General features: G+C 36.5%; 3 protein-coding genes and 1 long non-coding RNA gene across 6 annotated transcripts; 1 reads left to right on the top strand and 3 right to left on the bottom strand.

Annotated features, from left to right (window-relative positions):
* The first annotated feature begins 20,306 nt into the window (after nt 1-20,306).
* Nucleotides 20,307-22,298, top strand: LOC126820957 (tripartite motif-containing protein 2). The gene is made up of 2 exons (XM_050549179.2): nt 20,307-20,499; nt 21,305-22,298. Exons 1-2 carry the CDS (start codon nt 20,349-20,351, stop codon nt 22,102-22,104), a joined length of 951 nt encoding a protein of 316 aa, XP_050405136.1. The 5' UTR covers nt 20,307-20,348; the 3' UTR covers nt 22,105-22,298.
* Nucleotides 22,299-28,216: 5,918 nt separating this feature from the next.
* LOC126820923 (alpha-glucosidase) lies at nt 28,217-40,353 on the bottom strand. 2 transcript variants are annotated; one of them, XM_050549105.2, is made up of 12 exons: nt 40,208-40,353; nt 35,944-36,175; nt 34,966-35,153; nt 34,292-34,471; nt 33,513-33,664; nt 32,719-32,844; nt 32,151-32,276; nt 31,678-31,793; nt 31,174-31,369; nt 30,245-30,523; nt 29,627-29,778; nt 28,217-29,512 (listed from the first exon to the last, which is right to left on the bottom strand). In XM_050549105.2, the coding sequence occupies exons 2-12, from the start codon at nt 36,156-36,158 to the stop codon at nt 29,302-29,304; spliced, it is 1,941 nt and encodes a 646-aa protein (XP_050405062.1). In that variant the 5' UTR covers nt 36,159-36,175; nt 40,208-40,353; the 3' UTR covers nt 28,217-29,301. The 2 variants fall into 2 exon arrangements, with proteins under 2 accessions (XP_050405062.1, XP_055957314.1); XM_056101339.1 differs by lacking the exon at nt 40,208-40,353 and adding an exon at nt 39,613-39,638.
* An 11,177-nt stretch (nt 40,354-51,530) lies between these two features.
* Nucleotides 51,531-65,659, bottom strand: LOC126820924 (uncharacterized). 2 transcript variants are annotated; one of them, XM_050549106.2, is made up of 2 exons: nt 65,300-65,659; nt 51,531-53,590 (listed from the first exon to the last, which is right to left on the bottom strand). In XM_050549106.2, the coding sequence occupies exon 2, from the start codon at nt 53,581-53,583 to the stop codon at nt 52,240-52,242; it is 1,344 nt and encodes a 447-aa protein (XP_050405063.1). In that variant the 5' UTR covers nt 53,584-53,590; nt 65,300-65,659; the 3' UTR covers nt 51,531-52,239. The 2 variants fall into 2 exon arrangements, with proteins under 2 accessions (XP_050405063.1, XP_055957449.1); XM_056101474.1 differs by lacking the exon at nt 65,300-65,659 and adding an exon at nt 60,728-60,876.
* A 1,740-nt stretch (nt 65,660-67,399) lies between these two features.
* On the bottom strand, nt 67,400-70,317 carry LOC130013021 (uncharacterized). The gene is made up of 3 exons (XR_008788296.1): nt 70,187-70,317; nt 67,790-68,995; nt 67,400-67,588 (listed from the first exon to the last, which is right to left on the bottom strand). It is a non-coding gene; the product is annotated as an uncharacterized LOC130013021 (long non-coding RNA).
* Nucleotides 70,318-72,089: the final 1,772 nt, after the last annotated feature.

The following is a 72,089-nucleotide window of genomic DNA, read 5'->3' as shown; positions in this document are numbered from 1 at the left end:
GGATGTTCTCTAAATAATGAAATAATGTCCACGTCTTTTGATTTCAGACGAACAATTCTTTAGCAGACGATTTTCATAGAAAGAAGCAAGATGTTGATTTGGCAGAAACAACACCACATATTGATCAGGAAACCGAACTGTTAACCGCCAAATACTGGGTTTGTTTGAAACGGAAGTAGTATAGCAGACGATAAGAATCCCACAGCAAAAGATACGGGTCTAAAGGGATATTGATTAACGCGCGTTTGACGTCATAAGAACTAGCGAGAGGTGAGTCATTCATAGAATTTTCATGTCAGCTATCAAAGTCGAAAGAATTGAATAACAAGTGGCGGCTAAATGATGACCCAATTATCTTTATCCTCAATTTGCGTTGTGTCTACTCGAAGTTAGATATCTTAATTCTTGCGTGAATCCAAGTTCTTTTTTAAATCAACTTGTAAATCATCTGTAAAGGATGCGTGTATGCTATTTACACAATCCACCAATTATATTAGTTGCCAAACTATTTCAACATTGAGAAAAAGCCGTAATGTCTTTTTTATGTAGAGTCTTAGATCAGTTTCCTACATTGGCTTTCTCAGGACAGTCAAACTGGTTTTGGGTGGCATTTGGTGGCGTAAATAGCTTTTGCTTTATCTTCTTTTTTTTTATTTTGTGTATGTTTTTTTTTCGCCGCCCGGGTTCGTTGGTCCGTCCACAGAATATGACTGATTCCAAGTTGTTTTTTGTAACATGAAATAAAAAAGAAAAGCGAAGTTCTGGTGTTTATTCTTGTTTATTCGAGAGAGTTATATGTCCTCAAGGTTGTCCGACGTTTCGGTCATAGAGGTCTAATGGGTGATAACTTGTGCTGCCAGGAGCTACCTCGTAGATAGGGTTTAAAAAAAGGTCTGTGGTGCGTAGTGAGAGAGAGATGGGGGTTTAACGTCCACTCGACACAAACTAGGTCATTTCGGGACTAACACATGGTTCAATTTTATTTCAATAATTCACTTGCGCGTAGGGGTCTTTAGCAGTCGGAGGAAACCGGAGGACTCTGAGAAAACCCACGAGGTTGGACATGCGAACCTACTCCTTGTCACGTACAACCGGGGAATGGAAACCACGCTAGCTGACTCAATGACAGACTTTATGATACAGCACGCACGTGCTAACCATACAACCCCTCCACACGCATAGTAAGAGAATGTAGTCATATAAAATCTTTGACTGTCATTTAATGATTGAGCATATTTAAAAACAACACAATTTATATGGAAATCAATCTCTGCTATGTACACATTTAGCACGACGTTTCAACAAGTGTTTCCTTTTCGTTTTCAAGCGCAAAAGTATGTGTTCAAACCAGTGATTATTTTCCATATAAATTGTGTTATGTTTTTTTTTAGAGTTAGACAATATGTTTTTAAGGTAACAAGTAAACAGGTTAGTTTGGCATTTATAGCTTTAGAAAAACATAAGGTACAGAAAACATCTGAGGGGCATGTGTGATATTAGTAGAATTAAAAGATAGTTTAGTTAGGTTTTCTTTTTGAGGGGTGGAGGGGGGGGGGCTATTTTGTAGCAATATCTTGGTTTTGTATTGATAGATGATAAACTTGTATGAGACGAAACAGCTTGAATTCCATCTAATCACCAATGCATAAATAATCCACGAAGCGATGTTCGATTTCGCTTCATGTGTTATCAGAATGATTTGCGTGGGAGATGTTATGGTGTGACACCGGGTCATATATCGACAACCGTGATACTTATCAACGGTGTGATTAATCTACGTACTTTATACATCGTGGAACTTCATTCATAATTCCAATAAATACCATTATCACGTTCCCATTATGGTAGAACTATTTCTAAAACAAATAACTATTAACGAAATTAATTTATTCCGCATCCAGTAAATCTCAATGATCTTCGGCTTTAATTTTAACAGTTTGGAATCTCCGAGGAAAATATACGATCATTAACCTAAATTCCCTGGGTGTGATTCGAGCGATATAGGAATCCCTTGTAAACTACAATAATGTATAAGTTGAATCTCTAGTAGGAATATCAGCCTTAAATAGGTTCAATTCCTTTCAATATTTACAAAGATTTGATGCTCTCTATGTAAATAGTACACGTTACTTTTTCTGTTTTTCACTCTTTTCGCTTCTCTTTTCTTGACAGAATCTGTCAACAACACCCGTCTACATTTCTCCGAAGTTGAATTTTCCGCCAATTTGAATAATCTATGCTGATCGCTAGTTTTATTGTCGGATGGCGTTATGATTATCCGATGTAAAAAATATCACCGCCATCTTCGTGTGTCGGCAAATCTAATTGATGAGCCTGTTTTAATCCGACTGAAAACCGACAGCTAGATTATCTGGAATGTTAAATGATCGATATAAATACATATTAGCGTGGATTAAGCCACGAGAAATTTGATATTTTTATGCAAATGCAAACCACGTAGTTACTATGATATTACGCATAGCAAAACACATAAGGTGTAACCCGGGTGTCAAATAAATAGGTCTCTTGTGGTTATGTGTGGTGGCCCGTGGTTATCACGGAGAAATGTGTACAAAAAAATCGGGCATACTCCATACAGTGTGCTATGAGGGGAATTGTGCCCGGAGAGCGGCACCACGACCTACTCTTATATCGAATTCCAACTGCCAGGGGATCTTTTACTAGTAGGTTCTAGATACCGAGACTAGATAACGATGGGCCACGTGGAGACATGCGTATTTTAGGGGTTATTTTAAAAAAGGGTTTAATTTTTTTTTTTATTATTTAAGTTTTCAATTTACTATTTATATATATATATATATATATATATATATATATATATAAATAGTAAATAGTATATATATATAAATAAAAAAAAATAAAAAAAAATTAAAACTTAATTTATTAATTTTTTATTTCAGTTTTCGATTTACATTTATTTTATTTTTCTTTACTTTACTTTGTCAAAAACGATTTTAATTTAAGTTAGTTTTTATTTTATTTAATTTGGGTTTTTTAATTTAGTTTTTAATTTATTTTTGTTTTATTTATTTTTTGGCTTATTTATATTTTTATTCATTTTTTTGGGGAGGGGTGGGGGCAGAGGTGGATTTAAGGGAGGCGCGAGGGGCGAGCCCCACCCCCCTAATTTTTGACAGTGCCCTTTTTTACTGCTGAAAGTGCCCTTTTTTACTGCTGAAAGTGCCCTTTCTCAGACCCAAATATGTCCGTTCCCAACCCGTTGCAGGGATCCCAAATGACTCAAACCATCGATTCAAACACACCAGTCTGGTCTAATTAATGCTTCCACTTGCAAACGAATTCTTGTTGTTTAGCTGACGGTGCCCTAATCCTATAGAGTGACTATAGACAGATATCTTGTGGAATGGGCTGCGTATACACTCATGCCCATCACCGACGCGCATGAGTGCAACTTGATGTAGCTTTGTTTCATGTGTGGACAGTACAAAGTACAAGTTACAAGGCTTAAATAGTGAAGTGGCTAGGGAATAGATTCGTCTTTTTTCCCATCATAATGCCTCGCTCGCCTTGACAATTTTCGAGTCGCATGTTCAACTGGCTTTTTTGCTCGATTTTAAGGCTCTTTTTCAACGATTTCCGAACGTTTATTTAGACGAAAATATCAGCCAAATAGCTTGGAATGGCTACAGATGCAAGGAAATGACGGATAATTTTCTTGGGGGGACCCCCCCCCCCCCTCCTAAAAAAAAAATCACCTCTCAGCGGCGTGCCCCGTCTCCGCGGTCAATGCCCTCATTTTGCGGCGCCCCCCCCCCCACTTTTCAAATTTCCTAGATCCGCCCCTGGAAAGGTTATGTTAGAATTACGAAAGCATTTTGTTCACGTAGGTCATCTTTAAGAAACTGTTTGTCCAAGGATTCCTCTTCATTTTTATGTTGTTAAATTGTTATAAATATTTAATTGAAAAGAGTTAAAATGCATGGCTATAGACTATCACGGATGATTTATACAGATGTGGTAAAATTATACATGAGCAGCAAATGGTTTAGAATTGCTATGGGATCTTCAGTGTGGTAACCCTAATGTGAGACGGCTCCAAATCTCCAGGGTAAAGCCGGTGTCTGTTTTTCTAAAACTAGTCTATAAATGTAACTTGAAAGCATTGAACGTTTGAAAACAGGAGTATTTTATTAGCTCTGCACCACTGACAAGGGAGAAACTTAGCCAGAATATTCCTGTGAGGAATCTTCCCAGCTATGAGTGGGATCAAATCCGGGGCTTACTGTTTAATGAGGCCGCTACTTACTCACCCAGAAATGCAAAAGAGTATAATATCGTGGCTTGGTGCTTAAACTGAGGTAAACACAATGATACAAAGTGCGGTTATTGGACATATCGGTGGATTACAGAGGATTATACCTGGTCACCCAATAGTGACTTTAACGTTTATATGACGACTGACCAGAATAAATGCGTTGGGTGTGGGGTGGGCGGATATTACGAATACATAGTTCATCAACTATTCTAAGCACTAACAGAAAAATAATGGCAATATATCCCTTGGCATTTATGAAAGCTTCTGTCCAAATGCATGCTATAAACAGTTGTCAATATTTCCAACTAGAATTAGAATTGTTGAGGTCCAGAATGTAAATGGCGTCGTGCATGATACATTGAATGATGAAAGGATTAAACACGTGACAGAAGATACATAATCAATGAAACGTGGGTGTACGCATCTCAAGATATCGTGTAGGCTACACCTTTAAATGCAAACGCAGTGACATTAACGTATGCTATCCTAAAATTAAATGATACTCCATTCCATCTTAAGATAATGACACTTTAACGTTATGATCTTTCCAATATAAAAAATTATGTTCCTTGACATTTCAAAATGGACGTCATATCAGATTGTCCAGAAAGACAGATATAGCTAAATGTGGTAACTACTGATTGAAGAAGACGGTGCTACTGTTACAAGAAACCTTTCATGTCCTCACTACAGTGCTATCTAAAAGACACCCACAAATATAGAGATATCAAGTTCAAAATTCTAGAGAAAGTACTAGAGAAAATTCTTACCTAATATGGATAGTTTCGTACATAGCATTTGGACGTTTATTTATAGATTAAATGCATAACATTATATGATTCCTCCCCGAAAATATCCCTTTCAGAAAATAATTTTCTCTTTTAATTTTGATTTTTTCTACAAATATAGGGATATCAAGTTCAAAATGCTATCTAGAAGTAGAAAATCAAAAATAATAGAGAAAATCTAAAAGGGATATTTTCAAACAGGATATCTGGACGATCTTTTAGATTAATTAATGCATAACGTTATATGATTTATCACCGAAAATATGATTTTCAGAAAATAATTTTCTCGTTTACTTTTAATTTTCCTCTCTCCGTCGCATTTTGAAATATATACTCCTCCATAATAATCTCTACAGGTCACAATTCTATGGAATACTATTACTGTTTATTACTAAGCGACGTTTCGACTAAGCTTCTCTAGTCATTATCAAGCAATGAATGCTGTGTTGTTTATCGGCAATACTATATACCGGAAAACACCGAAAAACAACCGGAAAACAACATTTTATACTGAATACCGGAAAACACCGGAAAACACACTAAATACCGGAAAAACCCCTAAATAGGTAACCCGGAGACTGGCACCCTAAATAGGTAACCGGGAGCCTGGTCCTCTGTGTGCCTGGGTTAGGGTTAGGGTTAGTTTCCGGTTTATAGTATAGCCCTTCTCCAGGTTACCTATTTAGGGTGGTTTCCGGTATTTAGTGTGTTTTCCGGTATTCAGTGTTTTTCCGGTGTTTTCCGGTATTCGGTATAACATGGTGTTTTCCGATAGTTTTCCGGTTGTTTTTCGGTGTTTTCCGGTGTTTTCCGGTATATAGTATAGCCCGTTGTTTATTACAAATTTAACATCCCATACATTGTGATCTGATATTATGGACAGGTTGATTTAATTAAGTTATTTACATATGAAGGCGTGCTATATATATAAATAAAGAACATGGGTAAAAACATAAAAAAGTTTTTGTATATCAAAAAATCACTTTAAAACACAGTTTTAAAATCGCTGTCGTGAGACGAGGGGGCGGGTCACTTTCTCCCTTTGTCATGACGAAAGCAAGTTAAAACAATTGCACTCTATTTGTTAAACACGTCCCTGTGGCTGTAGTGGTCCGAGTTGGATTTAGTTTATCATTTGCTCATAATATATATTTGGTGTCGTTACTTTTTGTGAAGGTTACATCTAGTTACAGCTATAATAATATGCATGTATCACTATTTTTCATTGATAATATTAATCAAATTTCATCATCTTTCAGGGTGTTGTGATTATTAAAACCTGATCACATCACTGTCAATACTTCACAGCAAGTTATCCATTAATGAATTTGTTTTATTTTCAGGTAAATAGGTCTACGTCATATTGGATGGTGTTATTAGCATTAAACTTGTATAATTACATTACCTTAATTAAGTTTGGTTCTCTTCAAGGTAATTAGAAAGGTGGCTCTGGTTGGTCAGCATTAACCACTGTTGTTTACATGTATATTGTCTTGTATTTCATATTTTATTTTTGCTTGATGGGGGGGGGGGGGGCGAATGGTTAGCACGTGCGCGCTGTATCATTGAGTCAACTGGCGTGGTTTCGAATTCCCGGTTGTACGTGACAAGGAGTGGGGTCGCTTGTCCAACCTCGTGGGTTTTCTCCGGATCCTCCGGTTTCCTCCCACTACTAAAGACCCCTACCCGCGAGCGAATTATTGAAATAAAATTAAACCATATGTTAGTCACGAAATGACCTAGTTTGTGTCGAGTGGACATTAAACCCCATCCCTCTCTCTCTCTCTCTCTCTCTCTCTCTTTCTCTCTCATTGCTTGATAATGACTAGAGATGCCTAGTCGAAACGTCGCTCAGTAATAAACACTAATTGTATTCCATAGATTGTGACCTGTATATTCCAGTCTAATTACTAAATAACACTGAAACAATCCATAATAGTCCAACATAAAAGGCAAATATGGACCTTTCGACCATAAATAGTGGTCTTTTTAAAACCAATGTTTCCAGCATTGTTCTAATCAATTATGGCCATCTAAAATTCTCATTACTTTCTTCAGATTCTCTCTGTAATTATCTGTCTCTATCTGAACGATAACTCATTTTTATCTAACGAGTATCAAAGCCCAGATCATATCTAACTTGCATTTTAAATCATCAAAATGACTATCTAAAGAACAATTTTCAGTCTTTCTTTGTGATTAATTGAAATAAGGGAAATCTGTATTTACTTTTGATCGCAGTGCCACTGTAGTAATGCAAACATATCACAAATACATAGTATGAGGTGGTCTACAAATCGTTAGTACACCCTGCATGGTTAACAATGCCTATCGCTTGGTATACAGTTGGAAGATACATTATGATGTTGATAATTTATTTAAAACTCCGTTGATATTTTAATCCTGTTCCATTGTTTCTATCGATAAAATATTTGATAAACATCAGCATATCCTGCATAGCCAGCGGGTAGAAATAATTAGAAATATACATTATGGTGTATTTATTTAAAACTCTATTGATAACTTAACCCTATTCTGTGGTTTATATCAGTAAAATAGTTGATAAACATCAGTTTGGGATATATTTAGATCGTTGAAATCTTCGTTAAGATCTATGTATAATTAAAAATACCATGAATGGCGGTTAGTGAATCGTACATTTAGAGATAATTTAGATGTTCTATGTCTATACTTGTCGTTTCTAATAATAGATTATCTCACGTGATTAATTATTAAACACAGCAATCAATTACGATAAACTAGGGGAGAAAACTAATCATATGCCGTACGGAATAAGGTCAATATTGTTTAAATCAAATGATATATATAATGTTAAAGGATATGTCCAATTCTCAGTAGCAGATTCCGATAGATGGAATACTTCAACACTAAAAAAAAAGATGGTTTCGTCGTTTCATTTACTCAATAGTGTGAATGTTGTAAATAGGTTTTCCCGCGTGCATGTATTATCGATTATGAGAGAAAACACACTTTTAAACCAAATTTTCATAGTCTATATCCGACATGATTTTATGTGGGACTGATCTAGTTCTAACGATTCTCCACGGCACGATTTTATAAAGGACTGGTGTATTTGAATAGGTCTAACGATTCTCTTTGACATGATTTTATTTGGGACTAGTGTAGGTCAATAGTTCTAACGGTTCTCTATGATTGTATGTGGGACCGGTGTATGACAATAGTTCTAAAGATTATCTAGTATTTTATTTGGGACAGGTGTATGTCAATAGGTCTAATGATTCTCCATGACATGATTTTATGTGGGACTGATGTAGGTCAATAGGTGTAGGTCAATGATTCTCCATGACATGATGTAGGTCAAAATGGTGTAGGCCAATGATTCTTTGTGATTGTATGTGGGACTGGTGTATGTCAATAGTTCTAAAGATTCTCCATGATATGATTTTATTGGGGACTGGTATATGCCAAACGTTCTAACAATTCTTCACATACATGATTTTATGACACTGGTGTATACCAATAGGTCTAACCAGACTAGATGCAATGATTGTATGTGGGACTGGTTTATGCCAATAGTTTCAAAGATTATTTCTGTGGGACTGGTGTATGCCAAAAGTTGTAACCATTATTCACATATATGATTTTATGTTGGATTGGTGTATGACACGATTTTATGTTTCACTGGTATTATGCAAATAGTTATAACGATTATGTATATATATTCGAGACCGGGGTAACTTGTTTAACTACACCAATCTTGTCATATAGCTAAAGCCAGGGCCCTGTTTCACGAAATTTTAACTAAAGATAAAATCCAAATTTTAGTAGATACATCGATTTTGATTGGCTAAGCACTACAATCAATCTAATATTATCCAATCAAATTACTAAAATTTGGATTTTATCTTAGTTAAAATTTTGTGAAACAGGCCCCAGGTCTATAGTTATTGCATTAAAGATACATTCCCGCGTACAAACTGGGTGATTTAATGGTATATATGGACTAAAAACATATTCAAACTAATTAATTTGTCATGATTTTGCTTCAAATCCTTCTCAAACATTGTAATTGCGAAGGAATGCCCTGCTATAAAAATTCGATCAAACCAGGGCATGTTTACGTCACGTGACTTACCTCTCTTGGAAGTCAGAGGAGAAATCATTGCATACATAAGACGATGTTGTCTTTAATCGCTTACTATTTATTACAAATATCGAATCCTAATTAAATTCTCGGATTATCCACTACCCGCGTCCTTTTCGCCATTTTTATATCAGAAAGTGTTGTGCGTCTAACTCTTCATAAAGTTTATCAACTTGTACATCAAGCGCTCAATGTTCGCGTGTGACCTTTGGCATCACGCGTTCAGAAATTCCTAATCGTCGGGCTGTCGATTAGAGGAACCCTTACCTTTTTGCCTGTATACGCTCCATGAGTGTTTTTCGAGGAATCCAGTATTTTTCTAGTAAGATTGGATATCTCTACTTTCCATATATACCAAAATTGTCATACTTCTATTGGAAATAACCACCCGATAAATACTTTTCTGGGAACCCATCTTTAATTTATATACAGATTTTTAAGAGATCATTCCAGGTCTACATTTTATTGCTTTAGAGTAACACTGTATATTTTGAGAGAGGATATCTGATAAAAATCGAAACTTAAAATTAGTTTGATATTGATATTGGTTTCTTGTTACATACCTCGTTTTTATACAGATTATCACAAGAAAGATGAGTAAGTCGTTAGTTGAAGCTGGCGGAATCGCTAACTTGACATTTAACATTAACATTTCTGTGGGACTGGTGTATGCCAAAAGTTGTAACCATTATTCACATATATGATTTTATGTTGGATTGGTGTATGACACGATTTTATGTTTCACTGGTATTATGCAAATAGTTATAACGATTATGTATATATATTCGAGACCGGGGTAACTTGTTTAACTACACCAATCTTGTCATATAGCTAAAGCCAGGGCCCTGTTTCACGAAATTTTAACTAAAGATAAAATCCAAATTTTAGTAGATACATCGATTTTGATTGGCTAAGCACTACAATCAATCTAATATTATCCAATCAAATTACTAAAATTTGGATTTTATCTTAGTTAAAATTTTGTGAAACAGGCCCCAGGTCTATAGTTATTGCATTAAAGATACATTCCCGCGTACAAACTGGGTGATTTAATGGTATATATGGACTAAAAACATATTCAAACTAATTAATTTGTCATGATTTTGCTTCAAATCCTTCTCAAACATTGTAATTGCGAAGGAATACCCTGCTATAAAAATTCGATCAAACTAGGTCATGTTTACGTCACGTGACTTACCTCTCTTGGAAGTCAGAGGAGAAATCATTGCATACATAAGACGATGTTGTCTTTAATCGCTTACTATTTATTACAAATATCGAATCCTAATTAAATTCTCGGATTATCCACTACCCGCGTCCTTTTCGCCATTTTTATATCAGAAAGTGTTGTGCGTCTAACTCTTCATAAAGTTTATCAACTTGTACATCAAGCGCTCAATGTTCGCGTGTGACCTTTGGCATCACGCGTTCAGAAATTCCTAATCGTCGGCCTGTCGATTAGAGGAACCCTTACCTTTTTGCCTGTATACGCTCCATGAGTGTTTTTCGAGGAATCCAGTATTTTTCTAGTAAGATTGGATATCTCTACTTTCCATATATACCAAAATTGTCATACTTCTATTGGAAATAACCACCCGATAAATACTTTTCTGGGAACCCATCTTTAATTTATATACAGATTTTTAAGAGATCATTCCAGGTCTACATTTTATTGCTTTAGAGTAACACTGTATATTTTGAGAGAGGATATCTGATAAAAATCGAAACTTAAAATTAGTTTGATATTGATATTGGTTTCTTGTTACATACCTCGTTTTTATACAGATTATCACAAGAAAGATGAGTAAGTCGTTAGTTGAAGCTGGCGGAATCGCTAACTTGACATTTAACATTAACAAGATTGGCAGTTTTCGTCATCAAAAGCTGGGATATTATTACGTTAGTAATATAATTGTGTGATATTAAAGGAAAAGATTTTAAATATACAGATAAAACTACGCCAATGTTGAAACAGTAAACATGGTATTGAATAGATACCGTAATAAATACTATTAAACAGAGTTTTAAGTTAAATGGCAACATCCTTCAACAACATGGTTTATGTAGAAAAACAAAGAGGACAATCAACGAAAGGTCAAATGATGCGTTTGTTACAGAATTAAGAGAGAAACTTATATAAGTGATCGTATGCAGATCTTTATAGAAAATCTATACATGTAAACTTAAAGAAAAAGAATGGGGTTTAAATCAAGACATATCGGTAAAGGTTTCCATGAGTTTAGTCTCTGTCGTTTCTTTTTGATTTGATTTGACGCAGCATTTATTGGATTTGGGGAATTTGTTTTAAATGCCATTTCTTTTATGCCATTCTTTTCTCGGGCAAGAATCAATTTACCCCTGTCATCATATTATATAAATGACCTACAGTTACCTATCCATGCAATATACGAGGTGTTTATTGGATTTGGGGAATTTGTTTTAAATGCCATTTCTTTTATGCCATTCTTTTCTCGGGCAAGAATCAATTTACCCCTGTCATCATATTATATAAATGACCTACAGTTACCTATCCATGCAATATACGAGGTGTTAAATTTAATTTATATTTCGTTTCGCATTTATCGTTCTGATTTCTACATTTGAGTGCGGTCAAATATAAAATACGACATATAGACACAAATTGCGAAACAACTAGAAATTACATTGTTATGGTTTACCCTCCAGAGAACAAGATATTGACGAGCATAAGAAAAAAAACGAATTAATGAGTTTGACAAGTCTCTATTTTTATATCTTCAATAAAATTGTTAATGGGTGCAAGTAATGGGGGTTAAATCAGATTTTACACCACCTTTAATTGTAAACAAATGGCAATCCACATGTTAATTGCGTGCACCTTGAAATGATGACATACGATAATACTACTTTCGAGTTATATTTTTTTTTTCTGTTCTATTTGAGCGTTTTAAAACTGCAATGTATTTCAATCGATATTTAGTGATGGAGCTTTAACACCATAGATGAAATTGAAGTGTTTGATGACGTCAGACAGTAAAGTTGTTGAATAGTTATATGAAACTGTAATAATCTATAATATGTAAATTATTATAATGGTTGGTTGCATCAAGGCCGCTTTAATTCAGGTTAATATTTACATTCATATTTACTTTCGAGTCGGCGATATCTAGCAAGTAGCATGGCCTGTAAATTAGACTGAAGAATCAGTGGGTTCGTATTTTGTTTATATACTCAAAACTTCCGTTCAAAATCCTTGTTTATATACCAAGTGGATTTGTATTAACTTCGGATTGCAATGTAATCGTTACGTAAGTGCGTCTAAATGGAAATTTAAACTTAAACATACATTATGCAAGAGCTAAATCTGTCTATTTCAGGTCTTTCTCTAGGGCTGAAATGTTATCTAAATTATTAATTAGACATTAATTAACTTATCCAGACCATAATCAACTCTCGATGGCATCGCTAGCCTGCGATCTTAAGTGTATTGTGATCCGATTTACTGCATAACTTTCCTTCTCGATTAAACGATTAATTGGATAATCGAGACTATGCTGTTTAACGTACTGACTTTAGTAATGATGACCGAGGCTAGGCAGAAATTTCATTCGCTTATTGGATCAATTTGAATGAAATTTTCAGCAAATTGCCTTTACGTTAGTGAGAACTGCCAACTCGTTATCGAATCTCCCATAATGTATCTTTAAATTAAACATATTAATTAGGAATAGACCGCTTCATTTTGGTCAAAGATAAATGTGTCGATTTCATTAGATTGCACATGTTTATTTGTTTTGTGAGGTGGCATTGTCTTTGTTAAACATGCATTATGCAAGAGGTAAATCTGCATATTGCCAGCCTTTCTTTAGGTCTGAAATGTTATATAAACTATTAATTAGACATTTATTAACTTACCAAGACCATAGTCAACTTTCGGTGCCATCTTCTATGTTTGATTTTTATTGGATTTGAATCCGATCTGCTGTTCAATGCCCATTGATGATTAACCACAAAAATGGATAATCGTGATATTGTTAATTATCGAGGCTACAGTGATTTTAAAATAAGGTTTTCTCGGCTTAGATTGAAGCAATGTCAGCAAATTGCCTTTACATTATCTAGTTTTTAACTATTATAGTGAGAACTTCCAGCTCGTTATCTAATCTCACATACTGTATCTTTAACAATCTAACTTCTATGGATAAAGCAATGTTAACATGTACCGATTTTGCGTTTCACTAACGCGCTGTCGACATAGTATGCTAAAACAGATTAATCTAAAATTAGTAACCATGCTGATTAAACTTTATTAGTCAAGTTAATTCAGAATTAATGTTGTGATCTTACCGGGAAAGATGGACTTCTGATATCTAATATTTAAGACAAAATATATATTTTACCATTGGTACACGAATCATGTACGAGGGTTTCAGCGCCATTTTAACAAGGGGCTCGAAGCTAGACTTATTCCACAAGTCATATCAAACAGTAACGTCATATTCTTACCTGGAGAGCATGCGCAATAAATACTACCGGTGTAGACAGGAATAACCAGACGATAGAGACTGCCATTCGATTGCAACTTCTTGCGTATTTCGCCGAACAAACTGATTTGAAATTAAGAGTATAAACGGAAACGATTGAATGTAAATCAGTTTATATACATTCATATTACATTAATATGCGTTGCGAGCCATTTGTATCAATTTCTAGGTCGCAAATATTAGGGATTTGGCTCCTTTAAATAGCGCATGCGATCAACCTAATTGGACACTTTATATTTTAACTATATACCAGCTATATACCGGTAAAATGAATGAAATTACGCAGTACATTCCAGCCAATGAATGAAATGAAGGCGTAAACTAATCCATTGAATAGTAAATAGATTTATTTAATTGATTAGATAATTCGTTTGATAATAACACGACTGTGGTTGATTCAACGTGTTTACATAACTTACTAATAACCGACGGCAGAAACCAATAAATATTCATCGGCATAAAACCCATTTTGACGCCATCATGAAATGGCCTTTATAAATCTGCTTTAGTTGGATGCAAATAACGACCTGGGAGCAAGCATATTTTCGACTAGGCATATTAATGTTATCAGTTGCGACGAATCAATAATTGTTGAAGAATTTGATATTTATACTGAAGCTCTGCCACATTTTTTAGCCTTTGTTGTCGCTGATTTTGTGTTGACTTCGATGAATAGATTTAAGGATTTGACTGGGGAAAACAGCCCAATTACAGTAAAATAATAGTTATGGGTCTGAATTTCTTCACGGACTACATGATATTTAAGGAAAGGTTCATAAAATATTTTAGTATTTAAAACCGTTTCAGATATAAGACTGGGTCATCTCGCCCTTAAATTTGTTTGTAGAGGAAACAGAGATTCAGAAATTGGGCCGAATGTTAGGTATCATATAAAAATCATTTAAACAGAATTGGCCTTCTATTAATAATGAATATTTGTCAAGGCCCTCACACACATGTACCATTAAATCGTGATTTTCAGCAATCAACTTTTTGTGTTTGCGAGAACCAATCTGTGGTCCCTTCAAATGATGGTGAAAGTGTCATTCGCACGTGTTATCGTCTTGATCTGATTTTCCGGTTACGTCAGGGCCGTAACCAGCTAAGAGCAACGAGGGTGGCGGAAAGTGTTCTCGGAGGTGCTGTAAAATTGAAGGACAATGTATATCTATGATCGACAATTTTTTCACGGAGGGGTGGGGGCAAATGCGCCCCCTAATTTCAGGCCTGGGTTACATCGAGAATTGCAAGATCAAAGTGTATCTATTAAACGTTATTTGCAATTTGAGATCATCCATTCAGTAATACAATTCTTACAGTTTCCCGTCTCATAAATATAACTCCTTTATGTGGATATAAGGTGTGCAGGAAGGGTTCTGTTCTTTCTTGACTAGACCAACTTCAACCATTTCTCATTCCCAGACTACATTTCAAGCCATCCCAAATTCCAACATTTACTTCAACTCATCCTAATCAGCAATACTCTCCAAACCCCATCCTATTATGTAATACTCACATCAACTCAATCAGGCTGAATGGTTAGCGTGCGCTCGCTGTATCATAAAGTCTGTCATTGAGCCGACTGGCGTGGTTTCGAATCTCCGGTTGTACGTGAGAAGGAGTAGGGTCGCCTGTCCAACCTCGTGGGTTTTCTCCGGGTCCTCCGGTTTCCTCCTACTGCTAAAGATCCATATGCGCAAACGAATTATTGAAATAAAATTAAACCATATGTTAGTCCTGAAATGACCTAGTTGTGTCGAGTGGACGTTAAACCCCATTTCTCTCTCTCTCAACTCAATCAAATATCCAGTACTCATAGTTGGGCGCATTAGCCGATACTCACTTCATTATACTACGCATTAGCCGATACTCATATTAATTCATCCCAATATCCGATACCCACACCTGTATACAACGCATTAACCGATAGTTATATTAATTCATTCCAATATCAGATACTCACCCCTGTATACAACGCATTAACCCAATTCATCCCAATATCTGATACTCACCACTGTCTATAACGCATTGACCGATACCCATATTAATTCATCCCAATATCCCGTCTTCATTAGTCCAGTTGGAGCAGAACAATAGGACGTTAAATCCCATTTCATTTCATTTCGTTTCATCCCAATATCCGATACTAAATCCATCACGATATCCCATATTATTTCAAACTACTCCGATTCAAACAATGCCACACCAGATTGATAACACTTTAAAATGACATAACCAAATTATTATAGCAATAATAAAAACAACACATTATTTTACGTATGACAAAACGATAATAAGCGCCATGAATAAAGGCTAAAACACACCATTTGTCGGCTAATATACATTTAAAATATAAACACCTCTTGTTGAGAATTGTTAATTTGATACAGCTAAAATCGTTAGATAATGCAAATTTAGAGGATCGTTATACTCATTCGACAACGCTTCACACAATTACCTGGTTTGTGTTGATTGGGTGTTAAACAGGAAAACTTTAACTTACCCTTCATCGAATTCCAACTGTCAAGGACTTTTTTTTCATTCACGCCAACGTATACACCGGGCCTCGGTTATTTTTTCCCTAGATGCTATGTCTTGCCATACTAACCGTGTAGTATAAATGACCTACGTTAATTATACCCTTGGAAGAATAGGGTGTTTCTTCCATATTTGGGAAGGAAATTTTAACGCCAAGGTCAGTCTATAACGTGCAGAAATAAGGGGGTAATAAAAGAGGGTGTTGAGCGGAATTGATCAAATATTCCTAGCAGCTATCATCTAAGCTTTATTGACAACATGGAACATAGAAGCCTTGCAAGCAGTTTTATAACAAAGCTGTAGAAACCATTTAAACTGTAGTTTTATATTACGATCTCGAAAGAAAACACAACGAGGAAGTCCGATAGTACTACATCTATGCTTTAATTTGTTTGAACTAAGTTACACTTGGAAGCTTTTTCACACGTCCAGACAGCCATGTGCTATTAAAGGGGACAAGTCTTTAACTCAATATCTTCGACATTGCAAACACGACTTATTGGTCAAAATATCAACATTGATGTTGTTATCTTACTGTGAAAAGATGGGCTTCTGAATAGTCTGATTTGTACCTCGCTTGTCTTTTGAGTTAACGTGTTCATGTTGTACGCGACACACTGTCGCTCTTACGTCAGACTAACCTAAATTACATGTACTTACATTACTCTGTATAACCTGAAAATGATCAATTTTTATTTTCAACGAAAAAAAAAAGAAACCTATAAAAATCATTTCACGGAGATTTTTATGGTTTGGTCTATCTAGATTTTATGTGAATTGTGGTTAGACTTAGACAAGTGTGTATAATATTCAAAGTAAAGGAGTTTTTATTGTATGGTTGGGTTTTAGTTTATGTATATGTAAACGTCACTTCAGACGGAAAGAGATGTCTTAACGTTGTATAACATTAATGTTTGGGGCTGAATTAAAGAGACTAGTTTTTTTGCTTTTTGTACACGACGGATCTACATTAGTTTGCAAACAGTTCCGTTAAAGTTAATCCAAGCGAGTAACGTCATTGTAATCAGTCAGTGTTGACTGCACAGATCTGCTCTAGCTGAACATCCGGTAACTTATATTATGACCGCACTGTAGATGAGGCAAGAGTATTTGTACGAAAAGCCATCTCTCTCTCTCTCTCTCGCTCTCTCTCTCTCCCCCTCTCTCTCTCCCACACACACACACAGCGACAGTACAAGATGGATAACAATATTTTTATTCAAGATAGACCACCAGATGGTATTATTAAAACTGTCTCGAATATGACAAGTAAATATATAGCTCTGATGACATACACACATCTGAAACATTATAATTATATAAAAGTGGCTTATGAGATTGATGGATTTATTCATTTAATATAAAATTAAGCTTTCTGGACAATCAGTTGATGGGTAGGTTGGATTGAATATGGATTAAGGAGCGCTGGGAGAGGGGGTGGTTTAACTATGAAATTAGTATTATAATGGTATTCAATAATTTCTAAATACGTTTCCAGTTATATCTGTTGTTCTTGGACGCGTGGTTCGTGCATTAGGAATGTAACATTAATTTCAACTAAATGACATTGGTTTTGAAAGAAAGAAATACCAGAGAGAATGACAAACCAGCGAGAGTTACCGGTCCTGCTATTGGAATTGAAAGTACAGGAAAAACAATGAACTAGTTTATGTTTACTATCAGTAGAACTCCCAAGTTTCATTTAGCCGCGTGGTAGCGGATTTGATGACGGGGACAAAAACGCTATGTTTTATGTAACCGAGATGTCTGTTATTCTAGAATAATACAGATTACTATGTTTGTTTGTTCGCTACAGGAAACCAAAAGACCAAACTTATACATTTTAAAATAACTTCATAAAAATCAGTATTTTTACTAGAAATTTAACCGTTCTATTTATTTTGTCTTGGTGTAGTATTTAATGATGAAATGTACACTACTAATGGTGATATTTCACCTCTGTAATTTTCCAATACTATAACAATAACTACTATTTTTGTTAAAGATTTGTATTTGAAGAAAGCTTGTCATATTAGACTGTCCAGATTGTGATAGTATAAATGTCGCTTTAATCAAGCAAAGACAAAAATAATTAGTAAGATAAATATAGACTTAGATATAATAGGCGATCAACTAGAACTTGGCACGGAACTGGTATATATAACCAGTCCGTAAAATCAGTTATTGATTAAACAAGTCCAACTAAAATAAAACACAGACGTCTTTACTACACACGTCTATGGCTTATATAATTTACCGTTATGGCGTCAATTAAAATTTAACTTGGTTCATTTAGACAGGAGGTTAATGGTCTTTAGAACGGATTCTGTGATGTGTACGTGATTGTAAAGTAATTCCTCACTTTTCTGTTCTTTGATTTCAAAAGGTCGAGGAATGATTGGCTTTAAGTCGTCTCAGCTAATTAAAATTCGAGACACTTCATTCCCAGTTTTGAGGTTCAAGACTTCAGACTGGGTTCAGGTTCATTCTGTTGATACCCGACTGAGTTTGACTATATTATAGAAGGACGGTGGCGTTCCAGTCGCATTCAACCTACCTCAACAGTTAGTTTGGATTAAGGATACCTTCTTCGTAAGTTGATTGCTAACGCAAAGTGATTTTTTTACTATTCTGTACGCACATCTGCTTGATGTACATGTCCTTTGAGCCCAGTACAGTACAATTTGAGGTATTTTGATGATTAATGTACACGTGAGAGAATGTTTGTCAAAAGAGAATTTAATATGCTGTGTCGATAAGTGCATATTGGCCGTTTTGTGATCGATGAGATTATGAGATAATCAGAGATTAAATAGTCTGAAGTTAGCTATCCGTTAATCGTTTATGGTCCCAGTGGTCCCAACTATTGTTTGTTGGGTTTTTTTTTTAAGATCGACAATTTGGGTTTGCTATTACTGTTAAAGATCATACCGGCTATATGTTTCTATTTCAGTTTGAAAAGGGTAAATTTTGAATATCATGTTGGTGTAGGTGTTGTGTTTGCTTTGCTTTACGACAGTAGTAGGAACGCCACAGTCATCCCACACAGTATTATCTTAAGCTTGAACTTGTAATATATACGATAACGTCTTTTCTAGTTGGAAGTATCGTCGATTGCGGGTATAGCCCATGGTTCTAATTATTTTTTCGACAGATGTTTGCAAATATCATTAGATTACTTTATGTGAGATCAGTGCGTCGTTCGCATAAATAATTTATATATCTGACTTAGCATTGTGCTTTGCGGTTTGGTGAGAAAGGAACCCTCTGCATTTATGCTTGGAAGTACTAATAACGTCTGGCATAAATCATTGCCATAAATCCCAGAGTCTGAAATTACTTAAGTTAGTAAGCTATTTTAATTATCCTTATGAACAATGCAAGATCCGCACGGGACACAACGTTGTGAATCGAGATAGGTTAGTGAGCTATTTGATTTCTCTAAATAAGCCATGCAAGATCCCCACAGTTTGAGATCTTCGTAGTAGAAATTAATATCATTTTGATTAACATGAATTCGTCCATATTTCGTTGTTTTAATGGTCCTTGCAGGAGATAAACACCTTTGATTTAAGCAAGCATGGAGTATTATTTAGGTGTGTTATTTCAGTTAGTGATGGTGTAACGGCAAATACTGGCTTTTTCTAAAAACATATAATATTCCACAAAGGCAAAATTTCATCCCAGAAAACAATCCAGCATATGAAATGAAATCAAATGAAATCGAAAATTAAGAGGCAAAGCCATTTGCAGTACAAAGTGACAACTTAGTGTGGAAGTACACGACTTAGCCAAGGATAGGTGGTAACAAAACCCAATACTAAAGTTTCCGGTGACGTTGCATCATTGTGTAGCATTTCAGATGAGGTAATGGTGTAAAATTCATAATTCTGGAGGGGTTGAAGGCAGGCGAGACGAACGTGAACTAATTTATAACGATACACCTGGCGGCCATACAACAGGGTAAACGAAGATTCCCGACTGATCGTACCGTTAATATAATCTTGTTATTTCATTTTTATTTTCAGAATTACCAATTACACCATAAGGTAAAGAAATGTAACCAATCAGATCCAATGATGTATTTAATACGAAAGATTTTTGCCTCGGACACTTCCGTTGCCAAGGCTGAATTGGAGCAAGGTAAGCTCCTAAAGAAGACCGGAAGGAAAGGCCGGGGCAAAGGTCAATTTAATATGCCTTGTGGGGTAGCTGTTACTAAATCAGGTACGTAATATGCTAAACCCGATAACCCTTCTGCGGTTAGTTTTTGAAATAGTCTATGATTTTATAATGCATGTTCACCAATAATGGCCGTCCTCATCGTTTTTACTAAACAGAAATAATTTTATTTTCTTCTGATAATTGCTTTGTTTATTATTCATTATATTTCGTTTAGTTTATTTTTATACTTTCGATGGCCTCCACTACATGAAGTTCTGGTCGGTTGTAGTGGTAGGCCTCGGCTTTTGACGCTATGACGACAGACATTTGATTAGTCTGTCAGATCCTAGTGTAGAAAAGATAAGTAAAACGAAATTTTGAACTATAAAAAATTAACGAAATAGGATCTGTGTTTTAATCAGATTGTTGATCTATAATCTTTAGAAAAGATCCCCTGGACTTGACTTAAAAAATAGACCTATGAAACTTAAAACGTAAAGGAAATTCAATCTAACATTTACAATTTACTTAGACTTTCAAATTTTAAGACTATTTAAGACTATGTGTGATTTTAGCGCTATAGACTACACAACTGTGAAAGTTGGGTTTCATATTAGTCTAAAAATGGTTCATTTCCGCTCAGTATTTACAAAAATGTGACGAAAATGCTGCTCCATATAACAAGACGATGGCCATCGTTATATTTCTCATGAATATTAGCTGGGAGATTATCTAGCGTTGGTATTTTGATTTTGTTTTCTGAATTAAATGTCAACTAATAGCATTGATTAAGCAGTTAGAAAATTTAAATTTTCCGAAAAATGTCTATAACAAAAGGTTGCTTTAACTTTTTTCTCTTTGTTTTCAGGGGATGTCGTGGTAGCAGACACCGAGAATCATCGAATACAGATATTTAATAGTGACGGATTATTTAAATATAAATTCGGAACTAAAGGGAGCGAACTCAACCAGCTTAGTTATCCAATGTGTGTTGCCATGACAAGCAATGATACAATTGCTGTCACGGACAGTGTCAATGCGTGTGTAAAAATATTTTCGCAAAATGGCGATTTACTGCAGCATTTTAAACCAAAGAGTGTTTTCGAATTTCCTTATGGCATTAGTATCAGCGTAGACAGTTTTTACGTTGTGACCGACATATGCAAACACGAGGTGGTCGTATTGGGACCAAACGGCGAGCTCAGCCATGTTATTGGTTGCTATGGTGACGGTGCTAGGGAGTTTGATCATCCTTATTTTGTGACTGTGAATAAAGACAAGCAGATTATTGTCTCCGATTCGGGAAATAGTTCCATTAAGATCTTCCAATTCCAAGGCAGATTACTGCGCTCATTTACCTTAACTGACTTTAAACTTCCTCAGGAGAGTTTTGTGTCGTTGTATGGGATGTGTACAGATTCTGAAGGAAATACTATCGTTATATGCAACAATACTGTTTATATATTGACTAGAAACGGGCGTTTGTGGGAGATTATAACGCCTAAGGATGGTTTAGCATCACCCAAGTGCATTGCCTTCTCACCTAGTGGGCGATTAGTAGTTACCCAGGCTGATTATGATGAAAAACATGAACTATGTTTGTTTCGTTATAATACTGACGATTATAAATCTCTAAATATGTTACTATTTTACGCCATATCTATATAGCTAGTGTAATCGAACTGTAGGATAGGTTAGTTAAACAAATTTGTGCTTCATTATTCACCACTCAAAGATGCATGTTTTAATTATGATTCTTTTTCAAATCACGTTCATTATTATATCTTAAGCTTTTTCTGATTGCTGGATTCTGCAACAGAATCTGCGTATTTGACGTTTAGAATCAAGACAGAGCAAGTCCACGGCCCGTTTCCTCTGTTTTTTATTATCTGCGTTATATAAAATACATAAACAATTTCTTTTTCTTCTTTTTAGCTATTTTGATCTAGAACCCTTTAGAGGCTTTGAATTAACATTAATGGTTTTTAGAAGGATAGATCGGGGCGTAGACGTCCGTTGGGAAAATTCCAAAGGAAAAATATGAATTTAAACTTGTCTTGGCGTAGTAAACAAACCCTTCAAAATTTAAACCAAATACTTGAAATGTTTAGCACATTTGCTGAAATATGGTTTGAAAAGAATATTGTAGTCAGTGGGAGACATCATTAGTTGCCTAACTCCGGGCTAAAATAAACAGAATAACCTCCCTTTGAATATCTCGTAGATTTTCCGTTCAGAAATGTAACATTAGATTTATTTAATTAAGAATATTCGAGCCTTGTTTTATTCACAGTGTATCGTGGAAACAGTACCTATTTCAGTTATTTAGTCTTAGGATGAATTAATCGAACTGCCACACTAGGTAGACTATCATTAAGAAAATCGTTTTGATCATCGAAACAATTATTTCACGGTGATGGCGATTTCAGGCGTGCAAGTTCAGTCCATCGGCATCGTAGCAATTACTTGATAACGTGAAAATGGGCAAAGGGATGGAATACTTCTTTCAATAGCTTACAAAAGAGACAAAACTGTGGTTAATCATTTTCAGCTTGGCTGTAGTCTCGTTTCCGTATTACGTTAGCTATATTCTTGGAGTTTCGTAGACCTCTGTACAGGAACAAATTTTTATTTTCTGAAGCTAAGCATACGGTCGTCATAGTATCCCTTTGACAGTGATGTCAAACAAAACGTATTGTTGCACAGTCGATCACAAACTCTCCAGTAGATACGTTTAAAAACCGACTGACGCTTTCGCGGTAATACCGTTCGTTCACGAACGTTACATCACTGTTCACAAAGGTCACGTCACTGCTCGAAAATCGTCTCACGTGTGGATTGGAAGCATTACAGGGGCTGGTACCAATCTCTATCCTTTGCAACGTTTTGTAAGATTTAGATAAAGAGCTTGCCATTCTGGTGTTTGAATCTATAGCGTAGATTGTGTATTATCGTAGCAACGGTACTTCACGATCGCAACTAAGTCTAGTTTATCCATTTTTAAATTGAATTATTAAATGACGAACGTGTTTCAATCCATTTAAATCTCGGCCATCCGGTAGTATAACAATTAACGATTTGATTTTAGGCTTGGTGTGTGAATAACAGTCTAAATAATAGTTTATATACAACTGCTTGTAGTTTTTTCGTTGATGTGCATACACGTTATAACTCATATCAAGCTGTCATGACATCATCATAGGTTGATATATTCGGTTCATATCAACCTCTGATGACTTTGATGAAATATTACAAAGAACACAGAAATCCCTTTTTTTATTATCTTTAGAATTTAAATGTTTATGATACAGTTAGTTGCATCAGGTGTACTTATCGCTATATTTAGATCGAACTTTTAATTTCGTATTTTTTGCACCAGTTGCATTGCTGGAACTCGACCCTCTTTTATGTAGCCAATCACTTAGGTTCTGAAAGATATGCACACAGTATTATCAAAAATATCAGAAGAAAAAGTCTATTTACCCTCGATAATTCAATATGTACAAAATAACTATAGACTTGTTAAAACCCTCAACACTTCGATTATCCATGTCTAAAATATCTTTTAGAATTTTCTCTTCGTCCACATGCAGAATTATTTCTCCACACACTCCAAGACTTGAAAGTATTTATAGCCCAACAGTCCCTTCGTTAAATATTTGTGGGGACAGTCCCCTTAACACGGTCCGTTAAATCCTTCTCTGACCATACTGAAAACCTTTCAGGTTCACAGTCAGAAAAAGCGGAACACATTGCCTTCTTATGATCAAATTTTTCTTCAGTTTTTGTACTAGCAAGTTGCAGATCCTCACTGGATTTTGCATTCACATCTATTTCGCCTTCAATCTGTTGGCTAAAAGGGATTAATTCTTCGTCTAATAACGTATTACTATCCATTTCTACTTTGCTTTCAATTCAAAAGAACCTATAGAGACTCCAAAATGGCGAGAAGATATTTTGAAAGAAACCTGCACGTACATTAACGTGATAAAGTTCGGTAATTTTCGTTATTTTGCGGAAATTATCGGGACATTATCCAATCATTGTTGACTTCAAATAGAAAAGTCCATTTAATTTAAGGACGATTAGAACTTTGACTTTGTATATGTCGGATATAAACATTCTCACCCTCGGATTGATATGACAGAGAATACTTTGGCTTCATATCAACCTCGGATAGGTTAATATCCTATACATATAACATTCCAAACCAACATAAAGACCTACAATTGGCAGCATTTGCTCTTACTTACTGCATGTTTCATGCAATACTGTACTAAGGGATGGCCAAGTTGTGGATATCATGCTAAATCATGCTAATAACCTGTTTGAATCATTTTCCTTATACATCTCAGGTTTATAATTTAACGCACAACTAATTGAAATCTTGGTTCATTTACTGACTTACTTCATATTATCATTCACATATGTTGTCAATAAGAATGATAATATCTCATTGTCATCACAGATCTCTTAAATTTATCTTAATGTTTCATGTTTTGATCGTATATATACGTATATACGCCTACACCGAAATGCTGTGTGTATTGTCATGCCTGATCTCCCGCGACCGGGCCATGACCACTTCATCGAAGACAGATCCCGTAATTTTGATGTCATTTTTACAAATTGCAGTTAAAGTGAAACTGACTGACCCCTCTGATTTTGGTCGATTTTAGACTTCGCATTAAATAGTTATTAACCTTGATTCCGAATTCTTGTGAGGGCAATAATATGTGAAAATTCTTGACGAAAATTATTTATTCGATCAAGTGTTGGGATTTTTTTGTTTTGTGGAGTTATGGCCCCTTGTACGAAAACACATTGTGCGGAGAATAGCGCTGCTCGGGTTACTTTGTATCGCAAGCAATTGTTTTAAATTAAAATCTTTATGAGAGTGATGGGTGTTGATTGAGCCATCCTAATTATAAAATAATGTTTGCTCTCTTTTCTATACGAAGATAATCATGAGTTTAACTTCTGTGATCACTGGTGTGAGCAAAGCTTTATAAATCTAACTTGGAAAAAACAGAACGCTTAAAGTCTTATAAAATTGACCTTCTCACTTTCTAAATCTATTTAACTTTCATTAATTAATGGTAATTAGCGCCTTTATCTTAGATTTAATTTTATTTAAGAAAAATGCCATTATTCAAATTGTGGACTACTCGTAAATTTGACATTGTTTTAATAATGTTCCTTTTTTTATATAGTTATGCTTTATATTTCTGCTTGTATATAAAATAAATCGCCCCGCCGTAAATTTAATGTCATTGTCAGTATTGAACATTTTAAAGAAATATTGCCTTTCAATAAATGAGATTTTGTATTAAACACTATAAACAAGTTTCTTAATAGAGTATATGGGTATGTATTTTCAAATTTGTTGAAAAGTGCAGGCCTAGATCGTTGATTGGGATTATTTCGCAAACAGTTTTATTCAGAATATAGTCTTTTTCGTTTTTTTAAACTTCTGTAATCACTGGTGTGAGCAAAACTTTACAAATCTAATTTGGAAAAACAGAACTCTTAAAGTTTCATAAATTTAACCTTTCATAAACTTCCATCATCTATTTAACTTTCATTAATTCATGGTAATTAACGCTTTATCTTAGATTCAGATTAATTTAAGAAATATACCATTATTCAAATTGTGGACGTAGATTTGACATTGTTTTAACAATGTACAATTTTTTTCAAAGTTATGCTTTTATATTTCTGCTTCTGTATGTTTTATATTAAGAAATATTTATTTTCAATAAATAATGAGATTTTCTATTAAAAACTATAAACATGTTTCTTAATAGAGAATATAGGTATTATTTTCAGAATTGTGCAGTCCTGTGGTGTTGATCGGGAATATTTCGCGCACAATTTTATTCTGAATAATTAAAATAGTCTTTTTATTGATAGAGGTTTAAAATTCCATCCCATATTATTTGCTCCTAACGTATGTAAAGACACTATTTCCCGAAGTATAGTTCTACTGACACCACTCTTTCTCACGGACTGCAGGTCCATCGGTATCTAAAGGATCAAAGGTTATTTGACCAACATTATGCCAGAAAAGTATACAACGTTTTGAATACCAGACAATGAAATTATCTATAAGCCCGGTGAAATTTGTTACGAGGACTTCTTTCAAAGGATACATCAGATAAGGGGTCATACGAAAGTTGTTAAAAATTTGATTTCACTACACAATTAACTATTAGTGACAAAACTATTAGTCAATACATGCTACCTTGTACGGGTTTTCAAATAGGTCAGTGTCCGGACTTTCAATTAGCTAAATCTATAACTATTTTGATATTATATTATATATGAGATTAATTACATTTATTGTCTTGTTCAGGGTTCTATTACCTCTTTAAAATTTCATCAATATCATTTACATTTTATACGCCCCTGTCTGCAAACGAATGAGTTCGCAGATAGTGCATTATCTTTTTGGAGATGTTTGAATTTGAATATATTTTGTTTATTACTCATCGAGTTATTACTCTTGATATGGCTAAAATAACAAGATTTTGCATTGTAGATGGCTTGATGTCTATGATATTTCGGATGATTTCCATATCAATTATTTGCGTAATTATCATCCATATCCTTTTGATAAAACTTGATATCTCACCTTTATATACACGTGGGCTTTTGGATGGGTTATATTCAAAGTGAATAGATAACTCTACAAACTGTTATTTCCAAAATCTTCAAGTGGGCATTTGTGGTGGTGACCTGTCGTTATTACCGAGAACTCGCGATTTTATATAATGTACATTTTAGCGGTATTGTTTTTAGTATTTTTTGTACAAATCATTTATATTCATTTGGAATGGATGTATGCTTCACATGTATCTATACAACCATTTAGTAGTTCTTTTTCTATTATATTATGCTGGATTTGAATGAATTATTATGCATGCCATAATAAAAAATAAACATCAACATCTTTATTTCGTTGTAATTTTGTTAGTTAAAGTCTGGTTCACTACTGCGCCCGATTAAAACAATGCTACGCTAGCTGTTCACTGCAATCATATCCAATTACAATTTGCATGCATGTACATTTCAGGGTTCCCGTGTCATCATTCAAAATGGAGATTCTCGTATTCCGCCATATTTTTGCCTCAATTGTCAAATAGGGACTATTCAGCTGATTGGAATATTTTAAAAATGAACAGGCTATAAATGAAATGAAAATACGGGGTTAACGTCCTACTATTCTGCACCCACTGGGCTAATGAAGACAGGCATATATGTGTCAATGGTTCGTTTACGTGCACGCCAATCTGAACTACAGACTCACCCTACCTGCAGAAAAAAAGCCAGCTACCATTTAATTTTCGTACGTTAGTTACGTACGCGTGCACGCTAATGTGTATACGGAACCTCGGTTTTTGTACCATCCGAACGACTATAAGTTTTTTTCCCTTGTCAAGCCCTCCATCATGCACCACTGAGGAACCACGCCGGAAAATCCAAATGATCTTTCTCGGCCAAAACCCGGATCGAACAAGGGACCTCCAGTTTAGCGAGCTAATGTCTCAACAGGCTAGGTGTGAAGATCTTTATGACAGTAGAGCACAAAAAGCATCTCTTCAGTATGCACAGTCCAAAACTGGAACGAAGTCAAAATTCATAGAGGGGACCACAGGCGCAAATTCAAATTCCTACTAGACTGATGGTACGTAACTATTGTTGAAGTTCAAATAATACGTGGCTTTAGCGCATGGCAACCTTTGACGGAGACAGTAGACATCACATTAGAGACACAACGAAATATTTCATTGGTTTTTATTAATAAAAACTTTAGATTTCATTTCCATTTCATTTTGGGCTTTTTATTAGTAGTATATATGGGAGTAGCCATAGACAAGGTAGGTATATTTCAATCTTAAGCATATTTCTACCTCAAATATTGCTTTACGTATTTTAAAAGAATAATAAATCTATTATTTGAGTAAATATTCTTACAAATCGATACCGCCGGACAAGATTTAAACCATTCAGGCCACACCTAATTTTATTCTTTAGTTCTTCGAAAGAAGAAATAATCCACCCAAATCTTGTGTGCAATATTTTGTTAATGTTTGAAAACATGAATATTTGGAACCGAAACGTTTTGAGAAGAGCAACTAAGTACCTTCTGTGTTTAAATTACTTCTTTTCCTGGATAAATTGGGGGCCAAATTTTCAATAGTAGTATTCCTGAATAACAGACATTCAATTTGGTGTGGCCTTACATGATCTTTATAGCTCTTAGTGCCGTCTAACACTTCCAAGGGAGGCTACCTCCATTTTCAATAATCCGAACGTATACAGGGAAATATTTGAGAAAATGTTTGGACATTGTACATCTTAAAATATTATATTTATCAAATAACCAACCTCATACAAAATATCTGATTTAATTTCCAAGATGTATGTTCTATAGGACAAAATACCTTTATATATTTGTGGAACACATAATAATAATTGCATTACTGGGCATTTGAAATATTCAAAAACATATTCTAACCAAAACCCAAAACCTTAATCAAGGAGCTGGAAATTTTGAAATTTAAAAAAACAGTTTTCCACTCATTTTTCTGTGGCTACTCCGACCCCTTTATCATAAAAATATATATTATATTACCTAAATATAAAAGTACAAAAGTATAGACAGGGATTTCGTATAAATCAAGGTAAAAAAATGGTGTAATGTTGAAGAGCTAATTATAAATTAGTCCAGATCAGCCTAAAACCAGATCTCCGTATGGTGTTTAACGTTGTAGACCTTTCATGGTATTTTGTTCAGACCAATACCTTCCAGGCGAAGTGAGGACAATTTGAAATTAAAGATTTCTATAGTGGAATTTAGATCTACAATTCTTTAGCAACGTATTTCCAGCTACCAACAATACCTTCATATGGCAAAAGTGTTATACCGGAAGGAGAAAGCTCGTCGCCAACAGAATACGTCCCCGCGGTGTTTGTTGTCAAGACAACGGACACTAATTCTGGAAGTGATTCATGAGTTCCAGAGAAATCGTAAGATGCTGTTTTATTAGCAACATTTACAGCAACTATATACCTGAAAATAAAAACAAAATGAACTTAGGAAATTGCACAATAAATAAATACATTTTTGTGTTCGAAGGAGGACATTTTAAGGTTATAACGTCAACAAAGTAAACTGAAAACCTACCCCGTTTTGCCGTCAAAATATCGAACAAAGGCTATGATGCCATCGCCTTGAGGGAGAAGTTGGTGATAGCCAAATTGGAATGATGCTTTCTCTCGTAAGGTTGTTAGATTTTTAAACAGGTTAAATATTGATTTACCATCCAGTGCTAGTGCCTAAAAAATAAATAAAAGATAAAAAAAATCAAATGAAATAAACTTGTTGGTTGTAATCCTCAGAATGAGAGGTAAATTAAGCAGGCAATGTGGCCTTCAATGGTTTCGACAAGAGTCGTTTTGGTTGTACGTTGCCAGGAATGATGCCTCACTAAGGGACATCCCTTCATCAGCTAGAGTTTACATTCAGGTTTTGATAGTTGGAAATGGTAAAGTTGTAATAACTAAAAGTTTTAGTAAAGTTATTTCCGATTGTTGACTGATCAAAATCCCGAGCGAGGTACACATTTGTTAAGAGTTAACAGCTAAAAGCTGACTCAAATGAGATACCTCAAATGACATTTACTGAGAAGAGTCCTATGCATGCAGATTGAAGCCATAGGACTCTTCTCAATAAAAGCCATTTGAGGTGAGTGTAAATAAGGTGTAAATTTTACCATTAAAAAGTTCTAAAAACAAAATTTACCTGAACGGTATTGTTCTCATATCCAGAATTAACAGGCAACCAAGGTATGCAACTCTGGTTACAAAATCCAGCATTGCTAGAGTTATCCCACTGCATGGGGGCCCGCATGGGTTGATCCCGCGACCAAGCGTTGCTAGACAGATTCCTTGAATCTACCATGCCGATCTCGTCACCATAATAAACCATTGGCGTCCCTGGTAAGAGCATTGTAAGGAACAATAATGGGCGATTTAATTCTGCTCTGCTTTTAGAAAATCTTGGAACATTCTCATCACCTCCCTATAATAGAATTGACGTAATAAAAGTGTTAGAAAATATTAAATGTATACATAATTTTTTTTTTCAAAACAATGGATTACTTCCAATTCTACACATAGTACCGGAAACTATAATAACAATCTGATTAAATTACAGATCTATATTTCGTTTCGTTTCTTTATACCTCCGATGGCAAGTTGTAGTGGGGGTCGGGTCAGGGGTCACGCGAGCGGCTTTTAACGCTATGACGTCAGACATTTGATTAACCCATCAGCGTTGATGTTTTTAGTAGGATATCGCACGCCAAGAACTCGCTGTAACAAACAGTTTCATTGGCTAATCCCTTACCCCAGCCAGTACACAGGTTATACAACTCTTCCAGATCCAAGGAGTAGTAAAGACAGGTAAAACGAAATTTTGAACTATAAAAATCGAAACGAAATAGGATCTGTGTTTTAATCAGATTGCGGTAACTACCAGCAACTTTTATAGGATAATATTTCAGAAAACATCAACAGCAACCCAACCGATATTCCCTATTTGGTATTATTGGGAGTGTAAGAATTAAATACGTTTCAATATGTGTGGAGGGTATCCTCGTGTGCTTACTTTACATATCTAATCATTATAAGGCAATGTACAAGTGGTAATATTCATCATCTTTTACTTACCAACCAATTACTCCATCGGCCAGCCGGAAGGGAATCTAGCCAATTCCTCAGTAGTGTATAGATAGACTTAGCATCCGATGATTTAGTGACTTGTTGGAAAGGTCTGTTGAGGGGGAAATTAACACCATCTCGATTATTCATCCCATAATAAGCCATATTCATGTTCAAATCTCCCATAACATCAGCAAATAGTAGCCTATTATAAAATTAAATTAAATTCTACTTTAATGCGTGTTTCCAGATTTGGAATCCATTCTTCTTGTTTCCAGTAGATTTGAATATTTTGGATTAAAAATGGCGGTTTACCACAAGTCAACAGCAAGCCAAATCTGACTTTGGTTCCCGGGAATTCAAATCCGCACTATTTCTTTGTGGGAACATTTACAATTAGAGCTCCCGTTAACGAGGACTTGTTTAGAAATTTAACATTTTAATAGTGTTCATCGTTTTGATGAACATATTTTGAAAACGCATAAGATATTAGAAATTAAAAAACACGCTTACATTTCTCTCCCGGTTGCATTACCATGCATATTCAAAACATAACGCCATCTTGATAAATAGTCGAAATTCTCCGGTCTGCCATAAGTGTATTTATGATCGTAGTAGTCATAAGCATCCTGTTGATAAAGAAAACCTATGTTAAATAATACATTCGTTGCGGTTTCATATTTAAAAAAAACATAAGAGCTGTCACTCTTTCACCCCTCATAGATTCCTATAGTTCGACTCATAGATCATTTATATTCAATAACAATATCACAGAATTAAAATTTAAAATAAACTTCGAATTCGAAATTAGCGTTTCCAAACAAAACGTATTCTTGTATTTTTAGGCGAAGAATACACATACAGTACGAAATAAATCCTTAGAGATAAGAAGATACAAACAGAAGCCCAAAATTGAAAATTAAACCTAGACAATAATTAAAATTCCTCATGTACAGGACCGAGATTTTGATTTTTTCTCATCTTACCGGATCTGTGGTAGTAGATGTATTTGAAGGATGTTCATCTCTCAAATCATAGTCTTCAATCAACATAGCACTCTCTCTAACATAAAACCCATCAACTCCTAAATCCAGCCAAAACTTTAATATTCGCTGCAAAATAGAATTTAAATAACTTATTAGTCGATTAGTTTGAATTGGATTGGTTATTCAGTGCTGTTATATTAACAAATTTTAAAAAGTCCTCAAACAGACAATGGAGCCTACTGCCCCCAGCAGAGAACAAAAATGAAATGAAAATGAAATGGGGTTTAACGTCCTATTGTTCTGCTCCAAACTAGGCTAATGAAGACGGATATACACAATACAGTGTGCTATGAGGGAAATTTTGCCTGGATAGCGGCACTACGGTCTACTCTTATATCGAATTTCAACTGTCAAGGGATCTTTTATGTGCACGCCAATATGTACACGGGACCTCGGTTTTCGTCCCACCCGAACGATTAGATAGCCCAGCAGAGAACAATAAATGCCATTACAACAAGAACATAGATGAAAAGATGTTCCATTAACTTAAACAAGTATATATACTAACCTCCATCTCTTCTTTGACTTCATTGGATCTCAGATTTAGATCTGGTTGATCAACTTCTCTCTGGTGAAGATAGTACTTGTTCGTCGTGTTATCAAACGTCCATGCTGAACCGTCGTATATAGATTTCTAAATACAAAACAAATGTTTTTAACCTCACTGCTAATATATACACAACTATTTGCTTGAATATATCCTTTTCTATCTATTAAATTCAATGTTTATCTCTGAATAATGCTCATATATTTGACGTTTCAATTCGATTAAAGTTTCATGAGAGGGTAATGTCACCGCCACCCTGCCCTCCTAAACAATTAAGCGATATTGTCAGAGACCTGCACACAAAACTAGCGTTTTGTACTTTCAATGTTCTAATATTAGGACATAGAAATATTTATAATTTCATTTTTTTTCCGATAGTATCCCATCCACGCGAACATATTCCGCGTGGTTTCATTACCAAGTCAACTGTAGCCTCAGTTATGCAGGCAAATATTCTTAAACCAGAACAGGGGCGATTGTTGTCAAACTGACAATATTTAATTCGTTTGCCGATATTTAATTCTTTTGCCGATATTTTTTGATAGAAATAAACTTTAAAAGCAAATATACACGGTATGAGGAGACTATTCTTATATTCATGGTATTGTAGTTAGAAATCTACATTAACATATTTCACGATCATCAAGTGCCCAATTTTGTTCATAATTTCCCTTGACACTGCCCTGGATTGCTTCTAACACTAAGACAGGGAATGTATATTTCATGTACAAAGGTCGTAAAAAGATAAAATTTACCCAGTTTGAAGGAGGTAAACCTGGTGCAGCTCCATCAGCCCACAAATAGAAATTCCTCTTACTGTTGTTTCTAGACGAGTCCTTACTGGCATCAAACCACGGGTGTTCTATACTCGTAAATCCAGGTATAAAATCCATTATCAAATACATACCTAACATTAAGAAAAGAATTGCTAGTTGAATATAAAGTTCTACTAAATATTATACATTTTTAGCATACATTATAGAATTGAGTTTGTAGAAATGCATAGTTCCCTGAACACGAACATTTAACTACTATAAAAGAAATGCGATTCAAAGTAGTGTGCACCAATTGTATCCATATTCTCCAAAAACACAAAAATATTATTCTCCATAAAAATCAAAGGCAATAGTTATCTAAATACCTATATAGCCCATTTGAGATGGAAGTGATAACTGATCCTATAGAATCGGTAAAGCTAGTACCATCCTATGCCGATACCAATCATTCGTCTGAGCAAAAAACACCATGTGAACTGGTACAGTAAGTTAAGGAACATGGTCTTCATACAACAAGAGGGCACAACATCCCGAATGGAAGATAATGAGGGGCGCTCAAGACATAGGTAACATTGTTCTCGGCAAGGACTGTAATTAATTTATCGTTAGAGATTGGGCTCTTTTAAACTTGGTAACTTTACGAAACGCTTACACTTCTAGCACAAAGATGAAATTTTATAATATTGTTTTATAGTCCAGAATCAGCAAAATTATCCCCTGGATAGACCGAACCTATCCTCTGGGAACCCTTACCTTACCTCGTTCGTGTGTAGCATTAACCAACGCTTTAAAGTCATCCATAGTTCCATATTCAGGATTTATTTCTTTGTGGTTGATAATATGATAATCAGAATTCTTGTTAGCTTGTTGATAGATAGGACTGAGAGATAAAATACCAACTCCCAGGCTCTTCAAATAGTTCAGACTGTTGAATATACCTACAAATGTGTTAAGATAAAATAATAAAAGCCTGAAAAGATACCGAATTAGTTGTTGTTTCGTTCTGACTCTTTTGCAGGATTTGAGAATTAGGTGAGTTAGAAAGTTTGAAATATCCATAACTTTCAAAAAAATATAAGCGACTACAATATTATTATTAAATAATCGTATTCTTAAGAAGAAAAACCTGGTTTTTTTAATATCGCTATTTTTGATAAAAGAATCACATTACATGTATTTACATTAAATCTCCAAAGATATCATCAATATCATAACAATATTGTCGTAGAAATAAGATAAGTTTATGAGTTCTTGAGTTCTTGTAAAAATGAATCCAGTTAATGCTTGACTGAATGGATAACGTGTACACCGCGAATAACAACGGATGACGTGTAGGTTACATGAAGGCCGGTTACTCCCAAAATTGATTAACTGACTCTACCACTGCGAATAATTCATTCAGATTGGCTGCAAAGAAAGAAAATTGTCATACCATTTAAGTCTCCAATTCCATCACTACCGCTGTCCTTGAAGCTTCGAACATAAACTCGATACGCGGTCTTCTTTTGCCACCATACCTGATTTGCCGGTTCGCGACATCGAGGGTAGACCAAAACAAGGGCGATAACTGTTATTATCAAACCAAACCACACCAGAAAGACAATAATCATGCCAATATATCTGTAAAGAGAAGACGAAATATAGAATCATAATTAATAAGAATTCCAAATTAAAATAGCAATTACAGGTATAGGTAATTATAATATTAAATCCAAACTGCAATGTAATACAGAACCAACATTAAGTTTTTAGCGCAAATTTAACGTATAATTTACTGGTTAATATACGTCTGACATCTTAATATAGATTAGAATGGAGCGATGGTTAACGTTTCATCAACACGCTACTTAAATCGTATTGAGACTAATTATGGTACAAATCTATTTCTAATGTAAACTTGTCCAATACCCATCCTACTGTTCTGCTCCAATTGGGCTAATGAAGGCGGGCATACGCCATACAATGTGCTAGGGGGGTAATTTTGCCCGGACAGCGGCGCTACGGCCTACTCTTATATCGAATTCCAACTGCAAAGGGACTTCCGTTTTTGACCCATCCTAACGACTTGACAGCTGTCATTGTAATCACTGACAAGGAGAAACAATGTCGGAAAATCCGATGAACTTTTTCGGCCAAAACCGGGATCGAACCCACGACCTCCAGGCTAGCGAGCCAGTGTCTTACTCGCTTAGCCACTCCCCGTACGGACAGCACCGTTTCCGTCAATTATTCTTGTAATTCCAACAGTCGATTTTAATTTGCGCGTACTACCAAATTTGTAAATGGGGCCTTGGTTTTCCGTCCCATCTGTTCGACTAAACACACCCTGACCAGTAAAAACCAGGACGAACCCCAATCGACCAGAACCCTTTAGCAAGCCCATATCCAATACATTGATAATACTATCTACCTTAACGTTTTCCAGATTCCTTTTGAAGAGTGTGTAAGTAGTTCGTCCTTGCCCATGCCTCGATAGGGTTTATCAGAATGGTAATGGGGGGTCTCTTTATTGAAATGAACCTCTTGGTGTTTATCATCTATGGCGTCGAATGTCGGATTATCCACACCTGATCCAGATTCATCTAGAGGTTTGTGTGAGACTACATATATTCCCGTTTTATCCATTTTCTTTTATTTGCTACCTGAAATATTTGAAGTGTGAGCGTTGATATGTAATTTCCAAGTTTATTTATAATTCGGCATTCCAGTAATTTTTAGAGTATTCAGAATACATCCCCCGGCGGAATGCCAGGAAATAGAACAGTTTATTCCCCGTAAAACTATGATCCCGCTATTACATGGCTTTCAATGATGAGGATAGTCTATTAAAAACAGGTTCATATTGCGTAAGAGGGGAAGGGCGGTGGTGGGTGGTGGTGGGGGTGGGGTATCAAGGGTTTCGACGCCTTTTCACTCCTTGGGGTAATTGTGGTCCAAGCAATTATTGTAGGTGGACAAGTTCTGTTTTCAGTACCTCTGCCCGGGTATTTGCAGGCATTCGCAGGTGCAAGCCGTGACCAGTGGTGATCAAGGCGTGGTTAACAATAAAAATATTATAATTTTGGATCGAGAACACCGCACACTATTAGTTGAGTAGACGTTCATAGTTCTGTGTTTCACTTTAATAGTGATAATATAGAGAATTCAGGTTTTTCACCGCTTGAAGTTGAGATCATACTACTTGGCTTATTATTATCTGGCTTGTGAATCGAAATTTGGTCTGAAAAAACTGAAAGCTTTTAAACTGATCCTGGTCCTAGAAATTTTAAATTTGGCAAAATAAAGAAATTCAGTTGGGTAGGATTCCTGGTCCCTTTCGAAAAAGATCAATCTCCAATTACATCTACACATATCTCCAATTTTTTCATTCGAGTGGCTGGTGAAGGCTTATAACTCACTTATCCTATCCTAAAATGCATGGTGTAAGCAGTTATAGTGACCTAGAATTCTGAATGTTAATTCTGTATATTTACATACTATTCGGGGAGCTTTCGGATATTTCTTATGGCTGTAATCTGAATAATAATGCATGATTAATGATGATGATTCGTCTGAATAGTTTGGTGATGGTAAAGGCGGGGGAAATATTGATGATCGTACATGGAAACGTGATAATGACCCTTGCAATAATGTTGATTGAAATAATGGTAATGTTGAAATAATGTTAATGATGGGCGAAATAATGACAATGTTGGTTGGCATAATGATAATTGTTCATAATAATGATACCTTTTGGTTTGAATTAGTTAATATTTTTCTTGTCTGGACTGTTTAATTAGTAAGCCTATTATTGTGTATGGTTTTTGTTTAATCTTTTACTTATCATTATTATTGTTATTTAATCTCTGTAAACGTCATTGTGCTTGATAACGATAAGAACAAAACCAGTGATTGTTTCCCCCATAAAAATTGTGTTGCATTAATGATTGATGTTAAAACTAATGGTGGTTTAAATAGGGGTGTTCCAACTTAGCCGGCAGGCTTTGATGTCAAATTTTGCCGCGAATCCAGAGTTAATCCTAGAACAATGGTGTTATAAACTATAGTCCATATCTTTTTTAAGACTAAAACTGTATTGATTTTAACAAATTTAACTTTTATTAAATAACATTAAAGAACATCATTCTTGGTGTTTACAGTAGCTGGACAAGTTTTTGTTGAACATTTCCAATGGACGGCATTTGGTCGGCTTGACTTTATACTGAACTTGTAACCATTGTGTATTAAATATCGGCCACCTCGATTATTGGAGATAAGCGAATATTAACCTGAACGTTTGCCATTTTAAAATAAATATAATTTCGACACAGATCGACCATCTATTTATATTAATATAGTGAATTGAATTCATGTTTGAAATCATAACGCCGGCATGAACTGTGTTCAAAATGTCATTAATTAGTTGGTTAATAAATTTTATTAAGAGGGATTAAGAGCTCATTAACGCTGAACACTAGTGAACAGTTCTTGAGTGACTACTTTGAAACAGACTATAGTTTTAAGATCAATCAAAGGATTAACAGTCTGCCGGCTAAGTGGGAACACACCGTTTAAATATGACTACAGTTAATGATAAATTTAATGCTGAGTGCACAATATGAATATGGTTATTCAATTTTTTGCTGATAATTAGATTATTGAAGCTATTATTGAATAATAATTTAAACATTTTATTGATCATAAATCAGCAAAGGAATGAGAGACAAGTGCATTCACTTACAAAGCTGGGTCCATTTTGATATTTCTATTTTTGTCAGATTTTGTTCACATGTTTGTTTGTTTTTTTAGTTGAGATTTTGTAAACCCAACATTATAGTGTTGGTTTATTTCAATTACAGACATTCAAAACATGCATTATGCAAGAGCAAAATCTGCTTATTACAAGTATTTCTTTAGGCCTGAAATGTTATCTAAATTATCAATTAGACATTAATTAACTTATCTAGACCATAATAAACTCTCGATGTCAAGGCTAGCCTTCGATGTTGGCTGGATTAGATTCCTATATGCCGCTTAACGGCCATTGATAATTAATTCAAAACAGTGGATAATCGAGACTATGCTGTTTATATTAATGATTTTAGTAATGATGACCGAGACTATGCGAAAATTTCACCCGCTTCGTTTTCGGCTCATAGTGGATCAATTTGACTGAAATTTTCAGCAAATTACCTTTACACTATCTAGTTTTTAACTATTATAGCGAGAACTGCCATCTCTTTATCTTATCTCCCATAATGTATCTTAAAATATACAATTAGCTATGAGCAGCTATGCCAAAAAGTAGGACTCGGTTATTGGAGAAATATATATATATACCAATTATTTGCAATATTACTTGATTACTAAATAAATGATTGATTCATGATTTGTGTTAATTTTCACTCTTCCGGGAAATAATAAAAGGCTTAAAGTATTACAAACTGTGACGCAACATGCAGTTATTGATTACTGTCTCGTTTATTTTAATCCTTGTTTTGTGTCGTGTGGTATAATATACTAAAGACAGTTTTTAGTGTATGCAAATGTGTTTTACCTTTGATATATGTATACACACAACCCTTAATCCGTCATCAAACATATAACAGTGGAGGTTTAGTTATCTGATAAGAAAAACTATGTAAATACATATATACTAAGCCTAGCCATGTCCTGCATATATTTACACAAACACCTTAACCTAGAATATGTATGTCATTTCATTATCGTATCTCTTCAACTAGTCGAGACGTGATCATTAAAGAATCATTTCAATAAGACTAAAATTGAACGTGTTTGATTCATAAGAATATCAGCAAGTGGAAATAACACCAAACACATGGTAATGAATATGTATGTCATTTCATTATCGCATCTCTTCAACTAGTCGAGACGTGATCATTTAAGAATCATTTCAATAACACTAGAGTTGAACGTGTTTGATTAATAAGAACATCCGCAAGTGGAAATAACACAAAACACATGATAATGAAAAATTGAAAACAACTGCACACCTCAACACAAATATTTTGACGATGTGAAGATTTACTATCCTGGTGAGTTATTAAAGAGGATAAATCTTTATCAAACTCTCAATTACCCTCGTGTGTCCATTTTAAATTTGATATACCCTTCCCTAGATTTAAATAGTATTCTTAACCTATAGTCTACTAAACAATATGTAACTGTGGGACTGGTTGACTGAAGCTATACGCTGGTGTCCAGATTACCATGAGTGTTTTTACAAAATATGCAAATTGTTCGTCTTGCTCAGACAAGGATTAATGCATTCTAAGAAACATTATTTTTAAATGTATACCCCTATAATGTCGGTAGTTCTTCCCACCCTAAAATGCATTCTTTTCTTTGAAATATTCAAAATTAATTGTATAATATATCACCCAGGCGAAACATTGACACGCCCTAATTCAGCCGCCCATACAGGTTTATAAATTTTATTGGTGAGACTGATGATTTAGAATCGGAAACAAACACAGCGGACAAATATAATATTTTGTGGATAGGCAGCATTCCCCTATCTAGGTCTCCCATAGAGAAAATGTTGCATTTGTTAAACTATACTTTCTTAGAAACTTTAACATCAGTTTAATTAACGGTGACTGAATTAATTGGACAGTTCAAAGCAAACTAATTGATAATAAATTATAGTAATCAATCAAAATGTATCAACATACCTAAATCTACCTTTTCTTTCGTCTTTCCTAAAATTAAGGGTGTACTATCTGCTTATCTCACCCAAGGTCAAAGTCGGTCACATTTGCATATAAATGGACTATTCGGGGTGAATGCAAAAATCATTTTCCGGTCATGCAATCCAGCAAATCATAGCGTGATTTTAATAATCGCCTTTCCTTAACCGATTTAAAATCTGCAAGAGAAAAAGATCATTTTTAACATTAATGTTTAAAAAAAACACGTTTTTATTTTCTTGTTCTACCTATTAGACAAAATGAACTATTCCTCTGTACTGTTCATCACAAAGATTATTGTGAATGTTGTCCTATGCATATCTTTTTATAATGAAAGGCAGCCTGTGCAGTCAAGCATAGTGAATTGACAAAAAAATTAAATGTCTTGCTATTGGTACACACACCTTTTCAAAGTGAGTTACAGGTCCATGGCCTGAGGGTATGTTGACTCAATGTCGGGCTTCGCGTATGCTATTACCTAGGGTAATAATGTCGCTGAATGAAAGGGGTATCTGATTCCCTACCTCTTCTATAGTGTATCATCAAACCCTAACATAAGCTTATAACTGAAATCACCCTTATCAGCTGTATACTGAAGGGTTGAACTCTACCAACAGATTCATTTTGTTCACACTCGACATCAGGTGTGGCATATCACTTTTGTACCCTCAGTCTACTTCAATGAAGTCCTTCGGATGAGACGAAAAACCGAGGTCCCGTGTATACATTGGAATGAACGTAAAAGATCCCTTGGCAGTTGGAAATTGATATAAGAGTAGGCGATAGTGCCGCTGCCCGGGCAAAATTTCCCTCATAGCACACTGTATGGCGTAGGCCCGTCTTCATTAGCCCAGTTTAGGAGCAGAACAGTAGGACGTTAAACCCCATTTCATTTCATTTTGTTTCATTTCATTTCAAAGCTAATTCAATGAACAAAAGTCCATATTTCCTAGTTTGATTAATTTACCACATTTTAAACAGATTAATGGAAAAGAAGATAGAAGATACCATTTGCTATATAGGGTGTGCATGACGATGAATAAAATCGCTAAAAATAACAAGTAGTTTCATGCGCCAGGTTTGGTAAATGCGTCAGAGAGAGAGAGAGAGAGAGGGAGAGAGAGAGATAGATAGGGAGGGTTTAACGTCAACTCGATACAAACCAGGAGATTTCGGGACTAACACACGATTCAATTTTATTTCAATAATTCGCTTGCGCGTATAGGTCTTTAGCAGTGGGAGGAAATCGGAGGACCGGGAGAAAACCCACGAGGTTGGATATGCGAACCTACGTCAGAGGTTGGCCATCACTGTTTCAAACCATAAAATCTGTATTTTGGAAATATTTTCTTTAATTTTTATCTTGATACTAAAATGAGCAAATTGATCAAAAATTCACACAAAACAATATATATCTGCTGTACTAGTATGTCCATACTCTTGATGATGTTAATTACATTGAATCCAATATTGTTATCATAGTTTAATATAGAAATATGTGCATCATATTATTTAACTATGTAGATCTAGTGTTTAAATCAATACAACACAGAGTTATAGATATTGATAACCTATATAGTGTATATATCAACATAGTTACATAGTTACGAAATATAATATTTATAACCCTTTCCAATACATGGTTTGTTTAATATTGATTTTTAACTTGCATCTAGAATGTGTTTTAATAACTACGGTCAGGTGCTGATAGTATGAGAACTTTATTAAAACAAAAATTTTCTCATAAAAGGGATCCGGGTGTGGAAGGCTATGTAACATATTAATGGTATAAATATGACTAATCACTGTCGGTCATTGATTGCAATTAGGTTGCCTGGGGTACGATTCGTAAATATGCGATGAGACCAGCTATCTGATATGACTATAAATAAAGGTCACGCTATCAAAACATGCCGTCTACTCTATACTTTCTTTACATGCGGTGGGTGTGGTATGTGGGTCAGTGTATTTCTAATTGTCTAATTTTACCATTCCTTACGGCCATAAAGCTTTAGTTTACATGACATTAATAAACCCATCAATCTCATAAGATACTAACATGCAGTTATAATGTTTGTATATCACCATAGCTATATATATATTTACTTGTCATATTGGATACATTCACTGCTATCTACTGAGAGAGAGAGAGAGAGAGAGAGAGAGAGAGAGATTTTGTATTTATGCAAAAATGCAAATGGCGCACCGGGACGTTAAAACATTTTTTTTTATCGTGTAGTATAATGTCCTAATGGCAATTCAACTTTTGCATAAATATACATCCTTCATCAAGCATAGATTATATAGTAGTGATGATCTGATTAGAAAAGAAACCCCTAGTGTAGGCTATACAGGAACAGTTTGAGCTAGAATATGCATGACATTTTATTTTCTTATATCGTCAGTTTGCCTAGAATTTTTGAACTGTTATAAAAAAATCTCCCATAATGTATCTTTAATTACATTGAATCCAATATTGTTATCATAATCTACTAGTTTAATATAGAAATATGTGGATCATATTATTTAACTACTAGCAGGATACCCGGCTTCTCTCGGGGGTCATAACTCCGAAACCGGAAGTGGTAGACTAACGCCACCTAGCCTATGTTACTCCCCGGTCCGAGCTACCCCAATACCCCAAATTTCAGACTCGAGGCAGACCTAGTGTAGCCGCCAACCCCGAACAGACAGACAAACAGACAGACAGACAGACAGACAAACGACAGTCACAAATATATATATATATAGATAGATAGATAGATAGATAGATGTAGATCTAGTGTTTAAATCAATACAACACAGAGTTATAGATATTGATAACCTATATAGTGTATATATCAACATAGTTACGAAACATAATATTTTTAACCCTTTCCAATACATGGTTTGTTTAATATTGATTTTTAACTTCCACCTAGAATGTGTTTTAATAACTACAGTCAGATGTCGATAGTATGAGAACTTTATTAAAACAAAAATTAGAAGCTTTTTATCATAGTTCATCGGCTAAGACAATAACAAGTAACACTTAGGTTTACTTCCTTTCCCATTAATTTCCACAAGGGTATGTAATAATATCGTTGACGCCTTGAATGCGTCCATTGCAGTAAGGTAGATCATGATGTGTAGCATCTGGCTTGGATGGTGGATGGATAGCAGGCGTGAAAAATTACCCTTTCCTCAAAGTTTCGCAATTCTAAGAAAAAAAAATTAAAACGGGGAGAGGGGCGATATGGGAGCGCATATAAATTGGTCTATTTTTTATTTTTGTTGGTCATTTATTTACAAATCATACATGATTTTGTAGCTTATCAATTGGACTACGAGATACAAGATAGTTCGTTTCGGGATGCAATGAAAAATGTATAATTTCTATCCTCTGGAAAGAAAACGCCAGTGGATAGTTTTTGAAACCAAAGTAAACCGTACACGCCTATTGAGACGTATTTTCCCCAACACTAAAGTAACTTCCATAATTTCGGTTGATGTCACCAATATGGACATTTTGCTTTGTACGGTCAGATTAGATATTTTCAATGTTTGCTTTTCATTACATTCACAAGACAATACGATATTACTCTTGGTGGTGGTTTGAGGGGTAGAAAAGAGGGTGGACGGGTACATAGGTTAAAGGGTTGATTGACAGTTTTGACTATATTGACCAGTCCTTGGATACCTCTGGTATAAGATCATGTTTAACCATCTAGCAGAATTCTTTCTTTAGCAATTTCTGACAGATAATGTTCAGTAGGTGTAGACTATGTATTCAAAGTAGAGTTGGCTAGTTTCAATTTGCATCCCAGCAAAATATTTGCGTGGAGTAATATATATCATATATAAATAATAGCTGTCTGCTGTATCCGACAGGGGGTTGGGTGACTGAATGGTTAGCACGTGCGCGCTGTATCATAAGGTCCTCCCACTGCTGCCGGCTAATATTGGGCTGTGTGAAACATGCTAAAGTCGATTTGAAGCATAATGAAATACGAACAATTATGGTACATATGCGTGTAATAATAAAAAAACAAGTTATTCGAAAATTTCCACAATATTCAGCTTTATTAATTGTAAAAAGAAATAAAAAATATAATTTCAGTCAGAAGATCATATTTTGAAATTCCTGTGACAAGGATTGAGCGATTGAAGTCTATCAAGAACTCCATGGAATGAAATGTATTTTTGGCATACACATGCTATTACACTATTGCCCGTAGAGATTATTTTTATCATCTTCTAATATAGGTATCGGTAGTTGGTTTTAACCAAACACAATGAGATTAGTGTAAGCAATCTGCTTATATGATCTGCCCTGCAGAAACTCCTCCACAGGCCAGCACGGGGGCGGGCCTAATAGACTTCAATTAAAATAACTGTACAATGAGTCACAAACTTTAACCTGGTGGCGGCTTATTAAATAACATCAGGTGGCGCTGTATCCCAATCCAATTTGTACTTGATAACGATAAGAGAATACTTGTCGGAACATCGTGCTATATGTGTATAAAGCTGTGATTGTTTTCCATATAAATTGTGTTGTGTTTGTCATTTGCCAAGTTACTGACTTGTCTAAGGTACGCAAATATAAATATGATGACAGGTAATTTGTCATTCTACTAAGAACAAATTAGTGTTAATAGCTCAGGGGACGACTTATAAATGATATACATGGGAATTTGGCATGTTATATTTTATATTGATTGCACAAAACCTGACGCGATGGCTGTAACAAGAGACAAATATTATGACTTCTATTTAATGAAATGCTTTACACTGTATGTTCATTTCTTTAGCTGCAATTTCTACTGATTTGACCTTGTTCAGGTCAAGGTCGTACACACCGTTATTGGCTAGCTTTGCGATGTTTTTAAAATGTGCATTAATTAGGGAGACGCATTCAATATTTTTGTTTTTGCACCACGTGGTTAAATGTTCTATTAAAGGTTGGTGTGTTGTGAATTCAAAAAGTGACCACATCACAATCCCTTTAAATGGTTCGCACATTCGTCTAAATGCAGCGGCCATGTTAATCTTAGTTTCGTGGATGGCGGCACAATAAGCATGACGGTTTATTTTGTTTGTTGCGTCTAAATAATATTTGTCATGCAATGTCACGTGCAAATCACGCGTTATATCAGTAGGTTGTAATTCGTGTCCGGTGGTCAAATGCACTTTATTATATATCTGAAGATCTAAAGGTCTAATATCGATGTGCCAATCATATCGGTCTTTTTCAAAATAATACGCATACGTCATAATAATATTGACTGGACTACTGTAGTCCTGGGACACCGCTTTCATATACGCTTCTTCTATTGTAGACACATTCATGTATTTTATGATATGGTTTCTGCAATTAGTTATCGTGTCTCTCCAAATATACACTGGAAAATACGTCATGAAATCTGATGGCATGGGTTTCCCGACCATCCTCGTGGTTGTTTTGTCCCATCGTCTAACCCAATCATTCACAAAAGTATCTTTACCTTTTACACGTAATTTATTGTCATTCATAACGTTATCTCGGGTGACTGGAGTGATAAATTTAGCATCTGTATCAATCCAAGCAACAACTGGGGTTTTAATTAATTTATCCATAAGAAAACTAGAATACAGTTGACGGTTATAACCCTTCGTATCTCCACGCGATGCCGTTAAAACTTTTAGGTTTGGTGGCAAAGGCTCGTAATAAATGCTAAAATTAATACCCATTTTTGTTTGATGTTTTACGAGTCCGTCAGCGAATTCGTGATCCTTGGGATTGTCTTCATCAAGAATGATACCAACATTTCCCAACTGACTGGACCAATATAATGCCGCGCTTCTCAGTAAGGCACAGTAGAAATAATTAAGGATACTGGGGCTTAAAGGCGGTCTGTTAGGGCCAGGGGTACTTGTTAGTCGCACAGTTAATGTCATTTCGGGAACACCATAGAAATCAGAGGCACGTTTAACACCATAGAAATCAGCGGCACGATTAACAGCATCGAAATCAGAGGCACGCTGAACACTGTTCGAGTTTCTGAATTCCACAATATACACGACTGTCGACACAGCAGCTAATACAATGGCTAACCTCTTCCACTTCAACTTTCTCATTCTGTACCTAAGAAAATAAAATAAAAATGTTTGTTTAAAGTTATCGAACGTGTTTACAATTATGTTTAATGGTAACATACCCCCGCCCCACCCCCATGGACAAATTTTCTGAGAACGAATTTTTAAATTAGTTCATCACCTACCTTCTTTGAATCGATATATCTACCGCAGTCAGAAAGTCGGTAACGTTTTATGATCTAAAATCCCGATCTTGCAAGAAAATTTGTCGGAAGACCTGCGGCGAAATTGGTTATCTATCTAAAATGACACCTTATTTGATCTACGTAAATTTCATTGCATTTTTGTTTGCTTTTCGTGAGGGCAGCTTGACAGTTCTCGCTATAATAGTTTTAAACAATAGATAATGAAGACGGAATATGTTGAAAACGTTAGTCAAATTAAACAGGCACTTGAAGGGATTAAAATAAAACTTCTTACTACTGCTTGGCTATATATTATAGTATAGAAGAAGGTATTTCAGCCGCCATCTTTGTTTTCACGTCTTCAGGGCATTTCGTCTGCTAACATCTCACAATACTCACTAGTTCTAACACTACCCAAATCAAAATGTTTATACACACCCTTTAAACAACTCTTGGGTTTTGAAGAAGTATAAGAAAGGGTGTTTAAATGTCGTAAGATCGTGGCTGTATATGGGTGCATATCTGAAGCAATGAGAACGAATGAATGAATGAATGAATGAATGACTCAATGACACGGGATTTAATGCCATACACACGAATTGGCTAATGAAGACGGCATTCGTCATGCAGTGTGCTATGAGGAAAATCTTGTCCGGACAGCGGCGCTACGGCCTACTCTTTTATCAAATTCCAAGTGTCAATGGTTCTTTAAGGTGCACACCAATGTGAACGCATGACCTCAGTTTTTCATGCCATCCGAACCACTAGACAGCTCTCTTTAGTAGGCCCTTCGTCCTGCACTACCGACAAGGGGAAACCTATGCTATGAAGGAAATTTTTCCCGGGCAGCGGAGCTATGGCCTACTCTTACATTGAATTCCAACTGCCAAGGGTTCTTTTACGTGAACGCCAATGTATACACGGGTCCTCGGTTTTTTGTCCCATCCGAACGACTAGACAGGCCCTGCACCATTGACACGTCGGAAAATCCCGATTAGCTTTCTCGGCCACTACAGCGACCTCCAGGCTAGCGATCCAGCGTCTTACCCACAGATTAAGCGGGTACAGTGATGTATAGTGCTGTCCACATATTCCAGTAAAATGAAACATCACAATAAAATCCATATTTGTATTTCTTTTAATTACAAACAGCTTCTCCTGATCTTAAAATATATAGCCATAACTTAATATGTACATACACATTTGCAGTACACTATAGATGGACTTTTCTAGAAATCTTTATTCTTATTTGTCCGCATGAGAAAACCACCAAATGGTCTTTTATGCACTGGTTTTAATGGTGTTTGTCGATTTCAAGCAACATCTGATTTAATACAGTGTGTTATGAGAATCTTACATTATGGTTTGAAGCAAATGTCACGCCCTGATTCCACCATTCATACACATTTATAAATACAGAAATAAACGCGACCGACAAATCTAATATTTTCTGGATACAGTTCCAAACAGAGTTTCAATATACTAATCCAGGTCTCGAATGGTTACAATTTAAAGATGTCCCCTTGGCAAAATGTCACGTGAGCCGTAATTATTCTTTCTCAAAACCAAAAACTTTAATCAAAGTTTAAAGTATACAATAACTGAATAGATATGACAGCTTAAAGCAAATCAATTGATAATAATAATAATAATAATAATAATAATAATAAAAATTTATATGTTCATTCTACAATGACAAAATCAAAATTCATCAACTCACCTAAACCTGCCCTTACATTTGTCTTTCCTTCATTGTTTCTTTCATGGTCCAAGTCCAGCCATGGTTGCATAAAAATGGACTATCCGGGGTGAATGTAAAAATCCTAAGTGGTTTTAATAACCGCCCTTTCCTCCTAACTTAACGAAGAAATAAAAGCGAAATAGATCATTTTGAACATTAATGTTTGAAACAAAAACACATTTTTCTTCTCATGTTCTTTCTATCAAGCAAAATGAACTCTTCCCCTGTATTGTTATCTGTTAGATTAATTGTATTATGGCTCAGTGCTTTATGACAAACTTGCGCGGTCAAGCATATACAACGGCATATGTGATGGATAATGGCCGAAGACTGTCCATTGTGTAAATAGAAAGAACAAACGAAGGGCGTTAGCTGAAAAGTGTCCAAAATTGTGTCAACTACCAAGTCAAAACAAAATAATTCAAAAGTGTCCAGTGATTCCAGGGAAATTAACATCCAATCTTCGGAAATATCAATTTTTTTAAATGTTGAAAAATAAATGAGTAATAAATGGACAGGTTGTTTTGATTTATTTTCAGTTGCTTAATATATAATGACTACACTTATTATTAATGTATTTTTCATTAATAATGGACAGTGTCTAGAAATAATGGACTGTTTTCATTAATAATGGAGAGTTTTCATTATTAATGGACTGTTTGTTTTAGACAATCCACTCCTCATTTTAATGGATTATAATGGAGGGTTTAACGTCCACTCGACACAAACAAGGTCATTTCGGGACTAACACACGGTTCAATTATATTTCAATAATTCGCTGGTGCGTAGGGATCTTTAGCAGTGGGAGGAAACCTGAGGACCCGGAGAAAACCCACGAGGTTGGACAGGCGAACCTTCTCCTTGTCACGTACAAGGAAACCACGCTAGTTGACTGAATGACAGACCTTATGATGGAACGCGCACGCTCTAACAATTCGGCCATCTACCCCCCCCCCCCCCCTCATGCGTCAGAGGTTGGCCATCACTGTTTTAAACCATAAAAACTGTATTTTGAAAATATTTTCTTTAATTTTTATCTCGATACTAAAATGAGCAAATTGATCAAAAATTCACACAAAACAATATATATCTGCTGTACTAGTATGTCCATACTCTTGATGACGTTAAACATACATTATGCAAGAGCTAAATCTAATTATTGCAAGTCTTTATTTAGGCTTCAGATATCATAGACATTATAAATTAGATCTTTATTTACACAACAAGCACAAAATCAGCTATGTCGACCCACGGATGGCTTGGATTCAGCTTGGAGTTAAACGGGATTTCATTGACTGATTTAATTTTAAATGGCGTCGTGAGCGGAGATTAACCGTTACGTTGATGTCATACTCCCGGATCGAGGCTAAATGGTAGAGTGTACGAAGCGAGACCGCTGTTGAGCGATGCCTTAACAAATGACATCTAAACTATTTAAAGTGCAATAAACTAAACACAGATAATGACAAATTATACAATTCCTGGAGAACGTGTGATGACTAATACAGACGGACAGGTCTTCTGTCTTAATAATATCAATAAAAATATTTTTATTTCCCCAATAGGCACGACGCCACTGGTGTATACCTATAGATTTATCATAATTGTATTATAATATTATGTCCTATATTCAATTGATTTAATGCATGCCCAAAATACAAGTAAGAATGAAAATTTACCCTCTCACTCATTTTGTCCAATTGTTATAAAAATCTAAAATGGTAAAACACAAATTCAGATATGATGACAGCAGACAAAAGACAGCAGAGATTATGTAGGTGGGGTTAACGCCTGTCAATCAAACGATCGGCCATACTAAGAATCGGTGAAGATGGAATTCAACCCCATTTCTAGTCAAAAATTACACTGGTGATAACTATGTTCAGAATAAAGTAATTTGACTGAAAATTTCAATATATTCTTCTTTCATCATCTATTTTTGAACTGTTATAAAAAATCTCCCATAATGTATCTTTAATTACATTGTATCCAATATTGTTATCATAATCTACTAGTTTAATATAGAAATATGTGCATCATATTATTTAACTATGTAGATCTATTGTTTAAATCAATACAACACAGAGTTATAGATATTGATAACCTATATAGTGTATATATCAACATAGTTACGAAACATAATATTTTTAACCCTTTCCAATACATGGTTTGTTTAATATTGATTTTTAACTTGCACCTAGAATGTGTTTTAATAACTACGGTCAGGTGCTGATAGTATGAGAACTTTATGAAAACAAAAATTAGAAGCTTTTTATCATAGTTCATCGGCTTAGACAATGACAAGTAACACTTAGGTTTACTTCCTTTCCCATTAATTTCCACAAGGGTATGTAATAATATCGTTGACGCCTTGAATGCGTCCATTGCAGTAAGGTAGATCATGATGTGTAGCATCTGGCTTGGATGGTGGATGGATAGCAGGCGTGAAAAATTACCCTTTCCTCAAAGTTTCGCAATTCTAAAAAACAAATTAAAACGGGGAGAGGGGCGATATGGGAGCGCATATAAATTGGTCTATTTTTTTATTTTTGTTGGTCATTTATTAACAAATCATACATGATTTTGTAGCTAATCAATTGGACTACGAGATACAAGATAGTTCGTTTCGGGATGCAATGAAAAATGTATAATTTCTATCCTCTAGAAAGAAAACGCCAGTGGATAGTTTTTGAAACCAAAGTAAACCGTACACCCCTATTGAGACGTATTTTCCCCAACAATAAAGTAACTTCCAAAATTTCGGTTGATGTCACCAATATGGACATTTTGCTTTGTGCGGTCAGATTAGATATTTTCAATGTTTGCTTTTCATTACATTCACAAGACAATACGGGTATTACTCTTGGTGGTGGTTTGAGGGGTAGAAAAGAGTGTGGACGGGTAAATAGGTTAAAGGGTTGATTGACAGTTTTGACTATATTGACCAGTCCTTGGATACCTCTGGTATAAGATCATGTTTAACCATCTAGCAGAATTCTTTCTTTAGCAATTTCTGACAGATAATGTTCAGTAGGTGTAGACTATGTATTCAAAGTAGAGTTGGCTAGTTTCAATTTGCATCCCAGCAAAATATTTGCGTGGAGTAATATATATCATATATAAATAATAGCTGTCTGCTGTATCCGACAGGGGGTTGGGTGACTGAATGGTTAGCACGTGCGCGCTGTATCATAAGGTCCTCCCACTGCTGCCGGCTAATATTGGGCTGTGTGAAACATGCTAAAGTCGATTTGAAGCATAATGAAATACGAACAATTATGGTACATATGCGTGTAATAATAAAAAAACAAGTTATTCGAAAATTTCCACAATATTCAGCTTTATTAATTGTAAAAAGAAACAAAAAATATAATTTCAGTCAGAAGATCATATTTTGAAATTCCTGTGACAAGGATTGAGCGATTGAAGTCTATCAAGAACTGTTTCCAGAGCTCCATGGAATGAAATGTATTTTTGGCATACACTCCTGCTAAAATCCACATGCTATTACACTATTGCCCGTAAAGATTATTTTTATCATCTTCTAATATTGGTATCGGTAGCTGGTTTTAACCAAACACAATGAGATTGGTGTAAGCAATCTGCTTATATGATCTGCCCTGCAGAAACTCCTCCACAGGCCAGCACGGGGGCGGGCCTAATAGACTTCAATTAAAATAACTGTACAATGAGTCACAAACTTTAACCTGGTGGCGGCTTATTAAATAACATCAGGTGGCGCTGTATCTCAATCCAATTTGTACTTGATAACGATAAGAGAATACTTGTCGGAACATCGTGCTATGTGTATAAAGCTGTGATTGTTTTCCATATAAATTGTGTTGTGTTTGTCATTTGCCAAGTCACCGACTTGTCTAAGGTACGCAAATATAAATATGATGACAGGTAATTTGTCATTCTCAGGGGACGACTTATAAATGATATACATGGGAATTTGGCATGTTATATTTTATATTGATTATACAAAACCTGACGCGATGGCTGTAACAAGAGACAAATATTATGACTTCTATTTAATGAAATGCTTTACACTGTATGTTCATTTCTTTAGCTGCAATTTCTACTGATTTGACCTTGTTCAGGTCAAGGTCGTACACACCGTTATTGGCTAGCTTTGCGATGTTTTTAAAATGTGCATTAATTAGGGAGACGCATTCAATATTTTTGTTTTTGCACCACGTGGTTAAATGTTCTATTAAAGGTTGGTGTGTTGTGAATTCAAAAAGTGACCACATCACAATCCCTTTAAATGGTTCGCACATTCGTCTAAATGCAGGGGCCATGTTAATCTTAGTTTCGTTGATGGCGGCACAATAAGCATGACGGTTTATTTTGTTTGTTGCGTCTAAATAATATTTGTCATGCAATGTCACGTGCAAATCACGCGTTATATCAGTAGGTTGTAATTCGTGTCCGGTGGTCAAATGCACTTTATTATATATCTGAAGATCTAAAGGTCCAATATCGATGTGCCAATCATATCGGTCTTTTTCAAAATAATACGCATACGTCATAATAATATTGACTGGACTACTGTAGTCCTGGGACACCGCTTTCATAAACGCTTCTTCTATTGTAGACACATTCATGTATTTTATGATATGGTTTCTGCAATTAGTTATCGTGTCTCTCCAAATATACACAGGAAAATACGTCATGAAATCTGATGGCATGGGTTTCCCGACCATCCTCGTGGTTGTTTTGTCCCATCGTCTAACCCAATCATTCACAAAAGTATCTTTACCTTTTACACGTAATTTATTGTCATTCATAACGTTATCTCGGGTGACTGGAGTGATAAATTTAGCATCTGTATCAATCCAAGCAACAACTGGAGTTTTAATTAATTTATCCATAAGAAAACTAGAATACAGTTGACGGTTATAACCCTTCGTATCTCCACGCGATGCCGTTAAAACTTTTAGGTTTGGTGGCAAAGGCTCGTAATAAATGCTAAAATTAATACCCATTTTTGTTTGATGTTTTACGAGTCCGGCTGCGAATTCGTGATCCTTAGGATTGTCTTCATCAAGAATGATACCAACATTTCCCAACTGACTGGACCAATATAATGCCGCGCTTCTCAGTAAGGCACAGTAGAAATAATTAAGGATACTGGGGCTTGAAGGCGGTCTGTTGGGGCCAGGGGTACTAGTTAGTCGCACAGTTAATGTCATTTCGGGAACACCATAGAAATCAGAGGCACGTTTAACACCATAGAAATCAGCGACACGTTTAACGGCATCGAAATCAGAAGAACGCTGAACATTGTTCGAGTTTCTGAATTCCACAATATACACGACTGTCGACACAGCAGCTAATACAATGGCTAACCTCTTCCACTTCCCCTTTCTCATTCTGTACCTAAGAAAATAAAATAAATATGTTTGTTAAAAGTCAGCGAATATCTTTATTATTACGCCTACAATTATGTTTACTGGTAACATACCCCCACCCCCACCGACAAATTTTCTGAGAACGGATTTTTAAATTAGTTCATCACCCACCTTCTTTGATCGATATATTTAGATTTAATCGCTAAACGGTTAAATCGTTTTATCACAGTAATCATATTGGGTAAGGGGAGGTAATCTGAATTTAATTGAGAATTGTCTCTCTTGAATAGGCCGTTCTTTTGACGCCACGTTGTCACTCAGCAGCATTTAACGTAGAGTTTGTATGGCCTTTTATTTATTGCAAATTTATATGTTCTTTTTTCAATTTCTGGTTTTGGTTTCTCATGGAATAGCCCCCATTTTAAACTAAAATGTGGGGTTATTATTGGGGATGGTTCAGATTAGTCGGGGTATGTGCTAGTATTTTTTGGACAATGCTCTCGGCATCGTTGTTGGCCGTCCCATAAGCCCGGGAACCACTCATTACGGACTTCTCAAGCCTGTAGTATGTTTTACATATTAAATATCTGTCCGCCGCTGAAAATGAATTTGAATGACACATTCTATGTTAAAGTTAAAGCTTGGCACCTCCCCTAGCCTAAACAAATTGAGGACATGTGGATGTCCTTCCCAAGCCTAGACCTATTGAGTCCCAGCAGTAGAAAAAATATTTAAATACATGTATGCCGAAGACACGATCAACAATCTCCAAGAAGAAGAAGACAACAGGGCCAATCAAATCGAAAGCAGCGACACCGGCAGCAGTTATGGAGACGCCTTCTAGTTCTATTTCTACTAATAGTACATCTAGGCCTACAGAAGTTCAGATCCAGGAGGGCCACACCAGTGACAGCATGTCTCCAACTCAGCCAGCTTTAATACCTGTTATAAGTTCTTTACCTTCTGGTAATATTTTTGATTCAATTCAACCAGTAGTAAAGCAGAAAATTATCAACGGCTATTATGTGGACCTTTGTCAACTCCTCAGTAGGCCCCTGCAGCCTACTGAGGAGTTGACAAAGATCCACATAATAGCCGGTCTTTATTTATTCTGAGGGTCATTTGAAACTACAACCCAAACCCCCTGGCGCTGCCATCAAAGACATAGGCCAGTGGACAGACGTCTTTATTGTTTACATTAGTTTATACCTAACCGCCCATCCACAGGCTGTCCAGGGCTTATTAAAATATATGCATTTGATTCGTCTTGGCTTGCAGCGTGTTACAGGTCTTGAATGGAAATCTTACGACGAACAGTATGGGAAAAAGGGCTACTGGGGAGAAGTAGACCAAGAGCTATGACGTCTAAACCGTTTGCAACTGGAACACTGGGGAGTTCCTCGCAACAAAAACAGCTGAAAAAATCACTGAATCTGTTAGGTATGGATGATATCCCTTACAAATCGCATTTTTTTCGGATCGGGGCGGCTACCACAGCGTCACTACTCGGTTTCTCTGGTGATCAAATTAAAGAACTTGGGCGTTGGATATCCCGTTCATTCAGTGCCTACATCAGAATTCCAACAAAGAAAATGAGTTATTATCGTGTGGCTACTTGAATGTGTATCGTATGTGTTATATAATTAGAATTTTGCTGTTACTAAACCTTGTCTTAATCAAGTTTTCTAAAGTTTCAAATGTATAAGGTTTCGAATTTGGATAGTTGGTTCGTCGTTGATAAAGGAAGCTTTTCTTAGAGCTATTTCCTCTTACCAGGGCAGTCAGCTAGGCCTGAGTCGTATTCATGCTTTTGTATGGTGGCAGGAAAAGAGAGGAATGGTCTGGAAACAGCTCCTTCGACGCCTTCAAGGTTATTCGCTCCAACTTCGTTTTAAAATGATGGAAAACATAAGGCAAATTAACCAGCTTCATCCGGATACATTTATTGTGTGGTCGCAAATTTTACGACAACTAATATGCAGGGGTGAGCTTGAAAATAAGGCAGTTGAACGGGCGCGTTTAAGGGTGAATAGGGAGTTGGCTAAAGTTGTTTTAAACTTGGGGGGGGGGGGGTATATAAGTTACCCTGGCATAGGCCATTCCAATCCCTACCTTTTCCGCACCGATGGTACCCATTTAACACCTTTGGGCTATGATATATTTTTACATGCTATTCAAGTGTATCTGAACAGCTATTTATCCAGTTATTAGTAGTTTGTTATATAGGGTCACGGCTGTTAATTAATTTAATAGGGAAGCGGTGTTGGCGGTGTCAAGATCTCCTTTTCTCGAATCTTTCCGTGTGGCGGATTATGGGCAACACCACTACCGCGTATTTATAAGCGTAATTTAGTTAGTGATAATGACGGGGTCAAGTACTCTTTGCTAAAAAATCTGCCAGAAAATGCTTCGAAAGTCGTCCTTGACCTCTTTAACCTCTCTTGGCGGAAAAGTGAGATACCCTGTCTGTGGCGTACGGCTACGGTGGTTGCAATCCCTAAAATGGGAAAAAACCCAAATGAAACGGAGTCTTATCGCCCGATAAGCCTCACCTCTACGCTTTGCAAAACTCTTGAAACCCTGGTGAACGATAGGTTAACATACTACCTAGAGAGTAACCAGCTACTAGACAAGAACCAGAGCGGTTTCTGCCGAGGCCGCTCGACATACGACAACATTGCCAGACTTCAGCATGCCATGGTGACAGCCACGAGAGGCGGATCCTACCTCTGTGTCATCTTTATTGATCTGTCAAAAGCCTTCGATCTTGTCTGGACAGAAGGACTGTTACACAAACTATCCTTGGTGGGCGTGCATGGCAACATGTACAACTGGATCAAGAGTTTTGTCTCAGACAGACAAATCAGGGTTACAATCGGCAAATACCTTAGTAAAGAGACCGGACTGGAGAACGACATCAAAAAATATCTCGGAAAAGATATTTCGCCCTCTACGTTCGCGGACGATAGCACCCTATGGACAAAGGGAAGTCTATATTCGCAGGTCCAGAAACGTATGCAAGGCGCCTTGGACGGGTTCACCTCTTTGGCAAATGATTGGGGATTCCAGATCTCGTCACTCAAAACTGTAGGTATGCTTGTATGCAGGGGCCCCGAGGTTTCCCGGGTGTCCCTGCAGCTCAATGGTCAGTACATAGAATTCAAAGACGAAACCAAGTTCCTTGGTGTAATCTTTGATAGGAAAGTGACATGGAGACCGCATATCAAATATGTAGTAACACGTACTCAGCGCATCTTGAACCTTATGAGGAAGATAACGGAACATGAATGGGGAGCGAACCGAGTTGTCCTCATAATGATTTACCGTTCTCTAAAACGTCCTGTATTAGATTACGGCTGCATGGCCTTCTTAAATGCAAGACCCGTTACACTAAGCAAGTTGGACACCATACAATACAAAGCCATTTGTATTGCCACAAGCTGTGGCCTAGGTGCCAAGCGTGCGTCGTTACTACAGGACGTTGGCGAACTCCCTCTGTCACTACAAAGGAAGAAACTGGCCTTGGGGCATTGGGCCAAACTTAGCCGATTGGGGGAAAGGTGTCCAGCCTTCAACGAAATCTCGAGGTTCAAAAGAGTCGGGGATACCACCAAGAAGTCATACGGCCAGGCAGTCTCGATAAGTTCACCATTAATGGTATGGATGATACGATTAGGGCCCTTTGGACCCTCTCAGTACCCCCGGTAGATACCACCCTCGTCCAGAGGGTAGACAAAGGGAATAACCCATTGGCGGCCAAGCATCTCTCCTTAGCTCATATCGAGGATAATTGGTCAAAATGGACTCACATATACACGGACGGATCGCAAAACCCCGAGAACGGTACGACGGACTTCGGGATTTATATCCCGGGGGAAGAGTTACAGGTAGTATAGACTGCCAAATATGTGCTCTGTGTACACATCGGAGATGTATGCGATCAAAGAAGCCGTAGTGTGGATATCCAGCCAAAGAAATCTAAACTATGTTGTCCTCAGCGGCTCGCTAAGTAGTCTGGAATCCATAAGAAATTAGAGATCAGACGCCCGTCCCGAACTACTGACCAAGATCTACCTAGCGTACGAAAAGTCTCTGGCAAAGGGCAACCAGATAGTATTGACATGGGTCCCGTCGCACATTTACCTTAAGGGGAACGAAGAGGCGGACAGGCTAGCCCTAAAGGGGTCACAATTGGAGGAACCTAGTGTGGAGCTCCCTTATAGCATGAACAAATTTAAAAGTATGGTCGAGTTACGCGTCAGCTCTGAATGGGAAAACTTCCTTCCGGAACTCGACACCTTTAGATTCAGATCCGATGAGTCCTTAAATGCTAAGTTATCAGTAAATCATCCCAGCAGAAAAATCTGCCGGTTAATAACAAAGCTGAAGGTGAAAGAAACGCTCAGATATCATACATTTAAGCCTATAAGGTGCAGTTGTGGCTCGGGCGTGTCTCCTTCTCATATTCTGGTAGACTGTGCTTGCATCACAGCCGAAAGTAAACCCCTCACGGATAAACTGAGTTCCCTTAACACGGCTCTCAGTGTTCCGAACTTACTGTATCCAAAAGTAAGCAAACACGAAATCTATGAGTTAATCTACGAATTCCTGTGTGAGATCGGTATTCTAGATATGATGATGTGACCTCGCAGGGACGAAAATAGTGTTCTACTCTGTGAAGATTTGGGGGCCCACCCCAAGACCCAACGGACGGGATCCATAAGTGATCATCCCGAGGGCTACTGCTAGTCGAACGCTCCTACGTGAAGGGACGTCGGGTACCGTGTGGAGGGCCGTTTTCTGTTTTAGTTCCAAGGCCTATGGCATTTCAATGCCTGGGGCCCGACTGACAGTCCTACCTACCCCTACCCACCCAAAAAGGTTAGAGCATCTATGCACCCTACATCTAGGTCGGACAGGCGGCGGGCCCGGCTGACCGTCAGACCAACCTACCTACCCAAATCAAGATCGTAGCATTAATGGCCAAGCGGGCCAGACTGTGCCCGCTCGCCATCCTTCCTTTTCTACCCCCAAAACTTTCTCCTCACCTTTCGATGAGATTTTTAACTTGGGCATTCCCTGCTAAGACACTATGTCTCAAAGTAAACTGGACCAAGCCTAATCCCTACGGCTTCCTCCAGTAAGTTTCTTAGGAAACATCTTTGTCTACTATATCACCTTAGGTGGAAGTGGACGTAAAACTCTAGAAACGAACGAAAAGGCCATTCTAATCCCTACCTTTTCCGCAGCGATGGTACCCATTTAACACCTTTGGGCTATGATATATTTTTACATGCTATTCAAGTGTATCTGGACAGCTATTTATCCAGTTATTAGTAGTTTGTTATGTAGGGTCACGGTTGTTAATTAATTTAATAGGGAAGCGGTGTTGGCGGTGTCAAGATCTCCTTTTCTCGAATCTTTGCGTGTGGCGGATTATGGGCAACACCACTACCGCGTATTTATAGGCATAATTTAGTTAGTGATAATGATTTTCATTTAATTTGCCTTCATTAAATTTTATTAGTGCATGAACGAACAGCCGGGGTTCGTCATAAACTAACTTATTTTATCTTATCTCAATGAAATTTGAAGTTTAGACGAATTTTCATACGAATTATTTTATCTGAATGGAATTTGTAATTGTGACAATTTTTGGGAAGTTTTAATTTTAATTATTTTTTCGGAATGAAATATGAAGCTGTGACAAATTTTTGAAGTTTAACTCTATGACTGTTTGATTTGAATTTAGGTTTGCCCCAAAGCCCAAGTTCGGGTGGTAAACTTTCAGTTGATTTATTTGGTTTGCCCAAAGCCCAAGTTCGGGTGGTAAACGTTTGTTGAATTATTTAAACATGCATTATACAAGAGCAAAATCTGTTTATTACAAGTCTTTCTTTAGGCCTGAAATGTTATCTAAATTATCAATTAGACATTAATTAACTTATCCAGGCCATAATAAACTCTCGATGTGAAGGCTAGCCTTCGATGTTGGCTGGATTAGATTCCTATATGCCGCTAACGGCTATTGATAATTAATCAATAAAAATGGATAATCGAGACTATGCTGTTTATATTAATGATTTTAGTAATGATGCCCGAGACTATGCAAAAATTTCAGCCGCTTCTTTCTCGGCTCATAGTGGATCAATTTGACTGAAATTTTCAGCAAATTACCTTTATACTATCTAGTTTTTAACTATTATAGCGAGAACTGCCATCTCTTTATCTTATCTCCCATAATGTGTCTTTAATACAATTGAATTTGAATTGATTGAATTATTTGGTTACAGCCGTGGCCACCTTATGCCAAAAATAAAGTTTTTCTTAAATATCATTAAATGTGTTGAGTTATCTGTGATAACTACCGCAGTCAGAAAGTCGGTAACGTTTTATGATCTAAAATCCCGTTCTTGCAAGAAAATATGTCGGAAGACCTGCGGCGAAATTGGTTATCTATCCAAAATGACACCTTATTTGATCTACGTAAAAAATAGAGTTGCATATTTCATTGGATTTTATGTTTGCTTTTCGTGAGGACAGCTTGACATTACGTCCATAGTAAACGCCCATGTTGACTCAGTGTTGAGATATAAAACAGACTGGATTTCCCTTTGTCCACAAAGAAAAACACGTCTAAAAATAAGCGTAATAATAATAAAACTTAAAGGGGCATTATATAAAATTAGATAAAGAGCTGACAGTTCTCGCTATAATAGTTTTAAACAATAGATAATGGTTATCTATCTCAAATGACACCTTATTTGATCTACGTAAAAAATAGGAAGGAATTATTAGTGAGTAGAAATTCGGCCGTGTATCTGTTATCACTCGTCGCTTCAGTCAGTTATATAGAGCAGCGACTCGTCTTTTCCTTTGGCGTTCGTCACTTCCGATACGGGAAACCTGTATTACTCAGCTATCGTAGCAATGATCTCTGTGTTAAAAATATATTTCGAATGTGTTTAACCAGCTCTAACACATATGTGATAATGACTGGCACCAATATTGTCCTTTAATGGTGTGTGTCGATTTCAAGCAACATCTGATTTAATACAGTGTATTATGAGAATCTCACATTATGGTTTGAAGCAAATGTCTAACACTGACTTTCATTCCTGCTGGGATTTTGAGCTACATTATAATTAAGATAAATTTAACATACCTATGTGTACGATATTAGCTAGCATGTACTCCATCCCAAGGTAGCCAACTTTAATTATATTGATATCCTGACATTTACTAGTTTCATAACGATTCGTTATAGAATCTGATAAGCTGACTCGTCATCCTACGTAAAATTAATAAGTAAGACATGTGTATCGAACGTTATCCTTTTGTAAAAGCAGTGAGAACAGTACGTCTCATGCTTTTATATCGATCATTTGTTCAGCCAGCTTTGCAAGTTGAATGATATTGTCAAGGTTTGAAGGGAGGGGCGTATCCAGGAATTTTTGCAGGAACGGGGTTACCATCATCGTCTCCAAATTACGGAGGCATTGATGCAAAGCATTAATTGTGATATCATTATGCCTATATCATTATCCCACCAACTGATGATAAAGGATAAAGCACACGACCGTGGCACTTTTCTCATAAAAGGGATCCGCCCGTGGAAGACTATGTAACCTATTAATGGTTTAAATATGACTAATCACTGTCGGTCATTGATTGCAATTAGGTTGCCTAGGGTACGAGTCGTAAATATGCGATCAGACCAGCCATCTGATATGACTATGAATAAAAGTCACGCTATCAAACATGCCGTCTACTCTATACTTTCTTTACATGCGATGGGTGTGGTATACTTGATGTAATAGTGCGTGGTATGTGAGTCAGTGTATTTTTAATTGCCTAATTTTACCATTGTTTACGGTCATAAAGCTTTAGTTTACATGAAATGAATAAACCCATCAATCTCATAAGATACTAACATGCAGTTATAATGTTTGTATATCACCATAGCTATATATGTACTTGTCATATTGGATACATTCACTGCTAGCTACTGAGAGAGAGAGAGAGAGAGGGAGAGGGGGGATAGGGAGAGAGAGGGGGGGGGGGAGAGAGAGAGAGATTTTGTATTTATGCAAAAATACAAATGGCGCACCGGGACGTTAAAACATTTTTTTATCGTGTAGTATAATGTCCTGATGGCAATTCAACTTTTGCATAAATATACATAACTTCAAATCCTTAATCAAGCACAGATTATATAGTAGTAATGATCTGATAAGAAAAGAAACCCCTAGTGTAGGCTATACAGGAACAGTTTGAGCTAGAATACGCATGACATTTTATTTTCTTATATCTTCAGTTTGCCTAGAATTAACCTTTTAAGAATAAGAATTTAATGAGTTTTATTCAAAAGAAATATATTATTATTTAAAAACTACTAGCAAATACCCTTGTCAACTCATATATCTTGACAGTGTGAAGAAGACATTTACTACCTATATGATTTATTAAAGTACTGTCCCGTCACAATTCTCCTCGTGTATCTATTTCAAATTCATTAAAAATGCATACGTGTAAGAGTTAAGTCTAATGATAAAAGGTTTTTATTATTTTTAGCTTCAAATAATATTTAGGTTATTTATAGGCATTTATAGGCTTTTTTTCACATTCCAAGATATAATCAACGCCCGTCTTTGTTAGCCCAGACGGAGCAGAACAGTAGGACATTAAACCTCATTTCAATTTATTTCTTTCATAATCAACTCTCTGGAACATCGGATGGCCATAATATTGAATGGATTAGAACCGCATCGCCATTTATTAATTTAAAATTAACATTGATAATCGGGACATTGTTTATTATCGTTGCATTGGTATTTGACAATTGGGACAACCTTGTCAAAACATCGATCACTCATAACTTTGCTATGAATAAAGTAATTGTATTGAAATTTTTAATATATTCATTTTTCATTATATATTTTCGAACTATCAGCTCTTATAGAATGTAAGCTATAAGTTGATATACTACGGTGAACTGTTAGTGCCATGCGTTACATTTTCTTGTAATTTAAACCTCATATGAGAAAGATTCCCTCTGCAATACAATGAACAATTGTTTCGCAGTGGAAACTATGATAAAACAAAAACCCGTGGAAAAACCTTTTCTCCGCGGTGTAAACCTTTTCCCCGCAATAGAAACCTATTCTCCGCGGAGGAATCTGTATATTTATCTTATGGATAAAATTGATAGCCCGGGAGTAGGCACAATCGAATAATGTCTTTAATGCAAAAATAACAGCATATCCTGATCTACTGGTATATTTGCCAACTAGTATTACTAATATTTCAATTAAATTACTCGGTGTGTTCGGGTGTTATAATTATCGCATTGTGGATAATGCCGGTACCCATGAACCGGCTGCTGACATTTATGCTTTAAACGTGCATTATATAAGATTTAGATAAAGAGCTGGTCGTTCTTGCTATTAATAGTTCCAAAATAGATAATGGAAAATGAATATTTTGAAAATGTCATACAAATTACTTTATTATGAAGGCTTGACAAGATGTAGCATAGATTGTTTAGTATCGTAACAACGATACCTGTTATTCGATGCTTAGCCTAGCTTCCCATTTTTAAATTAAAGTAGCTAAGTCTCTAACTCAATTTCATCCAAAGTCTTGAACATAGAAAACACGAATTATTTTTCAATTTAAACCAACATTGATGTTGTGATCTTACCGGGAAAAGAGGGGCTTCTGATATCCAATATTTAAGACAAAATAAACATTTTACCATTGGTACGCGAATCGTGTACCATAATGCGTTTCAGCGCCATTTGTAACAAGAGACTCGAAGAACGTGGCTAGACATATTCCACAGGTCATGTCAAACGGTGTCACTCATATTCTTATTTGGAGAGCCTTCGCAATAAATAATATCGGTGTAGACTAGAATAGCCAGATGATAGAGATTGCCATTCGATTGAGACTCTGGCGTATTTCGCCGAACATAACTGATTAGAAATTACAGTAAAAACAGAAACGAATGAATGTAAATCAGTTTATATACACTCATATTACATTATTATATGCGTTGCGACCCATTTGTGTCAATTTCTAGGTACCAAATATTAGCGATTTAGCTCCTTTAAATCCTTAAAATGGCGACCACGTTTAATCAGTAAATATTTCGCCATTTTTAAATTAAATCATTAATTAATTAATTAATTGAGAAAACCATATTCTTGAAGTTACGTAAACCATGGTTTCTTTTGAGATTACCTTATATCTAATGTATGTAGACATCTCTTCTCATTTGTAAATTGTGTATGCTTGATAAATGCTATTAAAGTCTTGAAAATAAAAGAGAAGTTGCAGCCAAAACTGTTCATGGTGCCACCATTCTTGCACCGTAGTCAGTGTTGACCTCCATGGAACTAAATATTTAATATAAATTGGATCATTTTTGAGAAACAGGAAATGTTTTACGGATGGGATAAAAAGAAAGATCTCAGATTGGCCATATCTCTGTTATTTGTCAACGGATTTTCGTCGGGTTTTCATTTTTGGATTCTTTGGACAAATCCCATAAGGGTTTTGACTGACGGTTTTTCAGAAGTTCACTCGATTAGATTAGGGTTTTTTCAGTGTTTTGTCGACATTCAAGATGGCGTATCTCCGTTAGTATTTGAGGTAAAAATTTGAAACTTGATAGGAATACGGAACACATTGATTTCTTAAGAAATTGCGTACTGAAATTATTTATGAAGGCTTCCTGAAACTTCCGGAAATTTCCGAGGCCTCCCTTTTTTTCTCGAACATAAATAATTTTCTCCATTTTAAAAATAGACTAAAAATGATATATGGTGGTGTAAGCCCCAGATATTTTTTTCATTTTCAGAGACCTTGCTCGATAACATTTTCAACCGTTTAGCCGCAAATTTGGATTTTACAAAAAATCTTCAAATCGATATTTAGCCGCCATTTTGATTCCCATTTTCGCAATTGTTTTTGGATTTAAACCTACTCCAAATAACAACAATCCTTAGGGAGCCGATTTTTTAATTTGAAATTGAATTTCACTTTGAAATTTTGTCTACCGCGGAGAAAAGGTTTACACCGTGGAAAAAATCTTTCTACCGCGGAGAAAATGTTTACACCACGGAGAAAATGTTTACACAGCGGAGAACACTTTATACCGCGGAGAAAAGATTTCTACCGCGGATAAAAAAATTTTCATCGTTTTTTGAAGCATCATTGCGAAACAATGGTTCATTGTAATGCAGAATGAATCTTTCTCATATAAGGTAAATTACAAGAAGAATGTATAAATCAACGCATGACATTAACAGGCCACCGTAATATTAATTCTTCACCTATAACAATAGTCGGCAAACAATATTTAACTGTGTGACTGATTGACTGATACTATACTCAGGTATCAAGACACATGTTATAATGACTTTCGTTTCGCTTCATGGAGTACCATGTGTGTTTTTCAAATGTGCAAACTTTTCGTCGGGTCCAGACAAGCATTAATGCATTCTAAAAAAATATTGATAATTTGATAGTTCCTAATATGGCGTTATATTATTACCTGTGATGAAAAGGGAAAGAAAGGGTCAGACGCGGACATTTTGGAAAAACAGTCTATAGACATTAATCGATTGTACCGAGAATTTCTTCGTGTATATGGATCAGTTCCACTGCCTTTAATTCGTTCGTGTATTTGCTGTCAATGTTCATTCCACAAAATTAAAATTCATCAACTCACCTAACCCTGCCCTTCCTTTAGGTAAGGTTTTCGTTGTTTACCCGAGTCACTCGAGTCGACACCAGACCGTTCACGTTTTGAATCAGTCGCATCACGTGACTAACCCGTTTACTCCCCGTTGAGCGGAGAGTAAAAGGGTTTGTCACGTGACAAAATGGCGTCCTATACGCAAAAAAGCCTGTCTCTCGATCACATACTGACATCGTAACTGTTTTGATGTCATGTGACTACTCGAACTACTCGGACCGTTCGGGATGTTTCACCCGGGTAAACTCGGCAATGGAGTCGACTCGAGTGACGCGAGTAAACGACGAAAAGCTTACCTCAGTCTTTCTTTAAATGTTTCATTCATAGTCAAAGTCAGTCATGACGTTGAACAAAAATGGACTATTCGGGGTGAATGTAAAATTCCTTTGTCAGTCGTTCGCGGAAACATATTAATAAGTGGTTTTAATAATCGCCCTTTCCTCCTAACTTAACAAAAAAATATAAGCGAGATAGATAAGTTTTTAACATTAATGTTTGAAAAAAGACACATTTTTCTTCTCATGTTCTTCCTATCAAGCAAAATGAACTCTTCCCGTGTATTGTTATCTGTCAGATTAATTGTATTATGGCTCAGTGCTTTATCATAAACTTGAGCGGTCCAGCATATACAACGGCATATGAATAGACATACAATACAAAGAAATGGTTTTAATGTCCTACTGTTCTGTAAGGACAGGGTCAATGAAGACTCACTGACCCACCTCTTGTCCTAGTATTAAACGTTTTCTTCTTTGTACAAATATCTGATAGTTGTTGTTAGTTAGTTGTATTTTACGTCCGCTATTATTATATATACTGTTGTGTCACGTGATTGCTGGCTGATGGTATCACGTGAACACCTGAATAAGTCACATTTACTACGGATCTTACAAGGTATGGTTGCTAGCCTCGCTAACAAGTTGTCGGCCACGACCATGGGCGTGGATTTAGGGGGGGGGGGACCCGTCCCGTCCCCCTTAGAATCGGAAGGAGGATCGAATAAGTCTCTGACCCCCCCCCCCCCCATGAATATGATCGCCAGGACAGATTTTCATGTTTATATCCACACGAATGTCCCGTTATAAAGGCTATCTGACCACTGCCTTGGGTCTTGCCACAGTTACTGATATGTAGGTAGTCAATTTTACTATATCGTCGCCATATTACCCCTAGTTACAGCTTTCATCGAAATAACACTGGTAAACTGTCCGTAATTATTATTTTCATTTGGTTTGGTAATGAAATGTTCCAGGGTTCGTACGCCCCCCCCCCCCAAAAAAAAATGTTATGACAAATCCACGCCCTTGGCCACAACTACACTTGGTGTAAGCCGAATCACGGGTTTGTAAAAGTCGATTTGATAAATTGTATCGTGAGTATTTTGATTCACAATCATTGTATTTGCGATTGCATAAGAGTTTCTTACATTGTGTGATAATACGAGTCATAATAGCGGTCACATCATTGTGATTCATTGACTGTTCACCTTGACTCGATCGCCGGTGTTTTGATAATCTATAGAAGTTAATTTATTTATATTCGCTTGTTGTGAAAGATAGTTACAGCGATTTCGTCATAGCAATATTCTCTCTATATATAACCCACGTGCACGTCACGGAAAGGCTAAATTTTTGTTGGTTTTATTTCCCGCGTGTACACTATTTAAAGGGACGCCATTACTGTTTGTTTGGGTGATAGCTAACATTTTTGTTGGTTCACTGCCCAAGTTAAGTGTTTTCCTTATATACAGTTATCAATATAATATTAAATGCATTTGCAATTGTTTGTTCCACTTTATTTAAAATATGGCAATAAATTTACAGTCGGCAAATCTTGAACAGTTGAAATCATTACATTCAATTGGTGAAGGCAGGGCAAATAGAATAATAGCAATAAGACATCAACATGGACAAGTTACGATGGAACATCTAGTAGAGGTTACTGGACTTACTGCAACTCAGTGGCAGGACTGGTTGGATACTGGTATTATAACCTCTGATGACAAGACTGTACTCTATCCTCTTGAGGAGAAGGTGGAGGACAAAAGAATTGAAAAAATGATAGACAGGAAAATTGAAAATAGTTTTATTAAATTTCAGGACGTAGTAAGACAGATGGCCACTGATCTGCATAATGAATTCCGGGACTATTGTCGTACACCACCGCGTTCTTCCTTGCAGGATTATGGAGCTGTTGGCGGTGTGGGGGTTCAAGCTCTTGCAGCTCCCTTGCCGTCTACATCCACTCCCGTAATCACAGACCCTGTAATAGAAAACATCTTAAATACAATGCCGCCTGATGGTAGATACGGTTCGAGCAAGAATATAGATGTCCGCCCCAAATCAAAGAACTCTCAAGCTTAGGGTTCATTCCATGTTAAAAAAGAGCCTTTTTTTGAAGATAGGCCTACCTTAACATTAAATCAAGGTCCGCTTAGTGGTCATTCGTCGAAAGGTCACTCACCTCGACGATGCTTCACAGCTTCCAAAGACCATGAGTCTAGGCGGTCCAGACACCGACACCGTTCCACTAGTTCTAGTGAGGAATCCTACCCATTTTCAAAGAATAGATCTTTTCGGGACTGGTCATCTTCGGACTCTGATTCTGAAATAGAACAAGAAGAACAGCACCGCCACCATCGAGGGAGAAGCCCTAATCCGCCTAAAATGCTTCTGTTCTCAGGTGACGATAAGACCTCTTGGGAAGCATTCTATGCCCAATTTGAGCGTATATGCCATCGTTAATGGTCTAGCCGCAAAATGTTCGACAATATGTCTCAGAGGAACTGCTCTTGAATATGCTAATCGTCTTGGTATCCGGAAATACCGGACTCTGGTCAAGGACATGAGGCGTAGGTTCTCCAGTCGGGAGGCCCCGGTAACTTTCCGTGGGGAGCTTCAGTCCATTAGGCAAACTGACTCAGAGACTCTCGAAGGGTTTGCTCAAAGGGTAGAAAATTTACCTTGGATGGCTACTACATGACAAACAGAGATACCATTAATCAGATAGCTGTTAAAGCATTTATTTGTGACTGTAAGGAAAAAGAAGCTACAAAAACCACCATGGAGAAGTTCCCAAAGGCCGTAAAGTACATGAAGGCTTCTCTGGCCAACTTGAAGGCTATTTTGGGCAGAAAACTGTCTCCTATGCACACCGTCAAGTAGCCTTCGAGGAGTCAGACTTTGACATCCGTACAGCTTTTTCGCAACAGGGGGATATGACCATCATTAAAGAAGCCATTTTAAACATCCAAACATTACTTCAGCAAAATAATGCTCGCGCTCGTTCTCCCTCCCCACGCGATTTTTGGCCTTATAGTCCTCAGAGATCTTATCCGCAGGGTAATCGCGTTTGGCCAAGGCGTAATTCTCCAGATGCAGCTAACTCAAATGAAAGTCACCCAGAAGCTGCATCGCCTTTGCCTGCAGACTCAAAACCTAATCCATCTTTAAACTCCAAAGGACTAAGCTTTGGGTCAAAGATCCAGTCCTAACTGTCCCGAATGACCCCGCACAAGATTTTACTGACCCTTCCCCATTGCATTGCTTGAATCTCCAGGAATATCTTTGGTTATTCCATTCAATGTGTTTGAAAAGGATACAGAGGCAGTAGTGGACACCGCAGCAATGGTTACCATTTTGAGTTCTCATTGTTTTGGCCAGTATACATCTGGAAGGGACATACAATTAAAAGGTATAAATTCAGGTATTATGCATGGTAAATTGCTTTCTGATATTCCGGTCCGTATTGGCGATAACCTTTTTTTATATATAACTGCCTGTATAGCGCTAATACTTGATAATGTTATACTTGGTCTTGATTTCTCTGAGCAACATGAATGTGTTGTAAACTTGCGCAATTGTGCTGTGTCCATAGGGAATAATGTCATATCTGCAACCCTAAAACGCTCACCTGGGATACTAGTAAAGTCTGTAGGGTATAATGTTAAGAAAAACTACCGTATTCCACCTAATTCATCGACCATAGTTGATGGTGCTGGATTAGGGGTTTTGCATGTGGTCGAGCCTATTGCTCAACATTCAGCCTTTTTTATGTCCGCATCTTTGGTATCTGGTTCCATTGGACATGCTAGTATTCTTAATGACTCAAATGTTTGTGTCAGAATCAATGCGGAGGCCATTAAAGAAGTAATAAGTCAGGTTAATGAGGAATTTCAGGTACGGCCCTGCAGCATGGTCTCAGAGCCTATATTACCACCTAAAGTTCTAGATCACCTTCAAGATTTGTACAGACGATCAGTAGTCCACTTGCCTGGAAAATACCATAATGATTTAGCCTGCTTGTTATCAGAATATTTTGATGTGTTTGCTGCCCATTATTTTGATCTTGGTTGTCTGTCTACCATTCAGCACCATATAGATACACAACAGGAACCACCCGTCAAACAGAGAATGCGTCGAACACCCCTGGGGTTTCAGGAGGTAGAGGAACACCATCTTGAGAAATTGCTTAAAGCTGGTGTGATTGTGCCGTCAAAGTCGGATTGGAGCAGTCCTCCAGTCTTGGTTAGGAAGAAAGATGGGAGTTACCGCTACTGTATTGAATATAGAGCTCTTAATAAGCGAATTGTAAAAGATAATTTTCCATTACCCATCATTGAGGATTGTCTTGATTCACTTTAGAGAAATACCTTTTTCTGTACTCTTAATATGGCATCCGGATATTATCACATTGATTTGGATGAATCCTCCAGGGACAAGACAGTATTCATAACCCGCTATGGTTTGTTTGAACATGTTCGTATGGGATTCGGTCTTTGTAACGCACCGGCATGGTCTGGAAGGAGGTACTGGTGTATATGGATGATATCGTTGTGTTAGGTTGAAATATCACACAAACCTTGGAAAATTTGGAACATGTCTTTCAGCGGATTCGTCTGCGTAATCTTAAACTTAAGCCCCAAAAATGCTTTCTATTCCAGCAGGAAGTTGAGTTCTTGGGCAAGTTGGTTAACTCTTCGGGTGTTTCCATTGCTCCTGCAAAACATGAAGCAGTTACTAAATGACCAGTTCCTGAAAATAGAGATCAGCTAATGTCATTTCTGGGATTTGTGAATTATCACAGGGATCATGTTCCACATTTCGCAGCTCTTGCTGAAGATTTGTATGATCTTAACAACAGCATGGGTCCATACGAATGGATGGAAAAACATCAATTGGCATTTGACCATCTCAGAGATGCTGTGTTTTTTGGAGCTTGCCTCCATTTTCCAGCACCTGAAGGCTTATTTATCTTGGACACAGACGCCTCCGATAGCACTATTGGTGCAGAATTGACGCAAATACAGGATGGGCAGGATGTTCCAATTTGCTTTGCCTCCCACGTGCTTATCGAAACGCAAAGCAATTATTGTACTACGACATTATCTTCTAGGAAGAAAAATCCTTGTGCGCACTGACCATAACAGCTTGGTGGTTGACCAAGTTCAAACACATAGAAGGTCAGCTTGAGATACTTCATCGCAAGGGTCGGCTACATTCCAACGCTGATGCCTTGTCACGAATCTCATTACCTGGCCCAGTGTGCGATTGTTACGAAGATAAGAAAAAGGTAGAGGATTTACCGTGTGGTGGCTGGCAGTATTGCACCAGGATTCAACATCAGTGGGGCCGTTTCAATGAGGATGTTGATTATCTAGTTCCCTTGGCACAAGTGTTCCCACCCGCAGCTCACCATTTGGAACCCGCTTCCGGAATTTATGAAAAAGAGGTCAGGAAAGTTGCTGTTAGGGAGACTTGTACTAAAACATGGTGCCAGGCATATTCTGCCGCAGAACTTGTTGGCATGCAGCATGCGGATATGGAACTCTTGTAGGTAATCACTTGGCTGTCCACGGGTCCAACAGAATCCGAGCTCAAATTAAGTTCTCCGTTTGCTAGGGTTTTGTGGTCTTGTAGATCTCAGTTGGAATTTCATTTGGGGGTGCTTTATTATCGCTGGGAAACATTCACTGGGTATCATCTCTGTTTCGTTGTGCCCTCTGAAATAAGGAAAGAGGTACTTAGTTTCTGTCACGAACTCAAGTCAGCCGGTCATCTCGGAAACGAAAAGACCCTCAGTAAGATTCGGCAGTCATTTTACTGGCCTGGGATGACAACAGTTTGTAAGGCATAACTTCAAGTTGCCCCACATGCAATCTAAACAAAAAGACCAATAAGAAGGCCCGTGCACTGCTTACCTCCTATCATGCCGGTTTTCCCATGGAGCGGGTTAACTTGGATATCCTGGGCCCTTTCCAAACAAGTGAACAGGGAAATAAATATATTGTGGTTATGATAGACCAATTCTCTAAATGGATCGGGTTGGCGGCTCTTCCAGAACAATCCGCCAAACGTGTCGCTCATGAGTTTCTCGTTCATTTTATTGTGGCGTTTGGCTTTCATGTTGAAGTACACATTGATCCGGGCAGATACTTTGATGGGCCTTTATTCCAGGCATTCTGTGATCTGTTCGAAATTGCGAAGACCAGGACTACCCCGTATCACCCTTCTTCAAACGGGCAGGTTGAGCGTTGCAATCGGATTATCATGCAAATGATAAGGTGACATATTAATGGCAGAAATAAAGGTTGGGATAAGTAACTCCCCTTACTTGCAATGTCCTTGCACTCAATGGTGAGCCGCAACACTGGGTACACCGCCAACAAACTGATGCTGGGTAGGGAAGTTTTTCTACCATCTGATTTGATTTACGGGACTCCAAATGTTACTTCTAAAGTATCCTCCGATGTCTGGGTGCGGGA

Source organism: Patella vulgata, chromosome 5 (assembly GCF_932274485.2).
Source record: "Patella vulgata chromosome 5, xgPatVulg1.2, whole genome shotgun sequence".
In the NCBI taxonomy this organism is placed as follows: Eukaryota; Metazoa; Mollusca; class Gastropoda; family Patellidae; genus Patella; species Patella vulgata.
Note: the sequence above shows the minus strand (reverse complement) of the source record. Positions and strands in the feature narration are given on the sequence as shown.

Bases quoted from the DNA above. Each gene is read 5' to 3' on its own strand.
- LOC126820957 (XM_050549179.2), top strand. From the start codon at position 20,349: ATGATGTATTTAATACGAAAGATTTTTGCCTCGGACACTTCCGTTGCC. The intron at 20,500-21,304 runs GTACGTAATATG...CTTTGTTTTCAG, and splicing joins GGTAGCTGTTACTAAATCAG to GGGATGTCGTGGTAGCAGAC.
- LOC126820924 (XM_050549106.2), bottom strand. From the start codon at position 53,583: ATGAGAAAGGGGAAGTGGAAGAGGTTAGCCATTGTATTAGCTGCTGTG.
- LOC126820923 (XM_050549105.2), bottom strand. From the start codon at position 36,158: ATGGATAAAACGGGAATATATGTAGTCTCACACAAACCTCTAGATGAA. The intron at 32,277-32,718 runs GTTAGTATATAT...TCTATTTTGCAG, and splicing joins AAGTCAAAGAAGAGATGGAG to CGAATATTAAAGTTTTGGCT. The intron at 31,794-32,150 runs GTAAGATGAGAA...CTTTATCAACAG, and splicing joins CATCTACTACCACAGATCCG to GATGCTTATGACTACTACGA.